Source organism: Antechinus flavipes, chromosome 2 (assembly GCF_016432865.1).
Source record: "Antechinus flavipes isolate AdamAnt ecotype Samford, QLD, Australia chromosome 2, AdamAnt_v2, whole genome shotgun sequence".
Classification (NCBI taxonomy): Eukaryota; Metazoa; Chordata; class Mammalia; order Dasyuromorphia; family Dasyuridae; genus Antechinus; species Antechinus flavipes.
The window spans coordinates 273,210,860-273,271,807 of NC_067399.1; the positions used below are offsets into that span (position 1 = coordinate 273,210,860).

Sequence of the window (60,948 nt, forward strand, 5' to 3'; positions counted from 1 at the left end):
TCTGAGGCCAAATTTGAATTCAAATATTCCAGACTCCAGGTCGAATGTTCCATCCATCGTGCCACTTATGTAAAGCACAATTACTCTATAATTGCTTCTTTCAAATTTCAAGGGATACCCAGAGTTGTATATCCTGGAATTAAGTGAGGAAGCCTATGTTTACATTATCCTTACCCTTCTTGACTTTCTTAATTCAGCCTTCCTGAGAGAGATGGAATACAGACCGAGTTCATGGTCCCTAGAGTGTGGAAGAGATTGGAGTTCTGGAGGGGATAAGAAAAACAGAGAGATGCTGACCCTTCCTTTTAACAAGATCCTTAATTCCATCCCAGGCTCCTAGACTTCATCAATCTTTGTTGTTTGTTTATTTTGTAGGGGCTGTTACTAGTGCTGTAATTATTGCTAGAGCAGTGGGGATAGGAGGGAAGGCACAGCAACACAGATTTTCTAACTGAGTTAGCTTATGAGTTATTCTTTATTCTTAATATAACTTTTAATTAACATGTTATATGTTAAAAGCATAAACCTAGCCTTCAGGTCTTGGCTGGCAAAAAGTACACCTAGCCTTGTGAAAAATGACGAGTGGAATGATTTCAAAAAAACCTGGAAAATCTTACAATAACTGATATAGAGTGAAGTGAGAACCAAGAGAACATTGTACGTAGTAACAACAACATTGTGCGAGGATCAACTCTGAATGACTTGATTATTCTCAGCAATTGCTCTATATGCTCTATTCCACCTTACCATACACTCAGTTATCCCTCTGCTAGGAGACATAGTTGGGAATTTGGATGAATAAGGTCTGGTTTCTCTGTGTATTTTACTTCTCTATTTTTTTTTTTTTTTACTTCTCAGTGTGCCCCACTATTAGGTCGGGAACAGGAGACAGCAGTTGCAATTCAAAAAGACATGATGAAAAATGCTATCCACCTCTAGAGACTGATGGAGTCTGAATGAAGGCTGAAGCATACTATTTTTCATCTTCTTTCCTTCTTTCATTTTTTATTTGAGTTTTCTTCCACAAAATTGCTAATATAGAAATATGTTTTACATGATTGCCCATATATAACCTATATCAGATTGCTTCTCAGGGAGGAAGGAAGGGTTGTAGAAAGGATAGAATTTGGGACTCAAAATTTAAAAATAAAGTTCACCTAACACATATATATCACATCTTAAAGTTGGGAGGGATCAGAATGTCTAACCCAATCTCATTATTTTAAAGATAAAGAAACTGAGGTCTGAAAAAGGTATTAAGTAGCAAAGCTGAAATTCAAATCCAGCTGCTGCGGGCTCAGTCTGATGCTTCTCGCTCTCTTCCCTAAAACAGGCTCTCAATGAGAAGGGGACCCTGAATTGAGTCCTGGTCTTTTAATATCATATCTGCCTTGCACATTGGTTCAAATCACAAAGTAGCACACATTGTGTGTGATTACCTCGTGGTGATGAGCCATTATCGTAAATCCCTTGTCTCTGTAGCAGCTGTGTTTTACACTCTATACTGTAAAGAACCATTACCTGGAACGATTAATCTACTTTGGTGAGAAGCCTACCAAATGTTGCACAGGGGCAGTGGGCTGGTTTTTGGGAAAAGTTTCATATTTTTGCTCAATTGATCATAAATCAATCATTCAATGACTAGGTGCTCTGGGATTTTCTCTGCTGTTTATCTCCTGTTAATGTGACCTAATACTGGAACAAAAGAAATAAAAGAAACTAGCCCTCACTCATCCAAATTCTCAGTTCTGTCTCCTAGCACAGGGATATCTGTGAGCATAAACTGGGTGGAAAGAGCACTAGGCCTTGGACACTTAAGGCCTCTGCCTCAGTTTTCTCATCTGTCAAATGAAGGCAGTGGCCTAAGTACTGCACTTAAGAGTCTGGAGGACCAGGTTTCAAAACCTGCCTTAAACCCCTTCTGCTTTTGTGATGTTGGAAAGATCCCATTTTCCTCAGAGAGGAATTAGTTGAATGTACTCTATGATCTCTAAAATCCTAAATATGTGTCCCTATGATCTCTATATAGAAAGATAAGATACCATCCAACTTGATTATTTGAAGGTGTCCCACACCTTTCATTTAGTCAATAAGCATTTATTAAGCACCTTCTATATGCCAGGAATATTAGAATGCCAGAAATGCTAATGCATTTCTTCTTCTCCTTCTCCTCCTCCTCCTCCTCTTCCTCCTCTTTCTCCTTCTCCTCCTCCTCCTCTTCTTCTTCCTCTTCTTCCTTCTCTTCTTTCTCCTCCTCCTCCTCCTCCTCCTCTTTCTTCTTCTTCTTCTCCTCCTTCTTCTTTTCTTCTTCTCCTTTTTCTTCCTTTTTCCTCACTTAATAGTACTTTATTGCTTTCCAATTGCATGTAAAAGTAGTTTTCAACATTAACTCTTACAAGATTTTGAGTTCCACATGTTTCTCCCTCCCTCCCTTCCCAAGACAGCAAGCAATCTGATATAGATTATAAATGTACAATCACATTAAATCTATTTCTACATTAATCATGTTATGAAAGAAGAATCAAAACAAAACGGGAAAACCATGAGAAAGAAAAAAAAATGGAAAATAGAATACTTCAATCTGCACTCCATCTTCATAGCTCTCTTTCTGTATGTGAGTAGTATTTTCTATATCAAGTCTATCAGAATTGTCTTGGATCCCTGTATTGATGAGAAGAGCTATGTCTATCATAGTTGATCATCACACAATGTTGCTGTTGTTACTGTATACAATGTTCTTCTGGTTCTGTTCACTTCATTCAGCATTAATTCATGTAGGTCTTTCTAAAGTTTTTCTGACATTCAAAAGGCATTGCTTCTTGATTGAACTCTAAGGATAATTTCTGCCTCTGGTCCCTCCTTTCCTCCTGTCTATCCTTCATATTACTACCAGAGTAATCTTCCTAGTGTACAGCTCTAATGATGTTATTCCATTGCTCACAAACCTTCAGTGGTTCTTTGTTACCTACTGAATAAAGAATGTAAGGAAACAAGCATTTGTTGAGCACCTATGTCCTAGATACTATACTAAGTAATTTACAAATATATCTCTTTTAATCAATGGAGCAATGGAATAACATCATTAGAGCTGTACACTAGGAAGATTACTCTGGTAGTAATATGAAGGATAGACAGGAGGAAAGGAGGGACCAGAGGCAGAAATTATCCTTAGAGTTCAATCAAGAAGCAATGCCTTTTGAATGTCAGAAAAACTTTAGAAAGACCTACATGAATTAATGCTGAATGAAGTGAATGAAGGTGCAACAACCCTAGGAGATAGGTACTATTATTATCCTCATTTTACAGTTAAGGAATCTGGGGTAGACAGAAATCAAATGACTTGCCCAGAAGTAAAACTAATAAGTATCTGAGGGAATTTGAACTTATCTTCCTGGCTCCAATTTGGAATAAAGTCCAAACTCCTTAGCTTGACAGCCATGATTTTTCCATAATCCAACTACTTTTCCAGGCTTAAATTACAGTACTTCCCTACACGTGCTTCATGCATCTAGCTGACCTATATTACATACCATGCCAAGAACATCCTGTTATTTTCCACATCCCAGCTTTTGCTGGTGATTTTCCCCTATGTATTTAATGCCCTTTTCTTCTCTTTTCATCCCTCTGATGGAAATGCTACCCAGCTCAAGGGCCAATTTAACTCAACAAGCTCTCATGAAGTGACTACTATTTGTTCAGAACATATGATGAAAAAATGACAGTTCCAGACTTGGAGGAGTTTAAAATCTAATAGAAGGGATATGATATGCATATAAATAAGTTTTAAACAAGAGAGAATGTGATAAAGGCAAAAGAAAGATCCAGGCAAGGTACTCTAAAGAAAATTTGATGAAGAGAGATATAATTTTCAGCTGGAGGGATGAGGGGAGACTATATGAGGAAAATATTTCATTAGTTGGGCTTTGAAGAGAGAAAAATTTCTAAAGACAGAGATGAATGTATGTTGCAGATATAGGGACTAGGGAGAGCCTTAATTAAATAGCAAACTACAAAGATTTGTATGAGACTTAGATTTTTGTCTACAAAGTCTAATACAAATCTTAGACCCTGTAGATAAGAAGGAAGGGCAGCTAAGTGGTGCAGTGGATAGAGGACTGGATTGGGGATCAGGAAAGTCTCCCTGAGTTCAAATCTGCCTTCACACATTTCCTAGCTGTGTGACCTTAAGCGAATCACTTAACTCAGTTTCCTCATCTATCAAATGATCTGGAGAAGGAAAAAGTAAATCACTCCAGTGTCTTTGCCAAGAAAACTACAAATAGGGTCACAAAGAGTCATATACAATTGAAAACTACTTAAGACAATAGGGAGCTCCTGAAAGTTCTTGAGGAGCACCACAATGTGATCAGGCCTTCCTACTAGAAAGCTTATTTTTTCTGTGAAGACTCCCCTGATCTCTGTAATCAAAAGAAATTCATCTTTTCTTGGAACTCATAGATCTCTGGCCCTTTTTAAGCATCTGTTGTGTTGTAATTTATATTATAGTAATTTGTGCAGTCTTCTGTTGTGTCTTATTCATCTTTGTATTTTCCTATAATTTAAAAGTCTTCACATGGTATACAATGAATGAATGAATGACTAAGAGGCAATATTGTGCTGTGAAAAGGGCACTGGACTTACAGTCATAGACCTTTCATAGAGTTGAAAGTAATTTTTAGAAGTGATTTAGTCTGTCTATCCACATTTTACCAATGCAGAAACCAAGGTTCAAGTAATTCCAAGTAATTCCATCAATGTCACAGAACTAGCAAATGGCAAAACCCAGATCTCTAGAATTTAAGCAGACATCTTGAGTTCAAGTCCTGATTCCATCACTTAATAATTGTGTGTGAATATGGACAAGTGGGTCTATGGGAGCCTTAGTCCCTTCATCCGCAAAATGGGGACACCTTCCTTTTCCCCATGAAGAGGAATTCCTGCCTACCCACCTCAGAAAGTTATAATGAAAGTGATTCATAAACCATAGAGAAATGTGAGCCAATATATATGTAGATTAACCACAATCAATTTTTAATTCCAGATTTTCTATTGGGATCATGCTAGGCTTTGGACAGGGGAGTAGATTTAGCAATAGTCCAAGGCTAATACAATTAGGAAAAGCAACTGTGCAGCGAATAAATCAATAATTCCCAAACCAAAGAAAACTTCTTCACCACTTATTTTGGGATTCTCTGAAGCACAACTCCCTTCATTTAGGCAGATGACCCCAAAATTGATTGGGTTCAATTCAATTCAACAAGCACCTATTTTATTAAGTACTTACTGGGTATGAGGAATGTGCTAGATACTGTCTATGTTCTAGAGGAATTTTTAACTTGGGTCTCATGAATTTGTTTTTATTTTTTTCATTATATTTAGATAATTAATCTTTCAATATCTAACAAGATAATATAGCATACATATGATTTAATATAACATAATTAGTGTTTCAACATAATTTATTTCCTTTGCAATATTATGTGTTTAATTTTATGCATTTGAAAATACTATTCTGGGAGTAGCTGGATGGTGCAATAGCCAGGGAGCACTGGCCCTCAGGTCAGGGACTGAATTCTAATCCAATTTTAGACACTGGACAAGTCACTTAACCCTGATTGCCTCTCAAATAATAACAACAAATTATTCTGTCAATCAATTTCACCAGACTGCCAAAGGGGAACATAAAACATACCCCAAAAAAGTTTACTATTTCTATCTTAGAACAAATCCAAATTATCTTGGTAACATATTTCAACAATTTATGGCTTAGCTCTTCTACCTTCCAAACCCTCACCTTCCATACCTGCTAGTTCTTGATAACTCAGAAGGATAATGAGGGGAGAAGGGAGGACTAAGTTATTTTTCATATGAATTTTGAAAAAGGATGTATACATGTGTGTATAAATGTCATAAGGAGCCATAGCTGTACAAGTTTTTCAAGCAGGTAAAAAAATTTCCCTGGACTAGTTGAGATACCCCCACTCCAATCCCAACAGGATTTTCCCAGATAAAATTGGTTGTGGTTCAAATACCACATCTGATAGTCACACTTAATACCCTTGGCTCCATTTTCTTCAACTTAAAAATGAGGAGGCCAGCTGACTTCTGAGTTTCCTTGTTTCTAAGTCTATGATCCTTCGAAATCAGGTTGATAGTTTTATAATTTCAAGAGTTATTTTTGCTCTTTCTTCCTCTCCTTTTGTTCATCCTTCATGCACTTGATTCTCAAACTAACTAAGAGTGACTAGAACCCCACCAATTCTTTTTTTTTTTTTTCCTGCAGGGTAATTGGGGTTAAATGATTTATCCAGAGTCCCACAGCTAGGAAATGTTGAATGTCTGAGCTCGAATTTGGACTTAGGTTTTCCTGACTCTAGGACTAGTGCTCTATCCACGGCATCAATCTTCCAGTTCTTGAAGTCACCTAAAAATCAAGTCACCAGAAGAATCTCTGACTCTGGATGCATCGGGTTTATTTATTCACTTATCTTAGAGTTAAGTTACATTCATCTAAACTCTCCCTTGCTTTGCTTTTGTTATCTTCTGTACACATAAATATCTGAGGCCCAGGCGAAGGAGAGTAAAGAAATTCATCAGCACATTGACCCTTCCCCGCAGCTTCCAGACTTCTGCTCAATATGTCTGGATCTCCTCACGTCTGGGAAAAGGCGAGATTCCTCCTCTGTGAGAGAGATCCAGATGGAAGGGGAGAGGGGAAGGGAGGAGGTAACCCAAAGTCACCACTCCAAGCCAATACAGACATGGAACTCAGGTGGTTTGAATTCTACTCCCCCTAGGCAAATGTGCCTCTGACTGGGTTCTCATCTCGTTGGCTCAAGGCGTTCTCAGCTGCCAGAGACACTAACAAGTGGGGCTGAGTTGTAATTAAGATTTCATTCATTTCTGCGGTATAGAGCACAGCTGCAGCATACAGAATGAGGGAGGAGGGGCCGCCGTCTCCCCTTCCCCCCTCTCCCAGCCCCGCCACCCCCAGCCCGCTCTCCCCCGGCCCCGACTCAGCACAATGACAGGGAGCTGGGCACCGAGTACAAACAGCTGGATGTTTTCTCCTCCAGCTGTTGGAAGGTGGCACTCCCCTCCGGCTCTCCGGGGCCGAGCGGGAGCAGAGGGGGTGCTTGGAGAGCTTGGGGGTGCGTGCTTCGGGACTCCCGGGGCCGAGAAGGAGCGTGTCAGAGGCCGGCTGCGGGGCCGCGGCAGGACTGGGGCCGCCGGCTATGAGTTACCTACGCTGGTTGCCGTCCCAGCAGGCCTCAGGAGCCAGGAATACTCCTTTCTTTGTCTGTCCCCGAGGCGCATTCGAGCTGCTCTCGGCTGGCACCGGGGGAGATAGTGGGGATGAACCACTTCGGGAAGGACGGCCGTACAGGTTTTCTCCAAAGGCAGTCCCATTCTCCCTTCGCAGCGGGGGAGGGGCACGGCTCGCCAGCCATGGCTGAATGGGAAAGGCTCCGGGAGGCGGGAGCCCAGGCAACCTGCAGTAATGTAGCCGGGCCGGGAGAAGCTGCATTGGGTCGCAAAGCATTTGCCCGACAGCTCACGCTTAGGGAGAATTTTAAGGTTTTCAGAATGACATAAACACACACAATATCTATATCTATATCGATATCGATATCTATATCTATATCTACATCTATATCTATATATATATCGAGAGAGAGAGAGAATTTTAAGGTTTTCAGAATACTATACGCACATATGCATATAAAATCTCATTTGATTTTCATAATAGCCTTCCGAGGTTGACGCTATTATCCCTGAATTACACAAATGAGGAAGCTGAGGCAGACACCGGTTAGACGTTTTGCCCAAGATCACAGTTACTATGTATTTGAGGGAGGATTTTAACTAGAGTATTTCTGCCCCCAAATCTACTGTTCTGGGGCTTTATATACCTTTTGTATATTGTGGGCCCCTTTGGCAGTCTAGTGAAATCTATGGACTCTTTCTCAGAATAATATTTTTAAATGTAAAAAAAAAAAAAAAAAAAAGCACTTAAGATTGCAAAGGTTACCAATAACACTGAAATTTAATTTTTTATTAAAGCTTCTTATTTTCAAAATATATGCATGGATAATTTTTCAGCATTAACTCTTGCAAAAGCTTTTGTTCCAAATTTTCCCTCTTTCCCCCTCCCTCTTCCTTAGATGGCAAGTAATCCAATCTATGTTAAACTACATTGAAATTTAAAAGTCACTTTTTCCCCATTCAAATTTACAGAAATCTATCTGCAGTCTCAGTTTAAGACCCCCCTGCCCTGCACCACCTACTATCAGTATGGTAGTAGTGGAAAGAGCATTCAATTTAGAGTCAGGTGACATGCATCTAACACTGGGTTCAAGTCTCACCTTAGCCATTTACTATGCAACTGGGCAAAATCATTTAACCTCCTCTGAGCTCTAGTTTCCTATTCTGCAAAAGAAGGGTAGTAATGCCTCACAGAGTAGCTGATGAGAAAGTCGTTTGTAAACCTTGTATAAACCTTAGCTAACTGGGACTGCTATTAGGCAGGTCAGCTATCCTCTCGCCAGCAGGGTTTGTCCAACCAGGCAGTTCTTCCATTTACGTCACATGGCAAGTTGACCACTGCTGAGGGCAGCCAGAAGAGGGCAAAGTAGAGTATGACCATCCCCAGTGTCCCGCTGTGGTTCAAGGATCTGGTCATCCATATCTGCCTCATAGGGTAGCTGTTGAGAGAATGCTTTGTAAGCCTTAAATTAATCTACAAATGCCAGTTGCTGTTATGCTACACCCTAGCCAGAAGTTAAATACCGCCATACCGTGGCCAGCCAATCATGGGTCTATGGTAGACACGGCCATGGATCAGATGGATTCCATCAAATCTGTTGTCCCTAATCTGGGGAAAGGGTGGCTCTGCCATTGCCTAAAGCAACATCTTGCTATGGTCCAGGGACTGACCAAAGAACTACTACCATTCCAGGATGTAGGGGATGGTGAAGAGCCCATAGAAGAAATATAAAAGCAAGCCAGCCAGGACATTGCCAGGTTGCTAAATAGGAAGCTGGTGGGTCTGGGCAGCTGGCAAGCCAAGTCCTGGGAGGGAAGGGCCTGAGGCTGGGCTGACACGTGTAGGTGATTAAGCAAACAGCTGGGCATAAAAGGGCAATCCCTGCCTAAGGCTGAGGGGACTGGGTTCTAAAGAGGGGCCAACTAAGAATAAACTGAAATCCAGACATCCAGGTTAAGGACTAAGACCAGCAGAAGAGTGCTCCTGGTACAGAGATTCAAGCTGATGGCTCGGCGCTGGATCAGGTGGGTGAAAAAGTATTTCTGCCTCCCAGGAAGGGGAAGAGAAGAAGAGTTGATGGTTTATGGCTCACCTTTCTCCAAAGCCCCGTTTCTTTTATGACAACTGCTGATATCCTTTTCTCTGCCTCTCAAGCCTGCCAGGGTGCCGTGCTGATTCAGCCGATAGCTTAGGCTATCTGAACATACTATAAGAGAAAGTTTCCTGCATAAACCTTTGTTCCAGCACCAGCAACCTGCATGAAGTACAGGTTTGGACCTTGTCCATGAAGCCTGAAGCCAATAAGTATCAGAGAAGATCCCCTTCTAGAGAAGGGAGATAGAGCAGGAAAAGGAAGGTTAGGGGAGGAGTTTTTTGAGGGTGATGGTGTTAGCTGCCAATGGGTCCCTTTGGAACAGATCTCACATGGAAATGGAGTCTGATGATTATGTCCCTCTCCTTCCATGGGAATTGACAGAAACAGGTGTCAGAGATTCCTGGCAGCTGTTGTTGAAGAGTCCCCTCCACTGCTCTCCCCATGACTGTCTCAGGGAACAATTAATATGTAGGCTTTCCTCTGGAGTTTTTGGAGATAGGGAAGTAGCCTCCAGGGAATAGGAAATCTTTGAAAGTACAAGTGGTTTTGACGGTATGTGGGTAAGAGGATACGATGATGATGGAGCAGTGGGTGGCCTGATCAGTGGATTTAATAGCAACCAGTATCATGTTTTCAAGTGAAAAAGAATGAGAAATGAGAGGTGGCAGCTTTGCCAGGATTTGACCTCAGGGGCTGGGATCCTGCAGCCCCTGGAAAGGAGACGTGGAGTGTAGGGAAAGGCTCAGAAGCTGCAGAGGAGGAGACTGGTGTAAATGACTTTGAGAGACACAGTTATCACTGTCCATCAAGAGCTAGATGAATATCATGACTCCGGCCGGTATGACCCATTCCACTGCATAGACTGGCAGAAACAGATATCTACTAGGCTGATAAGGTATCCCTTAAAGGAAGGGAGTGTATTGTATGCCTAACACCTAAAAGTAATTTACTGCACAATCCAGCTCTTAAAACTTCCCCAAACACACACACACATCACCAGAGAACATGAGCTGCACAGGGAAAACCCCCCAGAGATGTCCCCCATGGCTTTCACACCCTGCCTCCTTCTAAGGCTTAACCACTACCATGACAAAATGGGACGGCTTAAACCAAAGCCCAAAGGTTCAGATTGTCTTTTTGTTTATTTTGGTTTATACCATCTAAAGGTAGAGGAAGTACAACTAGTGTTGTGGGATCAGGTGGGACCACCTACACAGGAATTTATGGTTTTAGAAGATGGCCAGATTCTCAACTCCAGTAAGTCAGAACCTCAGTCCCTATGCAGCCCCCTCTCCCCCCTCCCGAGAATCTGAGGACGTATGCAACAGAGACCAGTGAGAAAGGTTGCAGCTTGGACAGGTGCCTTCTACCAGGATAAGAGGCATACAGATCCTTACAGTTGGTGGCAAGAAGTCAGTATACTTATTTTCAGAAGGACGATGAGACCAGCTTCTAATTAGTGGATGGAAGCCCTGCCACGGGAGGAGACCTTTCAGGTAAACAGAGTAAAGTTTGTGCCATGGAATCTTCACAGAGACAAGAATGATAGGGACATGTTACCTTGCCCAGAAAGGAAAAAGAAGAGGGGAAAGGGAAAAAGGGGGGAGATGAAGAGAAGAGGAAGGAAAAGAGAGGAAGAGTTTCTAACTTGACAGTCAATGCTGACTAAGATAGTGAGGAGGTGGAAGAAGAGGAAGAGGAAGAAGTCTAAACCAGATGGTAAAGTTATGCTGCAATTTTTTAAAAAATTAAATATATGCAATTCTTTTAAATATATTTCCATATTTGCTATGTTATGCAAGAAAAATCAGATCAAAAAGGGAAAAAATGAGAAAGGAAAAAAAACAAGCAAACAAACAACAAAAGATGAAAAATATGCTTTGATTCACATTTGATCCATAGTTCACTCTATGGATACGGATGGCATTTTCCATCCCAAGTCTATTAGAATTGCTTTGAATTACTGTATTGCTAAAAAGAGCCAAGTCCATCACAGATGATCACCACATAATCTTGTTACTTTATACAATGTTCTGTTGGTTCTACTCACTTCACTCATAATCAGTTCATGTCATTCTTTCCAGGCTTTTCTGAGATCAGCCTGCTCATCATTTCTTGTAGTACAATAATATCCCCTTACATTCATATACCATAACTTATTCAGCCATTCCCCAATTGATGAGCACCCACTCAATTACCGGTTCCTTGCCACTGCAAAAAGGGCTGCTACAAACTTTTTTTGTGTTTCAAACTCCATTTGTTTGAAGAAGACTAGTTGGTGAATTTGTTTCATACAAATCAAAACTTAATAGGTAAATATAAAGACAGAAGCATACATAATATATATTACATCATGTACAATATAGTCTATATTATAATATATTATGTATGGCAGTATACATAACATATAACTATATTATATTGTCTATTATGTTATATAATATTAACATAATACTGTAAAAGCTTAATAGTTAAAATAAAGGGAAAAAATGTTGAGATCATTCAGAGTATCAAAGAAGATGGTGTCCTTTTCAAGGATATTATCAATAGTTACTGCATTCCTAAACCAAACATCAATTATCTTGTTTTCCTGATGTAACAAAAGCATCTACCCCAGCCTTGCACACATACACAACCTTCCCCATATATCTAATCCCCTCATTTTACAGATGACAAAACTGAGGATCAGGGAGGTTTGGGACTTCTCCATGTTCACACTGGTGAATAACTAGCTAAATTGACATTCCTCTTTATCTAGGACAGTGCTCTATTTTCTGTATCATCCTACCTCCTTTAGAGATGTGTGTGTGTGTGTGTGTGTGTGTGTGTGTGTGTGTGTGTGTGTTCTAGAGCTCTCACTTAGTCCCCAGTAGGACTGGCTGGTGACTTTCTAGTTGGGTCTACAATTGTTTCTCCTTACTTGTCACTTGGGTCATTGTTGGTCCATCACCAATGTGTCCACATCAATAAAAGCCTTACCTCACTCTATTCCTATCTGGCATTTTCGACTGTTTTTTTCCTTGCCTTCTTCCTGAGGGACTCATGTGTATCAATGACCATTGCAATTATCCTGCCTTCCCCTTTGTACCTTTAGGATTCTTCAGAAAGGGCTTCTCTATTTTCTTCAATTTTCAGGGTCTGCCAGCCCTAGGTAGAGCTTGAACATAAAATTCATTTGCTGGGGAGCTTCTTTCCCTTGGCTCTGTTCCACACAAATGTTCCCAAGGGCTGAACTGGAGGACAATAAATGCCTTTTCTGTACCCTGGGACACCTTTCCACCTTTCTCTGGCCCAAGTGATTTCTTGCACCTCTCCCTTCTCCCTGGAGGCCCTGATCGTGGCAAGCTCCCTCCGTCTCCCTGTATCCTGAGTTTTCTAGCTCACCCCTTCTCTGGATCTCTCATCTTCCTTATGATTCCCTTCTATGGCCCCACTCCCAGGGCTCGTGGCCACACACTAGGGTGCCCAGACAGAGGCACTTTCTGAAACTCAGGGGACCTCTGTGCTCAGCGGGTGTCCAGCTGCAGGGGTAGGGACTCCCTGTCATTTTTCCAGTCCTGGGGCCATCTCCTCTTCCTGACTTTTAGGCAGTCATTCAGCTATCCAGTCACATCAGTGAAGGCTGAAAGTCATTGGACAGAGGAGGCTCTGATATGTGGACCTTTATTTTACAGAAAAATACTTTCGATAGCTCTGGTTTTTTTCCTTCCCAAGAAGCCTTTTAGGTGGCAGAATCTGATCCAGTTCAATGCAATAAGCATTGATTAAGCACCTTAAAAATGCCAAACCATTGTCGGAGGCTAACTAGGAAGATAAAAATGAAACAGTCCCTACTTTCAAGGAGATTACAGTCTATAAAGCTGGCTACATGGGCTATTCAAGTCTCTTCTCTTGTAGAAGTTTGGTGGGAGAGGTAACCTGAAGGTGGTAGCAGCATCTCCCCCCCCACCCCAAAAGGGTTCAAAAACTGTCCCCTAAATTTCTCTTTGCTCCCCAGCAGGGGGCCCCCTCCTCCACAAGAACTGACGGGGCAGGAGACAGATATAGCAGTAGGACTTTTTTTTATCCTGGGACAAATACAAAACACTGCATCTGGGTTAACTGGTATCAAGTATGTCCTCATCATGTGAGACACTGTCCTGAGGGGAGAAGGAGGCAAAATGTAGACCCTGGGAGGGCTTCTGGAAAGGCCTCCGGAGGGTGGGCAAGGGAAGAACTAACCGGTCAGTCACCTGATAGTTTCCTAATTTAACCATCCCTATTTGCTTAACCTATGCATATTTTGTTTTAAGGTTTGTTTTTTTCCTCATTGTGGGAGATGGAAGAGAGAGAAAATAAATGCTTTTTAATTGAAAAAAATTTAATTAAATTAAATCTATTCTATCTTTTTGAATTAGGTGTTAAACACTGTTGTTGCTACACTGCCAAGTGCTGTTAGCAAACTCTAAATTTGGTGCCTTCTAAATTTAGCACCGAGAGGCAAACTTGTGGTTTCCCCACCCTAGTCATGGTCCACTTCTGCCAAAGTGCCTCCACCCCTTTCCCAATCTGTCCACGATAAAGGCCACCTTTGTTGCCAGGGCTGCTGAGAAGGTCTGTAGCTCGCACCGGCCCGAGGCAGCAAGCGTTTGCATCTGCTGTTGCCGCCTCTGGCCATGGAGGGGGAAATGCCCCCCACCCCGACCACCTTGGGTGGCAGCAGCCAGGCCGCAGTGCCCGGCCCGGGCGGAGCCATCATGGCCAGTAGTATAGGATTCTCATGCTGCTGCAAAACAAGTACCCGCCCTGGCTGTTCCTGACGCTATTCTCTGCCTGTGCTTTACCTCCCTCAGACCCTCCAGGACTTGGGGTGGCAAGGAAGGGGGAAAAGAGAGGGGAGGCTTCAGAATGTGTGCTGTTACTTTAAGGGGGCTAGAGCTCTCTGGCACAGTAGTAAAAATAAAAATGATAATTAGTAATAAGTGATAATATGCTTAACATTTACTAGAGCTTTAATGTTTGCAAAACACTTTTTAGACATCTCAATTGATGCTTACAACAGCTCTGTGTACTAATATTATCCTTCTTTTATAGGTGGGGAAACTGAGGTTGACCGAGATTAAATGACTTGTCTAGGGTCATACAGCTAAGTGTGATGGTCAAATTTGAACTCAGGTCTTCCTAATTTCAAACTCAGCACTCTAGCTACTTTTCCCTCTAGTTGCCTATTATAGCAGCATACAACAATAGTATCAAATTCAAACAGAAACAGGAGCCATTAAATCATACATAAGGATCCCTGGGGGACCACGTGTTAATTTAGAAAATCACATATCAATATTATCTATGTTTTATTGTATTTTATCAATTTAATAAGATATTTCTCAGTTACTCTAGAGTTTGGTACTCTGGACACAATGTGGGACACATTTTGCCTAGTTTGGGCATCTTTGGATTCAAGATAACAGAAAGTGTTGCCAGAAATGTAGCTGCCACTGAGAGGTAAATGGAATATCCGGTACTCTAGAAGATCTGAGTTGGAAGCCTGCCCCAACACTCAAGTAAATAACTCTTCAATACCTGAATTCAAATCTCATCTCAGATATTTACTAATGTGATCCTGGGCAAGTCATTTAAGCTGTTTGCCTCAATTTCCTCATTTGTAAAATTTTCATAGCACCTACCTCCCTTGTTGTGAGAATCAAATGAGATATAAAAAATGCTTGAAAAGTGCTCGACATATAGTAAGTGCTTGTTAGCTACATCCCTTCTGATGTAGTCATCGATGCTCAGGTATATTCATGCCCAGTGTTTAAAGTAGCTCACATACACTCAATGAAAGAACTCTGGGAGATGACTATGAACCACTACATAGAATTCCCAATCCCTACATTTCTGTCCGCCTGCATTTTTGATTTCCTTCACAGGCCAATTGTACATTATTTCAAAGTCTGACTCTTTTTGTACAGCAAAATAACTGTTTGGACATGTATACATATATTGTATTTAACTTCTACTTTAACATGTTTAACATGTATTGGTCAACCTGACATCTGGGGGAGAGGGTGAGGGGAAGGAGGGGAGAAATTGGAATAAAAAGGTTTTGCAATTGTCAATGCTGTAAAATTACCCATACATATAACTTGTAAATAAAAAGCTATAATAAAAAAAATTAAGTAGCTCACAGAATAGTCTTATAAATAAAGATTTTCTCAAAGGGACCCAGAACTCAAGGGAGGGTAATCACAGACATGCAAAAAGAGTCTCTGGGGTAATTAAATTCCCCAGAGTGACATTGTTCTGCCATACAAGGGTCTTTTCTATCTCACTTCCTTTTTTTGCTATTTTTTGTTATTTTGTGGAGCTGTTTCAGCCACATCCAATTTTTCATGATCCCATTTAGGGTTTTCTTGACAAGGATATTGGATTGGTTTAGCATTTTCTCCTCTAGATCATTTTACAGATAAGGAAACTGAGGCAAACAGGATTAAGTAACTTGCCCAGCTAGTAAGTATCTGAGACCATATTTGAATTTAGGAAGATGAATCTTCCCGCTTTCAGCCCTGACACTCTATTGTATCACTTAGCTGCCCCATCTCCCATCTATCCATTCTACCATCACAATATCACACACTAGCCTAAATATAGGCCCAGAAGCCTGGACCAGTCTAACTGACTTATAATCAGCGGAGCTTCTTTTTAGATTCTTCTCCCTGAAGAAATGTGCTGGAGGGCAGAGTAATATTAACCAGGCCAGTATGGAAGAGGGTCCAAGGCTGAGAGGGAGAAGCCTCTATTCACAGTGACCTTCAGAGATTCTTTATTACCTCCAACTAAACTGGGCTCTTTAGTTTCTCACATCCCCTAACTCTGTCATGTCAGGGTAAAGTCCTTCAGCTAGCTGAGATGGCTAATCTCAAGTAGCCTTGGAAAATGTTGCTCCTCCTAGCAGTTTGATCTGGTACTGGTACCAGATCAAACTATATTTGCAGTGGGCCTCAAAACTACTTGGAATGGATTAAAAAAAATTAAATTCAATTAAAAATCATTTCTGATCTCCAGTTTTGCATCTCCAACTGCCTATTGGATTTTGACTTGTAAAATTCTTATGGAAGACCTTTAGTTCTTAAATTTTCCCTCCATATTCTATCTTCAAAATCAATTTTTTCTTGTATAGGATTCATGTTTTCTTTAATGTTGCTGTTAAACTTTTTTATTGTAATAGTAGTTTATTTTTCAAAATACATGCAAAAATGTTTTTTTTTTAAACAAAAATGTTGCCCCTTCTCTCAATAAAATCAAAACCTGGGGTAGGGGAATTGAGTCAAATGGCCCAGCTCACCCACCTGAACTATTTGGAGCTGCTTAGGAGTAAGGGAGTAGGATGAAAAATATAAAATGATCAAGAATATTCTTTTTGATCCAGTTTGTCCTTACTCATAACATCTGAAAAGCCTCCCTCTTCCTTCCTTTCAAGCAACCCTCCTCTTCTTAGAGATGAACAAAAGCATTGCTAGCTGCTGGAAAACCTGGGACAAGAGAGGCAAGCAGGCTTTGTCAGACAGGCCAAACAAATTATCATGTTGCCAAGCCTATTCAACAGAATTGACAGGGATGGCAAAAGTCAGTATTATTTGCTCTTCTAAGTTCTGAAAAATTGTTGCTGTTGAGTTGTTGGTTTTTTTTTTTTAAAGTGCGTATCGATCCCACATGATATTGAGTAAAATACCCCTTGATTCTCTAAGGCAAGGATTCTGGAATGTCTGAACTTGTATTTTAAAAAGTTATTTATGTGTATTTATATTTCAGTATAATTGGTTTCTTTTATAATCTTATGTATTTCATTTATTATAAAATAAATAAAATTATTGTGATAGTTATATTTATGTATAAAATTACATATTCTAAAATAAAATAGGCTTCACCAGGCTATCAGAAAAGACCATGATATGCACACAAAAAAAGGTTGAGACCTCTGTTCTAAGGAGAGCATAGAACTAGTACAAAATAGCAGATGGGCCTCAAGACAAGAGGAAAATGAAGTCTAGAAGTAGAAGTTGAAGGAAACAGATCTAAGGCTTTTCTACTTTCTCATAGCTACAAAAGTGAGAGTGACAGTCATTATATATGGTCTTTTTCCCCTCTTTAAATAATATTTAATTTTTAAGATTCATTTTTATATAAAATTTTAATTTCCTAATACTGAGTGAAGCAAACAGAACCAGGAAAATATTGTACACAGCAACAAGAAGATTGTGTGATGACTGTTATAGACTTAGTTTTTCTCAGCAATTCATTATTCCAAGGCAATCTCAATAAACTTTAGAAACCATCTATGGATGCCATCCACATCCAGAGAGAGAACTATGAAAAGTGAACTATGAAGACTGAACATATACTATTTTCACCTGTTTTTTCTTCTTTTTTCCTTTTGTTCTGATTTTTTTCCCAATGTGACTCATATGAAAATATGTAAAACATGAATGTACCATATATAACCTAAAAAAAATTTAAAATAAAAATTTTTTTCAAAATTTCCAAATTTTCTCTCTCCCCTTCCTAAGATGGTAAATAATTTGATATAGGTTATATATGTGTGTGTATGTGTATATATATATATATATATATATAATCATGTAAAACATATTTCTGTATTATTCATGTTGTGAAAGAAGAAACAGAAAAAAAGGAAAATAACACCAAAAAAATGAAAATAGTATGCAGCAGTCTCTGGATGTAAGTAATAACTCTATCATGAGTTAAAAGAGTTTTCCAAATAGCAAGATCATAAGCAAGGATTCATTGAACACCCTATTGTCTAGGGACAATCCCAACCTGATTCTCCTACCCCATTATACATATAAGGTTCAGGCCATAATACTTCACCTGCCATCTTATGGAGACATTGCTATCTCCCCAGGAATCCTCCATCTTCCCATAATCTGAGGTGGACATCCTAACCTCTGCCAGTTGTCATATTACAATATGGCAGCAGCTTTATCTTAGGCCTGGTCTGTGTCCTGAATTCTAGTTGCTCCCCTGAGAACACCTGTGTCCCAGTGATTGTCCCATAGAAGTCATAAATTTAGAACTAGAACAGCCTTTAGAAGTCATCTAGGCCAGCGGTTCTCAAACTTTTATTCTCAGTATCTTTATACTATTAAAAATTATTGAGGATCTGTGCAAAGACTAATTTTGAATTTGTAGATTCTCTGAAAGGGTCTCAGAGACCCCCAGGATTCTCTGTACCACATTTTGAGAATCATTGATCTAGGCCAATGCATTAATTTTGGAGGTGCAATCCAGAGAGATTAAGTGATTGACCAATACATCATACAGATGGCAGAGCTGGGATTTAACCCAGTCTTTTTGATGAGAAATTTTTAAAAAGACAGTTTTATTGGGATCTTTTTTTTTTACTTTGACTAAATTTCTCCTTTCACCCCTTCACTCTCCCCTTCTACAGAGCCATCCCCTATTACAAAGAATTTTTTAAAAGGAAAAAGAAAAAAGAGAAGAGTAGAAAGCTGAAAGAAAAGAGAAAAACCCTATGGTAGATGGGATGAGGGGCAGATGATATAGAGGAGGCAGAACTACTCAACTTCTATTTGGCTTTTATGTTGCATTCCAAAACAATTTTGGGGAATTGTCTTTGGGCTGGGCTGGATTAGAACATAAATGGTTAACAGAGTTGAAATACAGCATAAATAAAAATACAAGATGTCCCTGGACTCTGTCCTTGGCTTTGTTCCATTTAGCGTTTTAATCAAGGACTTGGATGAAGTCAAGGATGACATGGCATCCAAATCTCAACAACTTGGATGAAGTCAAGGATGACACACTATTCAAATCTTGATGACTTGGATGAAGTCAAGGATAGTATGCCATCTAAATCAGCAGATGACACAAAGCTAGGACATTTAGCTAGCTAACACACTGAATGACAGTCAGGATCTGAAACAACAGGCTAAGAACACTTAAACAAAACAAAACAAACAAACAAACAAAAAAAAACCCCAAGAGGTTATAAGTTTAATTAAAAAAAAAAAAAACTTCTGTAACCTAAGTCCCAAAACCATTGCAGTGGAATTGTCCCCTCCCTGATAAAGATAATATTCCACACCTGTATGAGGGGCAGAGTTGAGGAGAGGCGGAGGGAGGAAAACTCCAATCTCTTTCTACCTCTACAGTCAATTTGGGCTTCTGGCTTCCAGAGCCAAGAGAAAAGATAGATGATGTCAATTCCCCTTCAGATTGCTGAAGTAAAAGCTAACTTGAAAGGAACTGGCAGTCTTTATCAAGTCCCTGTCCCCAGCTTCCCACATCAGAGATTTCAAGAAATTTCCCTTTGAGTGAGATTCTCTCTCTCTCTCTCTCTCTCTCTTTTTCTCTTTCTCTCTCTCTCTTGTCTCTCTCTCTCTCTCTCTTTTTCTCTTTCTCTCTCTCTCTCTCTCTCTCTCTCTCTCTCTCTCTCTCTCTCTCTCTCTCTCTCTCTCTCTCTCTCTCTCTCTCTCTCTCTCTCTCTCTCTCTCTCTCTGCCTCTGTCTCTCTGTCTCTCTCTCCCTCTCTCTTTTTCTCCCTTCCTCCCTCTCTCTCCCCCTTTTCCTCTTTCCCTCACTTTGTCTTCCTGTGTCTGTCTGTCTGTCTGCCTGTCTGCCTCTTGCTAAGTTCCCTCTCTCCCAATGCAAGAACTTCATTCTGTGTTGTCTGGTATATTTTCTCTTATGTATAACTTCTCTGATTTCTGTTTCGCTATGGACTTGGGTAAATGGGCTTCTTTGCTTTCTATGTGAGAACTGGTAGTTGGTGGAAACGGAATCAAGCCTTGGGTATAAAATTGAATCCTTCTTTCTCCATTAATCGCTTCTAATCAGCAACCAAAAGTTTAGCTTGAATTGAAAACCACGTCCCCTGGACTAAAATAATACTTAAGGGAGCAGATATCTTTTCAGCCCAATACCTCTTCTCTGTGAGGAGAGCAGCCTCTGGCTGCAACTTCCTGCTCCCCCTCCTGGCAGCAACGAAAATCTCTCTAGAAGCAGCAGCTAGAAATTCTACTCTGCCTTTCTTGGAGACGTACAGCAACACTCCCTGCTCCATGTGGGGGACAGTTTTGCTGCACTTGAATTTGGGCTCTGGAATCAGCTTTACAAGTACAGGATTGTAAAGGCACAACGAGATTACAGTTTGTGAAATAACAGAATTGCAAATAAAAGATTTCAGGATTTTTGTTAACTGCAAGCTTAATATAATTAAGATAAGCAAAAAAACTGCTATTAGCCAAAAGATAAAACAAATCACCCAAAGATTTAGGTTCATAGTGGCAAGCATGAGAAAGCTGATAGTCCACTGATCAGTAAACACATCACTTGGTTTACTTTGCCCTGGTCGAACCCAATCTAGATTATTATGTTCAGTTCTAAGCACTAGATTTTAAGGACTTGACAAAACGAAATGTATTCAAAGGAAAAAAAAGCAAGGTGAGGGTCATTGGACTTGATCTCACAAGACCAATACAGATTTACTGGCGCCAGCATCTTCTGCATATCATTTCAGTACTCGGCACCTCAGTTTTCAAATCCATAAAATAGGGTTTACTAAATTATGTCTTCAAAATTGAACAGTGTGAATTTGTTTGTGTTGAAGTAGAAAAAAATAACTAGGTGGATAGAGCACCAGCTCTGAAGTCAAAAGGACCTGAGTTCAAATTCGACCTCAGACACTTAACACTTCCCAGCTATGTGACCTTGGGCAAGTCACTTAACCCCAAATGCCTCAGCAAAAAGAAAAGAAAAAGAAAAGGCTTAACCTAGGAGAAAGCAGAAGGCAGCCCCTGGATCTGATAACCTGATATCCAGTCTCATTCATCCAAAAAAGGCTTTTTTGTTATGTCTCAATTCATACTGAGTTTTGACCCTTGACACTCTTCTTAACAGGGCCATGCAACTCCATTTTGTACTATCTTCTCTCCCTTCCATTTTCCACAAAGACCTTTGTGAAATCTAATTGATGAGTCCTTAAATGGTACTCCCTTTTCTTCTTCCCTAGCATAATTTGAATTTGTGTCTTTATAATTTCATTTTCAAGAACTTCCTATTCCTCTTGGCATAATTTCTCACATAGAATTTGAGACCTGCAGATTCTTTCTTTGAACTCTTTGAAGTTGCATTCCCAAATTTTGAATATGTATCTTAGGCTATGTCTTGTTGTCCTTTAACTACATATGACAGATGCTAAAATGGAATGGTTCTCTCTTCCCAGTACAACTATCTTTTTTTCTACTTATAGTAGCATTGAATTCAGAGTAGTAATTTCTCTTATCTGCTTCCCTAACTTTTTCAGAATTAAATCATTATGAAGAAAAGTTAAGAATTCATTAGCTGCTGTGCTTTTTTGGAAGGGATGTTGGCGAGGAGACAGAGAGAGGAGAGACACAGAAACAGAGACAGAGACAAAGACAGAGAGAGAGAGAGAGACAGAGACAGAGAGAGGCAGAGAGAGAGAGAGGCAGAGAAAATCAGAGAGAGACAGAGAGAGAGAGAAGAGAGACAGAGATAGACAGACAGAGAGAGAGAGAGAAGGATAGAGAGAGAGAGAGAAAGAGAGAGAGAGAAAGAGAGAGAGAAGAAGAGAGAAAGAGAGAGAGAAAGAGAGAGAGAGAGAAAGAGAAAGAGAAGGAGAGAGAGAGACAAAGATAGATGAGACAGAAAGAAACATACCGAGAAACAGACACACAGAAATGAAAACAGACACACAGACACACAGACAGACACACAGAAACAGAGATAGACAAAGACAGAGACAGAGAGAGGAGAGACAAAAACAGAGACAGAAAGAGACATACCAAGAGACAGACACACAGAAACAGAGACAGAAACAGAGAGAGACATACCAAGATACACACACACACACACACACACACATAGCTGAATTATAAATACTACCAGGAATTTTTTGGAGTCCCAAAAGAGTTAACTCAAAACTACACAAAGACTTTTGGGACACTCTGTGCTGTCATGGAAGCTTTGTGATGTTTTCCAGATTCCTCATTTATTTCTTCTTCCTGATTGGGTGATCAGTAACATACCGCAGCTATAACATCACTTCTATTTCTCTCTTCATTGTTCCTTCCCCAGCATCCATCACCATGTTTCTTCCGTCCAGTTCCCAGATTTCCTCAGTGAAGCATACCTTTTGACTGTACTATATTATCACATTGCCCTCTTTTGAATAAAGTATACCTTTCTATAATCATAATTGAATCATCAGTCCCATCACATCAAGTGTCAGTGGTAGCTGTGAAATTGAATTTTTCTCCTCGGATTCAGAGATTCTTCTTGTTTATTACTTACATTTCATATATTTATATACAGACATCTGAGACCATGAGTTTTATTACTGGCCCTCCTTCGATGTCTATGGCAAAGTACTGGTCCTCTCAACTAATCATCTTCCTATTTTTTTTATCATTTTTCACACTATCTAATATACACTGTCTAAATGTATATAGTTGGGGTTTTTTATTGCCCTGCCGCCACCTTCAGTTTTCTTTGCCCACTAACCCCCCTTTTCAATCGAAAACTCTCTTATTTAGATTTGTAAGGCTCCAGGAAGATATATATGTAATTGGATATGAAGAGCCTGAAATGTTGCTTTCAGGACAATTGTGATGACACAGGATCAGAGTGTGACTCCTTTGCTCACAGCATCCGATGACAGACAATGCTGTGAGGAGGGAAGCCTCAGGGACTTCTCCCTCCTGTGGCCACCTGGTTCCATGAAATGACCTTTGCTTCTTCGCCTGTATGTTTGTTCTTTTTCTCAAGAAGTGACCTTCATGGATTGACCTTTGGAAGACCACCCAGAAATAGCTCAGATGTGGACTTATTTAGTAGTCATACCAATGAATATGTACAGGATCTGAGCAAGTTACCACTATCTGCTTTTGTTTCCTGAACTGTGGAGAAAAATGGTGATAATAATAGCACCTGGCACAGAGTAGGTATTTAATACATTCTTCTTCCCTAAGTATGAGCCTATTCTCTCCAGAAACTAAAGTAGTATGGGGGAATGTATTGCCAAGGTATTGAGGGGGGAAATTATCCATATTATATATTTGAAGTAAATATCCCTTTAAAAAAATTGGTGGTTCAATAAACATTGGGGCACTTGTCACTGGCACCTAATAGTAGAAGAAACACATATAAATAAGGCTTGATCCAATGGCATAAGAGAAGAAAAAGTCCTAAACTCCTTGGGATCCCCAGAATTCTACAGCCCCAACTCTGAGAATCTCTGAAATAGTGTATCAGAGCATACTCACTATCTACTTTTTAAAAATGATTCTCTTTAAGTGAATATCACCACTGACCACAAACCCATCGTTATTGTACCTTAAGTTGTCTTTTTTAATAGTTTTTTATTTTTCCAAATACATGCAAAGATAGTTTTCAACATTCATTTTTGTAAAACTTAGTGTTCTACATTTTTCTCTCTCCCTCTCTTACCTCCCCCCTCCCTATTGCAATTTCAAATAGGTTAAATATGAGCAATCCCTTTAAACAAATTTCCATATTTGTCATGTTATGAAAGAAAAATCAGACCAAAAGGGAAAAAATGAAAAAGAAAAAAATCCAAAGAGGTGAAACTACTATGTTTCAATCCACATTGTCTCCATAGTTTTCTCTCTCAAGATGCAAATGGCATTTTTCCATCCCAAATCTATTGTACTTTAAGTTTTCAGTAGATCTATTATATCACTTATGTGGGCATTCCCACCAATATGCAAAGCACAAAGCATTCATGAGTGCTCATCTTGTGTGACTCCTGTCCACATTTATGTCTGTTCCAGGAAATTCACCCAACATGGCCACCCATCTTTGAAATCAAGGTCCAGGAATGCAAATCCCAATCTCAGATACCATCTTCTTAGCCAGCTGGTCTCTTCCCAAACCTGCCTCTTTCTTAAAATACCAGCTGTGTTCCTAAGTTCTTTAATTTCATGCCCAGAATTTAATAATCCCTACCAATGATTTATAGGTTCCTTCTAGTGGTAAACATTTGTCCTCACATCAATCACTAGAAGTGGGTAATGATGATTATATCTGACAGTCTTGGGAGGCTCTGCATCATGTTTTGGATACATACCCTGGCAAGACAGCAAACCTCTCCATTACTTGTCAAGTCAACAAATAGCCACTTTGGTGCCTTTCATCTGGGAAATGACAACCACCAGTATTGGTTTTGTTACTCTGACCATACAATATGACCCTTCTTCTCCTGATGGTGTCTGGAGATTCAAATCATTATACTTTAGACCCTCCTGTGAGAGCTCAGATTCTCCATCAATGGAAAGCACTTATTTCTTAGTACTAAATGTTCTGTGGTCCTTCATCTTCCTCTGCCAGTCTCCTGATATAAATGATAATTTCCCCAGACTTTATATTCATGTTTCCCCTTTGGTGAACGTCTTGAACTCTTTTAAGGAACATTTCATGACTTACTTTATTCTCATTGCATAGCTTTAAGACTTATCCATCAATTATGGGACTAAATTGTTCATAGCCTCTGACCCTATGCCTGGAACATTCTGTCCCTTGCCTCTGCCTCATAGTTTCCTTGCAAGATTTAACTTAAATCCCACCTCCTGTAAGAGGCCTTTCCAAGTTCACAGAGATCTAATCTTCGACTTTCCTTCTACTCTGTATATAAACATCTCTACTTAGCTATTTAATTAGCATTTAAACTCCTTGAAAACTGTCTTTTTGCCTTTCTTTGTATTTCTAGTGCTTAAGAGTGCTTGGGACATAGTGCTAAATAAAAGTCTGTGAACTCAACTTAATCCGAGATTTCAGTATTTGGATTATACTTCAAGGAGGTTACTAATAGCAAGATCTTCTTTTGGGGTTTTTTGACACATACTCATTCCTTTAATGTACAGAGTTCCATGAGAATCATCTCCTCAACCAATGAAGGCCAATAGCTTCTCTTTGACTCATAGCACTAAACAGTTGCCGAGAGCACTAAAAGTTAAGTAATTTTCCCAGTCACACAGCTAGCAGAACTTGAATTCCCATCTTCCTAATTCAAGGCCAGCTCTCTAACCCCTACTCTATGGTAACTCTATGGTAACTTATAAAAGAGATTCTAATATATACAAGAATGTTCATAGCCGAATTATGTGTAGTGACTGGAAATAAGACACATGTCCATTGATTAGAGAATGGCTGAACAAATTCTGGAATATAAAAGTTATTGTGATTCCATAAGGAATCATTAATATAAAAAATTCAGAGAAAAATGAAAAGACTTTTATGAAATGATGAAGAATAAAGAAAGCACAGCCAAAAGAAATGAGGTGGCTGAAACTCAGGATCTGGGGGCAAAGGTCTCATTATACCATGCAGCAATCTACCATTGTCACATCGCCTAACCCCAGTGCTTTGGGATATTCTCCCTTATATTCCCTGTTCTGTGTTAAGATTGCCCTTGGTCTCAATTTGTATAAAAAGTCAAGATCAATATTGAGGAGGGTCTGGGAGGCAAAGAAGAGGAAAGTTAGCTCTCCATCAGTTGCCCCCAACCATGATGAAGAAGCTATTTCCATGAAACTTTTCTCCACTATTGTCCATCTCTCCATAGTGGTGGTAGTGGCTTTGGGTGGAAGAACACTAGATAAAAGCAACAGTAAGTTATAGTCATCTTCCTAGTAGTATTTTAGCCTCGTGACATCTCATGTACACTGTCCCTTCCCATATCCCAATAGAGGTATGGAAGAGTTGGGGGTGAGAGAGAGCTATGTACAATAAAAACAATATAAGTGAAATCAACAAAGAGAAGCAAAAAAAATTCATCAACTAATGTCCCTGTTGTCATTTCTGTTAATAATTATTATTCTACTTGGGGGAAGGCACTTTGTAAAGGTCTTTTTAAAAGTGTTTGTTGTGAAGCGTCTTGTCAAACCAAAATGTTATTAATAAGTTATTAATAAGTTTTTTTTGCATTGTCTACCCATAAGGAATAGAATAACTATAAATTCAAATAACTTCTCATGAGGATGAAGGAAAAGGATGAGTATGAGAAAATTACTGATCACTTTACTAGTAGATAGAATTAGTAAAGGACATCGTTGTCTTTCCCACTGATCCTTTCTTCTCTCACCCCCAACTCTTCCATACCTCTATTGGGATATGGGAAGGGACAGTGTACATGAGATGTCACAAGGCTAATACACATATGTGTGTATTATAGCCCTACATGGAGCAGTGAATAAAGTGCCACCTCATTTATATAAAAGGAAGTAACACCTTACTTAAGAGAGGCAATCTGGCAGGGTAGAATGATATAAATCTGGCCTTAGAGTCAGAAATGACAACAACAACAACAATAATAATATATAATAATAATAATAATAATAATAATAATGCACTTATGTAGCATTTTAAGGTCTGCAAAGCACTTTATAAATATTATCTTATTTCACCCTCATACTCTGGGTTCTAGAATTTTGTTTTTCAGCCTTTCCGCTATATCTGACTCTTTTTAACCCCATCTGGAGTTTTCTTGGCAAAGATAAAGGAGTACTATGTCATTTCCTTTTCCAGCTCATTTTACAGATAAAGAACTAAGGCAAATTGGCTTAAGTGACTTGCCCAAGATCATACAACTAGTAAATGTCTAAAACCAAATTTGAAATCAAGAGGATGAATTTTCCTGATTTATGACTTGGCACTTTATTCACTGCTCCATGTAGGGCTATAATATACACATATGTGTTATATTATACACTAATATGTAACATTACATATTATAATATAATGCTGGTATTATGCCATGCAGGAATCTTAGTGACCTAAGCAACTAACCTTCTAAAAATCTAAATTGCAGATCACTAATTTGCTTTGGTAAGTTAGTTTCTTCACTAGAACTTTTCTGTATGGATAAATTAATAAAAACAGATTTTAAAAAAACACCAAACCCTAATACCTTATCTACATAAAGGGAAGGGACTGAACAAGGTGATCTCTTGAACTTTCTTCCAACTCAGAATTATGATTCTATAATTCTTACCATATATCAACAAAAATATGGTGATTAGAAGATTCTGGATTCTCTCTGACCCTGGATTCTGTTGGAAGACATACCTTCTGATTTGGGTATCTTTCCTTGCAGCTTTTTCACTTACAATAATTCTATCTTTTAGGAAAATTCTAAAAATTTGCTGATTTCATTTGAAGGAATTTATTATGAAGAAAAACAACATTTCTGTATTGTGGGTAAGTTGCTTTTATCCTGCCTGCTGGACAACAAAAGTGTAGGCAATGGTTTTTTAACCAGAGGGGATGGCACTCCAGGCAGTGTGTTTATATGTGTGCACAAGCATGCATGCGTATGCACCATATGTGTGTTTTGCTATGTCTGTCTCTTGTTCTCTTTCATCCTCTCTCAATCTGTCTCCCTTCATCTGTCCATCTGACTGTTCCTGACTCTCCCAGGCTTTGTCCTTTTTTTCAGCATAGGCCCAAGAAGCAATAAAGACTGGGACATTGGAGAGAAGTTGTCTCACACCTCTGAATCAGAATACTCTCCACGATCTCCCCAGTGACACACACACACACACACACACACACACACACACACACACACACCATGTTTCCTCCCCTGATTGTCCCTCAAAATCTCCCAGGCCCAGCCCGGGGCTGCTGACTGTTACCATAGCAATGGCAGGGCTGGAAGTGTTCTCAGCTCCCTCAGGCCAATGAGCTATGTTGCTCTCCTGGCCTGCACAGACTAGGGGATGAGGCTCCTTCCAGGTATACCCTGATCACAGGGGCTCTGAGAATATAGACAGAAAGTCAGAGACAAAAAGGAGAAACAGAAAAACAAAGAGCTGGGCCCTGGGACACAAAGAGACAGGACAGACACATAGAGACAAAGAAAGGCAGGCACAGATCAATACAGAGATCTGGGGAAAAAAAAAAAAAAAAAACTTAGACAATAACAGAGACGTAAAGGGAGAGAGATAAAGGCAGAGACCGAGGCTATGATAAAAACAAAGAAAGGCATAAAAATAAAGCGGAATATAAACATAGGGAGATGGACACAAAAAACAAAGATAAAGACCCAAATGCAGGGGAAAAAAAAAAATACCCAAAACTGGAAAGAATAGAGAAAAGAGATTCAGAGACAATTTCCCCTGTTCTATAGGTGACCGGTATCTTCACTTGTGCTCCTTTGCTTCTCATTCTTTATCTTAGTTCCTCTAAAATTACCTTTTCCCAGAGCTGTAACTAGTAATTTTTGTGCCCAATACTAATTCAGTTGAGTTTGGGCAAGCACAGAACATTTTGCTTAGGGTGAATATAGTCACACCAAGAAAGGGGAAGCCCACTCCCCAAATCCACACAGCCTGACCCCTGCTTCCCTGGGAGGAGATCAGCCAAATGGAAATGGTGATAGATGAAGGCAGGTCCCCATTGTGACAGGGAGGCAGTGACCAGGCAGTCTGAGGTCCCGAGTTCTAATCTTGCCCTCTGTGGATTGCATAAGCCACCTCCCTTTCCTGAGTCTCTGTTCCCACACCGGTAAAATGAAGGGGTTAGATTCTAGATTTGGATTTAGGTTCTATGATCTATGAACCTATGGCCTTTGAGACGGTGTGGTGACAAAGTGTAGAATAAGCCAGTGCTGGGATCAAACATGACACAAAGTCATTTCACTAACTACAACTCTACTTTGGAGTTTATAGAGAAATAAATGTCAAACTATTGTCTTTGCAAAAAAAAAAAAAAATCAAAAAACAAATGGAGTCATCAAAAGTCAGACACAGCTGCAACCACTTTCTAGAGTCCTTCCCTTCTCACTCTGCTTTTTAGCTCAAAGTCTTCTCATTTCACTGGATTATTTCTGCATCAATCCCTATCCCACTCTCTTACATTCTAACTGGGAAAACACCACATAAAAAGAAACTGAAAATTGAGGTGGGGGTGAAGAAGAGAAGGTGAGAAGAATGAGTTTTATTGTAAAGAAAGAATGAGAAGACAGGGTGAGAGAAAACCCAAAACCCCATGTCCAAAATGTAACTGAGGCTTTCACTGGGCCTCTGAATGTAGATTGACCCAGAGAAATGAGAGGCAGGGCCCAGCTCCAAGGTATCAATCAAAAGACAGATGGGGCATGATAGCAACTGAGGTTACACCCAGAGAGTCTTTAGAAATTCAGGACTCTGATGTGATCAACCAACAGAAAAGGAATCAGGATTACAGTTGGGGGGAATACAGGCCTTTTATTGTAAAGAAAGTCCCAAGAGTCAGGCATTGGAGCTCAGACAACCATGGAACTATGAAGGACCTGGGCCTTTATCTTAAGATGGAGATTCTAGAAGGAAATGGCCAATCAGAAGGGGCTGAGAGGATGGAAGGATTTTTCCAGCAGGAGATAGAATGTGGAGGTGAAAGGATCTTCCACAATGAGAAATTGCTGGGACATATGGAGAAAGAAGTTGAGTTTCTCAGGAGTGGACCAGAGGATAATGAAGGAGCATGGAGGTAAGGATCAGACACATAGATCATGTCATAAGTCATATGTCATAAGGCTTAAGGTAAGACAAAGGGATGGAGAAGGGAAGAACTGTGAACACATATTGATTCAATTCTGCATGAGAGGGAAAGAATACCCAGAAGTCAATTGATAAACAAGCTTTTTTTGGGTATCTATTATGTGCCAGGCAATTTGTACGTGATACAAAGACAAAAGTAAAATTCTCTATGCCTTCAAGGAGTTTACATTCCAACAGGGTAGAGCACATGAATATATAGAATATACAAAATACAAAACAAATCAAAGGTAATTTGGGGGGTGGGAAAGGTGTTAGCATTAGCAGCTAAGGGGACCAGGAAAGGCCTTCTCCTGAAAATGATACTTGAACCAATCTTGACGGAAACCAAATTACAAAATAAGAAGTGAGGAAGAAATATATTCCAAGCATGGGGAGCTGTGAGGCTGGTGGGGGGGTGAGGGGGGAGGGAATGGGGACAGCTATAGTAAAGGAATGAAACAGGAGATGGAGACATATGGAGAACAGCATTACTGGACCTTAAGAGTTCATGAAGGGGAGTAATACTTATTAAGGCTGGAAAGGAAGGGCTAAACAGAGGAGTAATAGAAACTTGAGGTTAAATGGGAGGGAAGGGAAGGGGCTGAGAAGGAAAAGGAGGGAAAGAGAGAGGACAGTTGAAATAGATTTGTGTACTAGAAAAATTACATGGCTATATGGAGAAGAAAATAGAAAGGAAAGAGACCTAAAGTTGCAAGACCAGCTTTTGAAACTAGAAGTGATAAAGAAGGCAATGCTGTCAAACAAACAAACAAAAAAAAAGGTAACCATTAATCTATACATAAGAATCCCTGTGGGCTGCATGCTGACTCAGAAAAACCTTTTATCTGTTTGTGTTTTTATTTTAGTAAATATTTTCCAATCAAATTTTAATGTGGTTTCAGACATACTTAGACGTTTGGGGATTGCATTTTGACACCTCTATGCTAGGGTGTTGGCTTTGTGAATAGGAAAAAGATATATGTAAGACATAAAGCTAAAAAGGATAAGATTTGTCATTGATTAAATATGTGTGGAAAGAGAGTGAAAAGTTGAGAAAAGACACTAATGTTGTGAACCTGGATGACAGAATTAGAGAATTTCAAATAAGAGCACCATTGGGGGGTGAATAATTGATAATAATAGTAATGGTAGTTTGCATGTATAGAGTACCTCAATGTGTTGTGCTCTAAGAGCTTTATAATTATCTTGTTTGATCTTCACAAACAACCTTGGAAAGTAGGTACTATTATTATCCCTATTTTACAGATGAAGAAACTGAGACAAGTTAAATATTTACTTGAAGTCATATAGCTAATAAGTGTCCACGGCTGGATTTGAACTTGGGCATTCCCAACTTCAGCTTCAGCATTCTATCTAGTTGCAAGTTCTGTTTTGAATGTGTTGAGCTTGAGATGCCTATGGGATAGCTAGTTCTAAACGTTCTGTAGACAACTGGTGATAAAAAACTGGAGCTCTGTAGAGAGATAAAGGGGTAGACATTTAAATTTAGGTAGTAGCATGCTGGAGCCAGCCCCAACTGGTTCAAGTGAACTGATCATTAAAATTTCAATCTATTTCCACCTTAGACATTGGCAAATGCTATGAATCAGGGTTTGACTTATTGTTTTATTGATTGCCTAGACTTTAAAAAGTGATGAAGAAAATGTTGGCAATGTAAATATAAAAATGTGCCATGGGTAGGTACATTTTCTCCCTCATATAGCTAGTTGTTAAACATTTACCAGAACATTCCTGGGTCAGTGTCATTAGTACAGAGATGAGAATAAAGTTCATGGAAACTGATGAGATCAGAAAGTGAGTATTTAGAACAGAGGTCCTTTTTTATTTCCTTATTTTTCTTTTTTTAATAGTATTTTATTTTCCCAAATACATGTAAAGATAGTTTTCAAAATTCACTTTTGTAAGATTTTGGGTTCCAAATTTTCTCCCTCCCTCACCATTTCCCTCCCCAAGCACTCTGATAAAGGTCAAATATGTGCAATTTTTTAAAATATTTTTTCACATTTGTCATGTTGTACAGGAAAAATCAGACTAAAAGGGAAAAAACATGAGAAAGAAAAAACAAACAAAAAGTAAAAATACTGTGCTTCAATCCATATTCATTCTCCATAGTTCTCTCTTTGGATGCAGATGGCATCCCAAGTCTATCGAAATTGCCTTGAATCATCACTTTGTTGAGAAGAGCCATGTCCATCACAGTTGATTATCACATAATCTTGTTACAGTGTACAATGTTCTCTTGTTTCTGTTTACTTCATTCATCATCAGTTTATATAAGTCTTTCTAGGCCCTTCTGTAATCAGCCTGCTCATCATTTCTTACAGAACAATATTCAGCCATACCCCAAATGATGGGTAATTATCCACTCAATTTCCAGCTCCTTGACACCACAAAAAGAGCTGCTACACACATTTCAGCACATATGAGTCTTTTTTCCCCCTTTTTTACTCTTGGAGATACAGACTCAGGTGGATCAAAGGGTATATACACAGTTTTATAACCTTTTGGACAGAGTTACAAATTGCTCTCTAGAATAATTGGATCATTTCACAGCTTCACCAACAATGCATCAGTGTCCCAGTTTTCCCACATCCCCTCCAACATTTATCATTATCTTTTCCTATCATTTTAGCCAATCTGAGAGATGTGAGGTGGTAATTCAGAACTGTCTTAATTTGCATTTCTCTAATAGTGATTTAGAGCATTTTTAGAACAGAGCTTCTTTTTTTTTTTTTTAATAACTTTTTATTGATAGAACCCATGCCAGGGTAATTTTTTACAGCATTATTCCTTGCACACACTTCTGTTCCAATTTTTCCCCTCCCTCCCTCCCCCAGATGGCAAGCAGTCCTTTACATGTTGAATAGGTTACAGTATATCCTAGATACAATATATGTGTGCAGAACAGAGCAGTTTTCTTGTTGCACAGGGAGAATTGGATTCAGAAGGTAAAAATAACTTGGAAAGAAAAACAAAAATGCAAGCAGTTTATATTCATTTCCCAGTGTTCTTTCTTTGGGTGTAGCTGCTTCTGTCCATCCTTGATCAATTGAAACTGAATTAGCTCTCTTTATCGAAGAGATCCACTTCTATCAAAATACATCCTCAAACAATATCGTTGTTGAGGTATATAATGATCTCCTGGTTCTGCTCATTTCACTTAGCATCAGTTCATGTAAGTCTCGCCAGTCCTCTCTGTATTCATCCTGCTGGTCATTCCTTACAGAACAATAATATTCCATAACATTCATATACCACAATTTACTCAACCATTCTCCAATTGATGGGCATCCATTCATTTTCCAGCTTCTAGCCACTACAAACAGGGCTGCCACAAACATTTTGGCACATACAGGTCCCTTTCCCTTCTTTAGTATCTCTTTGGGGTATAAGCCCAGTAGAAACTCTGCTGGATCAAAGGGTATGCACAGTTTGATAACTTTTTGAGCATATAGAACAGAGCTTCTTAACCTGCAGTCTTCAAACTTAAAAAAAACTTTTTTTGATAACTGCATTTTAACATAAGTGGTTTCCTTTGTGATCATAATGTTATTATATTTATCTAAAAACATTATTCTGAGGACTCCACAGGCTTTATCTGTCTACTAAAGTATTTCTTAAAAAGCTGAAGAATTCCTGGTTTAGAGAAGAAAAAGGAGAGCTCAAGATAGAGGTAGACATAGTTAGGGCATCTGATATGATGAAGATCCAGCAGAAAGGAATGAGAAGTAGCAGTCAGTAGAGGAGGAAGAAAATCAGGAGAAAACTGTGTCACTAAAATCAGTGTCTATAATGACAGAGATATCAATAATGTCAAATTGTTGCAGAGAAGTTGAGTACTGAGTTGAGGCCATTAGATGTAGTAATTAAGGTTTCACTGGTAACTTGGAACAAAAAAGTTTCTATTGAATGGAGAGGTAAGAAATCAGAAATGCAGGGGGTCTAAAAGAGAGTGAGAAGTGGAGGCACCATGGAGTTTGGATGAAAAGGGATTTGAAATGCAACACAGTAACTACAGGAAATACTAGCATCTACTAAGAGGTTTTGTGTTCTTGTTTATTATTTATTTATTTTAAGGTTAGCCTTGGGCATCTTTGTAGGCAGCCTGGAAGGAACAGGTCAATGAGCCATCTTTATAGTGGCTTATTAAGGTAAATAACATTTCTGTTTTTAGATATAAACCAGATTGTAAAGCTTCTAGACACCTCTCCTCCTGTTCAGTTTTGAGAGTTTCCCTTTAAACAATTATTTGTAAGCTATATTCAGTTCCTGGGCACATCTGAATTTTTTTCCTTTCCTACTCTTCGTAGGTATATTCAGTTCCCCATCAAGCATTTTAAGACAGATCTAATTTAATACAGGAGATATAAAGAATGATAGATTCTGTTCTTAAATAGTATTTTATTTTCCCAAATACATAGTTTTCAACATTCAACTTTACAAAATCTTGTGTTCCAAATTTTTCTCTCTCCCTTCCCCTTCCTTAGAACAGCAAGCAATCTGATATAGGTTAAACATGTGCAAAAGGATATTAGATTTAAAGGCAAAAGAAACCTTAATAGACGTTCACATGAAAAACCTTAATAGAATACATATGAGAAAGCTGAAGTCTAGAACTATTGAATCACTTTCTATGACTATTAAGTAATTTACTGTGGTCACATAGTCACATAGCAAGAGTTTGAACTCAGGTCCTTTAATTCCAAATGTGCTATTTTTCCATTTTGAACAGAAAGAATACTCAGCTGAGACCATTTAGCAAGGGAAAAATGCTATTTCCTTCCTCCATTCTCCAGAGGATCAGTCCCCATCCTCCAAGATAACAAAACAAACAATACCAATAGGGAAAAGTCCAGTAATACCAACTATGTCAGAGATCTTGGTAAAGACAGGGTGATTTCCACATCTGGCCACTTTCTTGCTTCTCCCAGGGCTTCCACACACTCAGTTGCTCTGGTATTATTCACATGTTGTCTTCTCAGTCCTCCTTGACCCTTCCAGATTATTTTGATTCTTATAGTTTCTGGCTTGCTCAATAACACCCTCCTAGCCAATTCCAGAATCCTAATAGCCCCACAACCTCTTGCTAAGTCTTGCTCATCTCTTATCTTCTCCTTTCCTGAGAATACCATATCATTCTACATTTGTGCTTCAGGTTCATGACATTACAGAAAAGAGCTCTCAACTTCTTTCATATTTAATATTTTTTATTTTTCCCCAATTACACTTAAAACAATTTTTTTACATTTGTCTTTTTTAAAATGTTTGAGTTCTAGATTTTCTCCCTTCCTCTCCACTCCCAGCTTCCATTAAGAAAGCTCCTGTGAAACTATGCAAAACATTTCTATAAAAGTCATGCTGTGAAAAAAATCATAGATCTCCCCCCTTTAAAAAATAAAATTAAAAAGAGAGAATGCTTCAATCTGTATTCAGATACAGTAAGTTCTTTCTCTGAGTATGGATAAGACTTTTTCATAAGTCCTTCGGAGTAATTATGGATCATTGTATTGCTGATAATAGCAAAATCATTCACAGCTAATCATCCTATAACATTGCGATTAATTTGTACATTTCATTTTGCTTAAGTTCATGGAGGAGTTTCCAGGTTTTTCTGAAAGCATCCTGTTCATCTTTTTCCATAGAACAATAATATTCCCTCATAATCACATACCACAATTTATTCAGCCATTATCCAATTGATGGGCATCCACTCAATTTCAAATTTTTTGCTCTGAGAGCTGCTATATTTTTGTTTATATAGGTCCTTTTCCTTTTTTTAAAATCTCTTTTAGGATCCATGCCTAGTAGTAGTATTGTTAGGTCAAAGGATATGCATGATCTTGTAGCCCTTTGGGCATAGTTCATATCTTTTGATCATTTATCAATTGGGATATGTCTCTTATTAATTTGATTTGGTTCCTTTTATGTTTGAGAAATGAGGCCTTATCAGAGAAACTTTCAGCTTCTTTCATAAATAACTCAATTTTCTTTGCAAAGAACTTGAATCCTTCCCTATCTGAACACACCCTTGAAGCCTTGAAGAATATCTCTGGGGTTCTTTTATGTTCTAATCATTCTTGGCACCTTTACTTATTAACCGTGTGTGGACAGCACACATAGGAAATTCAGAATATTTTCATGTGTCCTTGACTGATACAGAAGTGAGTTAGGAACTCTGGTGTCACTTACCATGGTCTGAGCCCCGATATTGTCCTCCCAAAATTAAGGTAAAAATACTGGTGCAAGCCACAAGACAAGTACCTTAACATCTCATTGGCTTGGGCTGCTATTCTTGTTTTTATCAGCAGTTACAGAACTTGGAGATTTCACCAAAAAAAAAAAAAAAAGACACTAGTTAGGTATAAAATAGTTCTTTTATTAATGGAGCATTTTAATTCACACAAGGGGAAGCTCAAGTTCTAATACAAATATCTTGGAGCACATGTAGTGTAGGAAGAAGGGTTCTGGGTAAAGGATACAAGTAGTTTTCATTTATTAGATGCAACTAGATCTAGATTCTGGATGGGGCCCCAGAGTATGAAGGATGGGTTAGCAACAGTTGATATAACTGGGTATCAATTGCCAACACACTTGGTGAAATGGTTCTTAAGCTATGAAAGAAGTGGTAAAGAGGTCAGTGATGGCCTTCAGAGAAGTTATTCTCACACCTTAGTACACTCAGTTTCATGGAGCTATCACACCTTGTCCATGCAGCTGTCACTATATCATTTCTGAATTAAATCCACTTTTACATTAGGGCAACTCACTGAGGCAGCCAAATGTTTGGAGTTGCATAGAGAATATTCTCCATCAGCGACATATGATTTCCTATCCTATCACAAGCAGGGAGATGGCATAGGTATTGGTCAGTGAATTAAATAAGATGTATAAAAATGGCAAATGAATATCTAGAAAATGGCAAGGTAAGATGTTGGGCAGAAGAGGGAGCCCAGCGTCCAACACCCATAAGTAATCTTTAAAGATCAGAGAGGCCCATAAGCTTCAGGTTTTTATGTTGTTTTTTGTTTTTTGATTTGACTGTTACAGTTCTTCAAACCAGTTGATCTGCACAGGAAGCTATACCTCTGAGAAAGAAATGGGTCAGAATAAGATAAAGATCCTCTTGCTTATAAGGCAGGGAACCTCCCTGCCTAAAGGATTGAGCCTGGCCCAACTATCAGAGCATCTAGGCAAGGCAAGAAGAGCCAGATTGAAAAAGACTTGCTCAGTACAGTGTGAAAATAAAAGATCTAAAATGCAAAAATTTAAGGTCCAATCTCTGCTTCTGAAATTGAACCTGGAATGAGAAACCTATAGATTTTTCCCTACCACAAACAATCTGTCCCAAGAACCACTTATAGCTATTTAACAGATAAAAAGTACAGATTCCTTTAATTATAGAATTGCAGTTTAAAGGGAATGCAGAGTTCATTTTAGCATAACACCTGGGCAAAAGAAAAATCTTTTCTATAATATTCTGTAAAAATGAATATTAAGCTTCTACTTAAAACTACTTAAGAACTCACTACCTCACTTAAATTTGTTAGGAAGCTTGTCTTTATATTAAGCTGAAATTTGCTTCTCTATAATTTTCAATTATTGGTTGGAACTATATGCTTTCTGGAGTCAATAGGACAAATTGAATGGATTTTTTGTATCTCTCAAACAGCTGAAATCTATTATCCCTTAGTCTTCTTTTCAAGATAAAAGACCCTTCTGCTAATCTCAAGACAGTAAGATTTCAGTCCCCTCAGGATTCTGATCACTTATAGTTAGACTGTATCTTGCCTTTAATGTGGTACCTAAAATTGGACACTATGCTGTAGCTTCAGTTTAGGGCAAAATTCAATGAAACTAGTACTCCCCACATTTTGAACTCTGTATTTCTATTAATGCAATTTTAAAATGAATTATTCTTTTGGCTGCCACATCACAGTGACTCATTATCAACTCTTAAGTACACAAAGATTCCAACGTTTTTCTACCGTGATTTGTCATCTAGCCATGTCTACTATTTTATATTTAAATGTGTAACATTTTGAATCTTTACTGCTTGGTCTTCTAGAGTTGTCCCACTAGTCCAGTCTCCTGAGATATTCCTAGATCCTAATTTTGCAAACTAGCATTCCTGTCTTTAGGCCATCCAAAATTTTGTAAGCATGCTATATGTATGTCTCCATCTAAGTCACTGAGAATGAGTCACAATAGAAACAAGGATAGTCTTCACTAGAGACCTACCTAATTGGTTAGCACCAATTCATTAATCAACACTCTACTTCTAATCAACTAGTTCTGAATGCATCTAATTGTATTATCATTTATTCTGAAAATCTTCATCATGTCCTGGGAATGATTAGGAAATGAGATTTTTGTCAAAAGCCTTGATGAAATTTAAACATACTTTATGTCCATGAGCAAAACTGAAGAATTCAGCGATAAAAATAACTTCTGTATCTTGCCACTTTCCTATTCTATCTGTGGTATTATTCTCATCTACTAGCCTAATAATTATAAGGGAAAAAAAGGGGTGAGGGAGATTAGGTTATTCTGGAATTAACTCATTTTTTAACTTATCCATTTATTGGTAATCACCTTCATTTTTAAATGTCCACAAAACACCCCTTTATAATCATCCACTCAATAATTTTAGCAGGAATTGACATTACATAATGCCATAATTTCAGAGTTCATTCTTAAGATCTATGTGATAGGCTCAAAATTACCTTCCAGAAGAAGTCATTCAATGGTTTCTCCTTCTTTCCTGGTTCTGTGAAGGAGCTCCTCACAATAGGCAGATGGGAGCTTAACAAATTCATTGATCTCGAAGGCAGAATTGGCCAGGAGAGCATATGAAAAGCTTGTTTTTCACTTCATATCTGTCCATTAGGGCCTCAGTTTCACAACTCTATGATTCAATCAGTTCAGTCATTTCAGTCACGTCCAACTCTTTGTGATCCCTTTTGAGGTTTTCTTGGCAGAGATACTGGAATGGTTGTCATTTACTTCTCCAGGTCACTTTACAGATAAGGAAACCAAGGCAAACAAGATGAAGTGACTTGCCCAGGATCACAGTGTCTGAGGCCAGATTTGAACTCATGAATATGAGTGAGTTTTCCTGACTCCAGGCCTGGCATTCTATCTACTGTGCCACCCAGCTGTCCTCAGCCCTAAGAAGCTCCCAACTGGTCATAAAGGTAGTTTGAGTGGAACTAAAGTAAAAATCACCAAACTGTTGCCAACTTCATGGGAAAAGTGGCCCATTCCCCCCCTCCCCCAGTACTTACCAATCCCTCCTAGGGGAGAATTCTTAGACCAGTGACCCAGAAAAGAGACAGGAACCAAAATGTGGCTTGAGGTCTCAGAAGGAAGGTAGATCTGAGTGAGATCAGAGTCTTTGTCGAGGAAGTAGCATTTGAACTGGCTTTTCAAGAAAATTTAGGGAAAATATTCCCAGTGAAAGTTCTCAAGTTTCACATGAATCAATATATGGGGGTGAAAAAGTGTGGAGCATCTTTTCAGGAAAAAGGACTATCCAGTTTGGCCAAGGTTTTTAATGCAGGGAAGAAAGTCATGCAAGAAAAAGCCAAGAAAAGGGAGGTGTGAATCATACTGAGTAAGCAATAATGAGTCGCTGAAGATTTCTGAGCAGACAAGTGACATGAGTAGAGTTTCAAAGAAGAATGATCACTCAGGCTGAGCTATGAAAACTCAACTGAAGAGCAGAAAAAATGGAGGAGGAAAGGTCTGTGAGGTGATCATAATCCTCCAAGAGGATGGGTGATGAGAACTAGTACCAGAGTAGTGCCAAGAAAGGGAAGGCAGAAGGTAAATGAGAAATATTTTGCAGAGGTGGCTGTAAAATCAGGGGCTAGCTTTTTCCTTTTTGTATACACAGCTTAGCACAATGTCAAGCACATTCTAAGTGCTTAATGTTTAATTTTTTTAATAATAGCGTTTTATTTTCAAAATACATACAAAAAGTTTTCAACACTTAAAAAATTTTTAAAAGGAAAAAAAAACAAAAAAACAAACAAAAAAAATTCACTCTTGAAAAACCTTATGTTCCATATTTTTCTCCCTCCTTTTCCCTCTTCCCTCTCTCCTATGTTAAACATGTGCAATTTTTCTGTAGCTATTTCCACATTTATCATACTGCACAAGAAAAATGTTATCAAAAAGAAAAAAATGAGAAAAAAAACAAGCAAGTAAAAAACAACAACAAAAAAGGTGAAAATACTATGTTGTGATCCACATTCAGTCTCTACAATCCTGTCTCTGGATGCAGATGGCTCTCCATCACAAGTCTATTGGAATTGACCTGAATCACCTCTTAATATTTCATTATTGAGGTTGAATCAATAAAACTGATTATGAGAAATGTGAGCTAGGGAAGAGAAAAAAATAAGATTTTAAACATGGAAAACCAGGATGCCACTCATAAAAGATAATTAAAAAAACAGCAAGCCAAAGTTGGGTTTTGGATGTATTGAGTTTGCAGTGGTGTAGGTCATCCAGATGAAATATTCTACATAGCCAACTGAAGAGGTAGGTTTGGAGCACAAAAGTCAAGAAACATAAACAAATATGAGACATCAGCATAGATGTGATAGTTAAAGCTGTAAGAGGGAATTTGCTAAGTAGGGAGAGAACAGAGGGCCAAAGACAGAACCCTGAAGATCACTGACCCTCCGGGATCATTTTCTCTGGAGAGAAAAAAGAGCTGGAAGAAACAGAGAAGGGGTCAGAGAGGTAGGAGTTGCCTCTAAAACCAAGGGAGGAATGATCAGTGTTGATGAGAATTGGGGGTGAGGTTGAGGGGGATTGGATTGGCGATTATTAGAAAACTGGTACCCTTTGAGACACCAGCTTCACTTTAAAAAGGTAAAATACATGGGGATTAAAGAGTGGGTAATAAATAGATATCGGGCATAGACAATTTTTTCTAAGAGGTGTAGCGGTGAAAAGAAAAAGACCTCCATTCAAAAGAGAGACAAAAGAAACTGTAGTAGGGATCAAACAAAGGAAGCAAAGAACATTCATTCAGATTATGGATCTCTCCATGGATATGTTACCTTTTTGGGGGGATACAATTTCATTATACTTTATGGAAGCTTGGGGGGTAAGAAGTAGTATAGCAAACAGATTTTTCAACAACTGCTTATGGAACTCTCATTTCCCCATCTGTACCACAGCAATTGGTAACTCCTTTTATAGAGAGAAAGTAATGGAAAGTCAGATCTGAATTCAAATTCTAATCCTGACCTTGAGTTTGTTTCCACACAACAAAAATGGGGATAATCATATTTGTACTATTTCCTTCAGAGTTGTGGCATGCCACAGAGAAATACTACATAAATGTTAGTGTTATATAGTAACCGCCTCAAGCTCTAAACAGGTCTCCTGAGTGAGCTGGACTAATGCACCTATTTTTACTAGACTCTGCCTTTTACTGCCTTGCTAGAAAATCAAGTCTTTTATTCTGTTTTGGAGCCCATGGGGCAGCATATGCATAGCAATATCCTTTAGAGTCCAGAAGCACCTCAGAGAAGTAAAAACAAACAAACAAACAAACAGATCTTTGAGGTCTCTGGAAAAGGTAGTTATCTCCAGCAACTAGGGCATATAGTCTTGCCTTGAGGGATAGGGCATAGGCATCTCTTCCAGACATTTATACCCTAATAGTCAGCCATCCAGTCCAAAACACCATTTCTCTTCAAACAATTTTATCACCAATAGCATTGCCAGGCAAGTAAGTATGTTGGCAACCACTGATTGATTTACTGTTTGTTCATCTGCTGCCTCCACATTTCTGGAGTTTGTACTGGGGACAATCCCATTTAATTCCAGTACAAGTCTTTTCAGACCGTGGAATAATTGCTGTTTTTATTTTATTTTGTTTTAACCATTAAACACACTAATCAGCTGGCCCCTTATCTCTCTGGCATAAATCTTACCTGCTCTAGCTTATGTCAAGGAATTCACTACTGCTCTACTCCCAGAGGTAATTTTCATTCCAATACTTTATATTTAACATAAACTATTTCTCCAATCATCAATTTTCTATTTTTTTAACTTGAGATACAGGCAGGGAAGACAGTAAGGGATAATAAAGACCGTTTTCCTTCTTCATGAATTTCAGTGATCTCTGGAAGCATTACCCAGAAAACCCTCCATTTCCAAGGTCACTTGATGAGCAACTAAGTAGGATAAGAAACTATGCTAAGACTCCAGAGTATTAAAATTTGTTTGCTTTTTTTTTTCACAGAATGAAGAAAATTTGGGGCTAATGTGATTATTCTCATGATAAAGTTCAACTCTTTCACTAAATACCAATTTCAATGTCTCATCTTACTCATGTGTAGTACAATGAAGCAGGGTTCTCAAAGGCTGAAGTGGAAAACTTCCACATATTGCCAAGCTGGAAAGGCTTTACATATAAGCCTGGTCCTTGAATTCTGTGCCTCTGGTTTGAGGTCTCACTAAGTGTGCAAAGGCTCATTTACTAAAGGATTGGCCATCAGGTGATGATTTTTTTTTTTTTAGCTTACAGCAAAGGCAGAAATCAAGTAAGGTAAGGTAAGGTTGTAAACTGCAACTAAGGAGGAAAAATTCCAAATAATGAAACCATGAATCCAGAGGGAAGTTTATGCTTAAAGAAGTCAGAATATTTGCTTCGAATCTACAGAAGTAATAAGGAAAGCAATATACAAATCTCCATGTCTAATATCCAAGATACATAAAGAATTAATATAAACATTTAAGAACCAGAACTATTCCCTAACAGATAAAAGAGCAAACTATCAATAACCATATGAAGCAATGCTCCAAATCACTAATAAAACTGCAAATTGAAGTACCTCAGAAGAAAAACACTTTATAAACATTAAAAAGCTACAGAAATATGAGTTGTTAAAGAACATTAGATTTGGAGTCAGAGGATCTGGGTTCAAATTTCAACTGAACACTTATTTAACTGCATGACCTTAGTCAAGTAAATATACATCTCTAGGCCTTAGTTTCATCTATAAAAAAGGACAGAGGGGATTGAAAAAGATACTCTGAGGACTCATCAGTTATAAATGTATGATTCTTTGATCCTATGATAGATGAAAATGATCAATGAGCTGTAGGAAGACTGGCACATAAACGCATTGTTACATGAAGTGGAGAATCATCCAATTATTCTAGGAAACAATTTGGAATTATACCTAATATCACTACAAGGCACATAACCCAAGAATGTGAAAGACAGAGGAAGATGTTTCACAAATATACAAAAATATTTATAGCAGCATATTTGTATTAAAAAACTGAAAATAAAAGAAGAACCCATCCACTGGGGAATGACTTAAACAAATGATGGCATATGAATGTGGTAAAATATTATTGTATCTTAAGAAGTGAATACTTAAGAATTCAGACAAACTTGGGAAGACTTGTATGAAATGGTAATGAAGTAAGCAGAACCAAGCCTGCAATAATGTGAAGGAAAAAATATTAAAAGACTTCAAAATTTTGATTAATGCAGAAGTGACCAATCATAATTCTCAGCAGAGAAGCAAAGGTGTGGAATGAAGCATACATTTTCAGATATAGCCTCTGTACTAATTCAATTTTGTTTGACTAAACTTTTTTTTTTTTTAATGATGGAGGGGTCTACTCAGTTAAGTATGGGAAGTCAGTGGGAAGAAACAGTGAGTATTTTTTAAAAGCATTAATAAAACATTTTTTAAAATCACCTGGCTCTTTCTTCAATGTCTGCTCCAACTACTAAATCTGTATATAAAGCAAAACATCCCAGATACTTCTATCTTCCCATTCTCAAGAATTTTTCTTTTGGAAAATTATAAATGTTGGAGAAGATGTGGGGAATTTGGGACACTAATGTATTATTGGTGGAGTTGTGAAATGATCCAAACATTCTGGAGAGAAATTTGGAACCATGTCCAAAGGGCAATCAATCTGTGCATACCCTTTGATCCAGCAATACCACTGCTGGCTCAAACAAATCATAAAAATGAAAAAAGAACCTATATGAATAAAATTATTTATAGCAGCTCTTTTTGTGTTGGCAGCAAAGAATTAGAAATTGAGGGAATGCCTATTAATGGCTAAACAAGTTGTGATATGTGAATATATTGGAATACTATTATACTATAAGAAATGATGCATAGGCAGAATTCAGAAAAACTTGTAAAGACTTACGTGAACGGGTTCTGAGTAAAGTGAGCAGAATCAGAAAACATTGTACACAGTAAGAGCAACATTGTTGCAATGATCAACTATGATAGACTTTGCTCTTCTCAGCAATGCAATGATCCAAGACAATTCTAAAGCCAAATGATGGAAACTGCTATCCATATCCAGAGAAATAGAATCTGAATGCAGATCAAAACATACTATTTTCACTTAATTTGGGATGTTTGTGCTTTTTTCCCTTTGGTTCTATTTCTTCTTTCACAAACTGATTAATCTGGATGTATTCTTAACATGATTGTACAAATATACCCTATATCAGATTGCCTGCCATCTTGGGGAGAGGAGAAGGGAGAAAGGGAGGGAGAAAAAATTGGAACTCTAAATCTTTAAAAAAATAAAAATGCTGAAAACTATCTTTATATGTGATTGGAAAAAATAAAATATTATTTACATTTTTAAAAAAAATTTCCTTTTGTTTTTTTTTAAATATGCCAAAGAGTAGGAAAAAGACAGTGATGGATTTTTGCTTGAGTTGTAAAGATACTATTCAACTAGTTTCCTATTTCCTAGAAAGCAACACTTTCTCTGGGTGTTCTAGCTATTAGTGACAACCTTCTTCTTCTCTGACTTTTTTTTTTTTTTTTTTGGCTGAGGCAATTGGGATTAAGTGACTTGCCCAGAATCATATAACCACGAAGTATTAAGTGTTTGAGGCCAGGTTTGAACTCAGGTCCTCCTGATTTCAGGGCTAGTGTGTATCCACTATACCAACAAGCTGTCCCCCTTCTCTGATTTTTTAAAATAATTGTCACCAAGAAAAAAAAAAGGTACTGTTTCTCAAAATGATAAAATATAAAACCTTAAAAACAAAAATCCATCTATTTATTGTAAGGCCAACAGATAACCACAAAGCATAGGTAAGATGTTGAAAATCATCAAAGAGATGATTTTCCTTTATATTCCTTACAGCAATCCCAGGAGCCAATTCCAGTTTCCTTGGAATTTACAGACACTATGGCACATCTCTCTGGATCTGTCATGGATACTAAGTTACCAAACTGAATGAAGCCTGCTGGTTAAAAAACAGTTCCTAAACTTTCCCTGACCAAAATATGTATCACTAATTAAAAAGGAACAAATATTTCCAAAGGCTGTTCAAGAAATTTAAAATTCTGAGTATAGCCAAGGTTCTTTTCTTTCAGACCAAGCATTCAATTGAGGAACAATCAATGGTTTTTACAACACTCTTTTCCATCTGAATTTGGTACCAATTATCAAGGTACCAATTACCTTAGTTCAATGCCTGAATTAGACTGTGGAGCTCTGGCAGCAAAAGCAACACTGCCCATAAAGACGACCTGAGGTTTATAATGCTAGAAGAATACTCATTAAATAGAAGGTCACAGGCAATGCAGGCACCAATTCTGTTGCTTCGTGCATTTTTTTTCCTTTTTTCTCTCCCTGAAAGTAGCCATGAGAAATATGATACATATAAATAGGTATTAAGATGGGAAAAGCTTTTTATGGTCAGTATATACCAAATCAAAACAATTTAAACACAAAAAAAAGCTTATGGCTCAGGAGAGCCAGAGGTACAAAAACAAAACTTTTCAGTTGTAATACCAACCAAATACTAAAAATCATCTTAAAATGTGATTTAGAACTTAGAATTTTTAATAAGACAGCTGAAAAAATGAAATAGAAAGATACTCATACTTACATACATATATTCTCAATATTCTCCCCATTCTAAACCTATTACAAAAATAAATAAGGCAATAGGAAAAAAAATCCTTTTCCTTCAGGATTCTGCCACTTCATCTTTTAGTGAAAAAGCATTTAATGAAAAAAAGAATTGGGGGCAGCTAGGTAGTGCAGTGGATAGAACCCCAGCCCTGAAGTCAGGAGAACTTGAGTTCAAATCTGGCCTCAAACACTTAACACTTCCTAGCTGTGTGAGCCTGGGCAAGTCACTTAACCCCAATTGCCTCAGAAAAAAAAAAAAAAAAAAAGGATTGGATTTAGGATAAGAAGATCCGGATGATAGTCATAGCTTTAATACTTACTAGATAGGATCCTGGGCAAAAGACACCCCCTCAACTCTAAAATAGGAATAACAACTTATGCTTTATCTAGTTCACAGGGCTGTGGTGAGGATCAGGTAAGATAACTTAAGTGGGTGGGCTTTAATAACCATGAAGCATAATACATATGTCAGGTAGGGGTATTATTTAATATCACTGCAGAGCATACTGAGAGGGGCTGATATGTGAGGAGGTAGACTTTTTCCTCCCCTGTGCCCTTACAAAATTTATAGAGGTGTTTGGAACATAAACAGGAAACATTGTGTCTGATAGGTTTAAACAGAAATCTTTTGCCATGTAGGGATACAACCAGCAATATGAGAGCTCTGAGTTTGTTTACCCATGAAGGAAGGAAAAAAAGTTCACATAATTTGTCCATTCAAGCCTAGGGCATCAATTTCTCCAAACATTTTCCATGCTTGGTCCTTCATCAGATTACTAACAGTGATCTAACCTGAAGCTTCAGGGCATGGAAGAGCTGCAAAACAACAGAGAGAAAAGCAATATTTGGGTCCAGTATGCACAGGACCAGTCACTTCATCCAAGGCAATCACATATGCTAGATCCTAAGCAGGTCTTTGGAGGCCTGCAGCTGTTTGCTTTGCAGAGTAGAAATTTGGACTGCTTCTCTTTTTTTTTTTTTTTTTTTTTTTTAACCTTCAACTCTCCTTTCATTACTTGCTGCTGAGAACTCCACTGGTCTCTGGGGACCTGTGACAGCTGCGTGGTGTGTGTGGTTTATTGTTCCACGGCTGCTGGCTCCTCCCCGGGCTTCTCAGACTGTGACTCTGGCGGAATCAGGTACTGTATCTCTTCAGCACTGATAGCCACTTTGTCTGGCTGCAGCCACCTCTTGAAATGTTCCAAAGTACTACAAAAGAGAAGGGCTAGAAGGTGAACTTAATCGACATCATTGATGAATTCACTTAAGGATTATCATGCTTATTACTCTCCATCATATCCCCTACCAATTTGTTGCCTTGAACATTTGATCAAAATAGAATTGTAGAACTGGGAGCAATATGTTTAACCTATATTGGATTGGTTGCTGTCTAGTGGAGGGAAGAAGGAGAAAGAGGGAGAAAAATTTGGAACACAGGGTTTTGCAGAGGTGAATATGAAGACATATCTTTGTATGTGTTTTGAAAAATAAAAAGCTATTATATTTTTTAAAAAGAACCATGATCAGTGGTGTTTGTCTTTTCATTTCTGGAGGGCACATTCTCTCCCCCTATACCCCATCACCTTCCATCCACACCAATAAAAGTGAATGGGTCTCTTCTTATTTCCTTCCACAAGCAATTCTCAAGATAAAAGCATCCAACTGATAAACTACCTTTTACGTATGACCAGCTGCCACATAAGGGATTCTTCCCTTCCCACTCTTGCCCACAATGATCTCCTGCTCTGAAAGTGTTATTGTTCATAACATTCATTTAATACATTCTGTATTGTATCATTAGTTCTTTTTCTATATGTATAAATAATCTTCTTTTAAGTTGCAAGCTTTGAAAGCAAAAATTTCACCTAATATTTTTTATATCACCAAGATACCTAAGATTGGAACTCAGTAAATATTATTAAAGGGGTATTTTTAAAAAGTAAAACACACCTAAATTAAGCACCTTAAAAATTGTATATATGGGTATAGATATATATATATAAACATATTTAATATATATTTATATATTTAAAAATATACATAGGGAACTGGTTCATTTCTGCCATACACCCAAGTAGTTCAGCTTACATAATTAAGATATAGCCTGCAACATTTGCTCCAGCAAAGATACTAACATACATTCCAAAAACACACTGTCAGCCTAAAGATAAAGAAAAGACCTTCCTGTTAAAAAGACAACTTCAGAGGATATTTTTAATATTGAAATATGTAGCTATAGTTTAAAAAAACCACAAAAAATTTTTTTGATTTGATTTTAACTGATATCAGGACATAAGACTGTCCTTTGATTTAGGGGAAATGAGAAAGCTGTTTTCAGTAATCAAATTGTTTCTATAATAAGAAAATTTGAAACAAATTGTGATAAATTAAAGTAGAGAAATATTATTGCCCAGCGGCTCATTACCTCTCATCAGACTCAAGACCCTCCATATAGAACTCAGATTCTAATTTCTCCTGAAGGAATCGATCCCAGCATTCTTTCTTGGCCTGAGCAAGGGTACGAAGCATGTCCTTGGAAGTCACTTCCTGGCTTAAACCCTTAATTCTTTTTAGTTTCTTCTCTAAGGGAAAAAGGAAAGATATCTAATGATGAGTGAGACTTTAACTAAATTGGAAAAACCAATGTTTATTACTCAAGTTCTTTCGATACTGACCAATTCTTCCAAAATGGATTTAGATATGAATCAATTATGATAAGGGAAACTAACTTTTTTCCTTACCTTCACTATTTCTTTTTTGTTTTCCATTCTCAATCAAAAAATCCTAGAACAGTAAAATCTATTAGACTTTATAATCAAAGCAATGTTCACCTTCTTGGTATTCACAAAAGCCCAGCATGTTATTGTCTTAGGAATATTTGTTTCTCCTGACAACGTGAATACTGTCAATTTTCAACTCAACAATAGTTTCTTCAAGAAACATATATGGTTATTGGATTTAACATATATTTCTACTATGTTTAACATATATTGGACTATTTGCCATCTGGGGGAAGGAGGAAAAAAGGGGAGAAAAATTGGAATAAAAGGTTTTGCAAGGATTAATGTTGAAGAGTTATCCATGCATATGTTTTGAAAAATAAAAAGCTTTAATAAAGAAATATATGTGGTGCTTCTTTTTAATACAGTGACATGAAACCAACTTCTTCAAACCTCATGAGAAAGAACTAGAAAAGATGACTTAGAGAAGATAATGGAACATCCAATCATTCATTAGACACTAACTTATTTTGGGTGAAAACTCACTAATCTAAAATTTCCAAGATCTCTCTATTACTAAATTCTTGATTAGAGATGTCAAAAAAGAGAGGGAGCCTTTTTAAGTTGTTCAAGTTGCAGCCTAGATATTCAAAACCTAATAAGGTATTCTGCATTCCCTTTGAATTTGGTTAATATGCTGTGTACTGATAGGTTTAATTAATTTTATTTTTATTTTAAGTGTTAAAACTGATTAAACAGATCTATTTCATTTAAAAGAATGTGGAGATGTCATCACCGTTAACTACATTTTCCAATTTCAGGTTTGTTTGGTTTTTTTTTTTTTTTTTTACAGCATATGGATTAATATGTAAAATTCTAGGCCAAATGACTTCACCAAATGACAACCAAAACAAACAAATTTTAAAATTCACAATGGTTTTAACTTTTGAAAGTGTATATTGATTTAAATAATTAATCCCTATTATCAAGTTGTAAATCACCAACAAGAAAACCAACTACTTTTAAGAGTTAAATATTTGAAGCATTTCATTTTCCCAACAGTAGAAAAAAAGCCAAATAATAAAATAATTGTTTTTAAACTAAGTGTTCTTTTAATTAATAAGATTTGAAAATGAAAATAATAAATGAAATTTGTGCTTATTCTGGTTTTGGAAAAGTCATGTTTTAGTCATGGAAAGCTTCCATTTCTTGAGAGCCCTTTGCTCCAAGGTGATCAAGAGAGATTCAGGTTTCTTCAATAAAGAAATCTAACTCAGTTTCAACTGATCAATGATGGACAGAAGCAGCTACAACCAAAGAAAGAAAACTGGGAAATGAATGTAAAGTGTATTTTTGTTTTTCTTCCCGGGTTATTTTTAACTTCTGAATCCAATTCTTCCTGTGCAACAAGAGAACTGTTCGGTTCTGCACACATATATTTTATCTAGGATATACTATGACATATTTAACATGTATAGGACTGCTTGCCATCTGGGGGAGGGGATAGAGGGAGGGAGGGAAAAAGTAGGAACAGAAGTGAGTGCAAGGGATAATGTTGTAAAAAATTACCCAGGCGTGGGTTCTGTCAATAAAAAGTTATAATTAAAAAAAAAAATAAATTAAATTAAATTAATTCAGTCTCAAAGAGAGAGAGAGAGAGAGAGAGAGAGAGAGAGAGAGAGAGAGAGAGAGATCCAGGTAGTTTAGTGTAGGAGCCACATTATATACTATTATTAATTCTCCTCTCTTTCACAATCTACCATTAATGGTTCTACCTCTCAGAGAAGGAATTACAGCAATTATAGTCGCCCACCTAAATAATATAAAAAAGAAAATATGGAATCTAATATTCAGAATCAGTCACCATTTACGGAAATATTCATCATTACTACATGTATACTGATTACCCACTAAGCCTATGGCTCTGACATAATCAAAAGGATTTTTGTCCTTTTACTTCTTTTCTATCAGTCATTAAATACATGCTCTGGATATCTCTAATTACAATGCTACAATGCTTCACCCATAGCAATGACCCATTTATTTTGTCCTGGTAGAATCCCAACAAATTTAATTTGATAAATTTATCTTCCTGATCATTCCCCATTATTATCAAATTCTTTTCTATCATTGCCCTGATATCTCCCCTTTTATCTTTCCATGTTGTTCCTTAAAAATTATGTTCACTCTTTCATCTGTAGTATATTTCCTTTTTCCAAAATTACCCTAAAACAATTACTTCCTCCCAATCATCAAGGCTCCTAAAATTATCTGACTAAACATTATAAAATTTTTATAAGTTATTTTCTCCTAAAATTTTTATCCATTTTGGGGTTTCTTTTAAGTGTAATATAATTCTTCAGAATGAAATAGAAATTAAATAAACAATAATAGGACATCACTATAACCAATGAATAAGATGACATGAACTCCAAATTCTTTGCACTTTAAGATCTAGGGTTGAGATTAAGAAATGTCACCATCTTATTCAGGCCAGTTCCAATAGACTTGTGATGGAGAAAGCTATCTGCAACTAGAAAGAGTACTATGGGGACTGAATGTGGATCACAACATAATTTTTTCACCATTTTTGTTGTTGTTTGCTTTTTTTCCCCCTCCTTTTTTTTTTTTTTTCCTTTTTGAGCTGATTTTTCTTGTGCAGCATGATAAATGTGGAAACATGGGGCAGCTAGATGGCCCAGTGGATAGAGTACCAGCCCTGAATTCAGGAGGACCTGAGTTCAAATCTGATCTCAGACACTTACTTAATACTGCTTTAACTGTGTGACCCTGGGCAAGTCAGTCAACCCCAGTTGCATCAGCAAAAAAGGAAGGAAAAAAAAGGTAAATGTGGAAACATGCTTAGAAGAATTGCACATATTTAACTCATATTGGATTACTTGCTATCTAGGGGAAGAGGTAGTAAGAAAGGGAGGGAAAAAATTTGAAAAACAAGGTTTTACAAAGGTGAATGCTGAAAATTATCTTTGCATGTATTTAAAAATAAAAGGCTATTATCAAAAAAAAAGAAAAGAAATTTCATTATCTAAAAATAAAGCTCATAGAAGTCAAAATAAAATATGTGGATTAATCAGCTATAAAAGCAACCAGTTTGGGAGTTTCTAAACAGGGTATTAAAAAGATGAGGATTCTTCTTAAATATCAAAGGCAATTTGTTGTATAAAGGAAAGAATCTTGGACTTTGGAGTCAGAAATCCCATCTCAGATATTTACTACCTATGTGATGTTGAACAAATCAACTTAATTCTTTGGCCTTCATTTCCTTCATATTTAAAATTAAGACATTGGAACAGATGGTCTCTCAAACCCTTTGTACTTTAAATATATATTATTTTATGACATATACTTTGTCTTGTCACTGTAGAACCCCAGAATCTCAACAGTGGGAAAAAATTCAGAGGTTATAAAGTTCAATTTAGGAAGAATCCCTATCTTATATAATATCCCTTATAAGTGGTCATCTAATCTTCGATTTACAAATACCTAGTAATGGAGAAGTCACTATTTCCCAAGGTAGTTCATTCCACTTCAAAACAGCTCTAATTGCTATGTATAGTTTACTGGTTCAAAACCTGCTTTTCAATAATTTCATCATTGGTCTTAATTATGAACAACAACAACAAAAAAACCAAGTCTGCTTTTTCAACATTTAAAAGCTGTCATCTGTTCTCTAACAATTTTATCTTATTCAGAATAATGATTCATTTATGTGGCAAAGGTATGTAAAATGTTTTACATATATTTCATTAGATTCTTTCAACAGCCTTGTAAAGTAAGATGTACAAGTATTATTATCCTTATTTAAGCAAAATAATTAACAAGAAGCTGATCTGGAGTAAGTATCTTTCCATATCAAAAAGCAACCTAGCATGACTTTTCAAATTACAGGATCTCACATGTGGCCTATTATCCCATTTTTCAGTCAAATTTAAATATTGACACAGTAAATGTGGAGCATCTTTGAACAAAAACGCAGCATGAGCAGTGAAAGGCAGGAAGAGTTAGTTAGATAGCCCAGTTATACCAGGAGAAGATTGGATATATCAAAACAACATAATCCAGGGGCAATTAGATGATATAGTAGATCAAACACCAGCTCTGGAGTCAGGAGAACCTGAGCTCAAATCCAGCCTCAGACATTTACTAGTTGTGTGATCCTAGACAAATCACTTAACCCCAAATGCCTTTAAAAAAAATCCAAAATACCACTAAAAAAATTAAAAGGAACAAATTTAACTGAACAGAAAACCAGATTTGATGCAGTTGGTAAAGCATTACTACCATGATACCATGCTGACAAAACTCTGTACTCACCTAGAGATGCTAGATACACTTCTGAATCCTGCAACGGAGCCCAAGGCTTTAGGTTTGGCCTAACAGTCAAGTCTGCAGCTTCTCTCTGATTCTCACCTCCAGAAGATAAATCCATGAAGGAATCAGAGAAGGCATCTTTGGGGTCATCCCCCTGGTCAGGATTTGGCAAACAGGAACAGATTTCTGCCCAGAGATCACCACTGGACCTTGGAATAGCAGAATCAATACTCTCAAATGATTTCATTTGGAATCTTAGCTGAAAAACATACATTACATTTTGTAAGAACTTGAAGGTTCCACACTTAAAATATATATTCTCAAAAGCTCTCCATTTGTCTAATGAGAGAGAGAGAGATACTAATAAGATTTTAAAGAAGCTGTTTTCAAAGAAATTTAACTTCATCAGATTTCTGTGTGGTAATAATGTAAAGGAAAATAATACTGATTATCCAAATTCTGATCAAAGCAATGACTAATTGTTACTTCAGCAAACTACTCAGAAGAGTGTCTCCCTCCTATAAGTAAAAAAAATAGTGGACAGTACATATAGAATGCAGCAAATGTTGTTAGGAAGAGTCATGTGCTGATTTGTTTTATTTAACCATGCTTTTTTTTTTGTTTGAAGAAAAGATTCTGGAGGGTAAAGGGTAGGAGAGTCAATGGAAAGTAATAATGATATATAAAAAGAATAGCAAATAAAATGTTTACTTTTACAAAAAAAAAGATTTATACATGGATAACATTACTATAAGGTAGAAAATGAAATGTTATATCTTCTGGCTTAAAGTTCAAAATATTTTCATTATTTATTTTTTAAATTAACTTAAATAATTATTACTCTAAAATAAAAGTAAAATCTATTTACAATTAAGCTTAGAATTTTAAAAAGATTCTCTGTATGCATTTTGTCATTTACTCCACATCTCATTGTGTTGCTCCTGCCAGCTTTGTATGTGTATGTGTATTTTTTTTTCTTTTTTTGTGCTTAAATGGGCAGGTGATTTCATCAATTCTGAAATTTCCTCTAATGATTCAGGGCACATCCTCTCCTTGCTTGCTAAGCTGTATAACTCTTGCCTATGTTTTCCTAAAAGTTCATCATAGGAGACCCACCCAACATGCTGGAGGCCTATTTTAATTTCTCTTAAGAGCAAGAGGATGAAATACTCTTATCTACCTGACATTGTTCTTGCCATATGACCAACTTATCTTCTCTATCACATATAATTCCTTGATGATATCTTTTACTCTTGTTCTTTGAAATTTCTTGTTGATTTTATGCTATAGCTTGTTCACACCCTTCATGAACCTCTTCATTGCTCTCTGTGTGATATTCAGAAACAATTATATCCTGTGTATCTCTTTAGCATATATAACACCAGTGGAAAGTAATAAAAAGATGTGACTTTGTTTTTATAGGAAGCTTGAGGTCAGCTTTCTCAAATGCAATCCAGCTCATTGATGATCTTGTGTTCAATTGCAACTATTGAAAGTGATAGTTCAATTAACTATCCCAGATATACTTAATCTTGGACAAGTTCTATAGAATGTCCGTCCAAATGCATGTTGAAATCTGGGCAGGAGATATTCTTTGTCTACTTGGATTTTTCCTGTGCTAATGGACAAGCCAAACTCCTTTTGGGTCTCTTCCAAGAGGCTCTCAATGTTCTAAGGCTTAATGCAATCAACATGTCTATACACAAACAGGAACTTCTGGAATACCTCACTGTGAATGAATGAAAATGAAATGTATTAAGCTTTACTACGTGCCAAACGTTGAGATACACAACAATGGCAGAGGAAAGGAGAGGGGGGAGGGAGAAAAAGAAGACAGTCCCTGCTCTTAAAAGAGTTCACACTCTAAATGGGAGAAACCTATATAAGAGAGTTATATATAAGAGAGAGTTAAACTTTGACTGAAAGGATCTGAGGTCCTAAGGGTTGAGAAACTGGATACCTACTAATTATCCTGCCCCAACATCTCTGCTATGCTCCAACTGCCTTTCAGACATCTAGAAACAGATATTCAGCAGATGTCTTCAACTAAGTCCAAAAAGGATCTCATTATTTTTCTCCCTAACCTCCTCTCCTCAAACCCTCCCTATTATTGTAGAGGGCAACAACATCCTCCCAGTCTCTCAGACTCACAACCTAAAAGTTATTCTGAATTCCTCCTCTGTAACAGCTCTTGAATACACCCCCTTCTCTCTAACGCTGCTACCATTCTGGTACAACCCTTCATTACTTCGTGCTTGAATTACTGCAATAACCTGCTGAAGGGTCTGCCAGCCTCAAGTCTCTTCCCTACTCTAATTCATCCTCCATTTTAACCATTCAAGTGATTTTTTTTCTAAAGTGAAGGTCTGACCGTATCATATACTCTAATCCCCCACTCTCCTCTCTATCTTCCTACTCAATAAACTACAGTGGCTTCTTTCTTCCTCTAGGAACAAATAAAAGCCCACAAAACTCTTCATAACTTCTCCTACCTTTCCAGTCTTCTTATACCTTTCTCCCCTACATGTTCTCTTCTGCACTGTGACACTGGCTTCCTGGATGTTCCATAATCAAAACTAGTATTTTCTCTAACTGTCCCCCATGCCTGAAATGCATTCCATTGACTCAAAAGCTTTCATTTAAGTTCCAACTAAAATCCCACCTTCTACAAGAAGTTTTCCCCAGCCCCTCTTAATTCCAGTATCTTCTCGGTTATTTCCTACCAATCCTGTATTGAGCTTGCTTTGTATACATTAGTTTGCATGTTTTCTCCCCCATTAGTTTGTAAGCTAGTTGAAGGCAAGAACTGTCTTTTGCCTCTTTTTGTATCTTCACATCTTACACAGTACTAGACACATAGTAGGCACTTAATAATTGTTTATTGATTGACTGAACATCAAGGTCCAGGAGTACTTAGGATATATCCTGATAACTGTCTAGCAGGAAGAGTTCAGAAGGCAGAAGTTCACTACCATTAGGAAGTGAGTAGAAATAGGGAAATTCTACAACAAAGAGAATGATAGATGTTCTGCAGCTTTCCAAGAAAAAAGAGAAGGGTTCTACTTGGCAGCAACTCTTGGCCTGTAGTGAGCTTAAGCAGGAGAGAGCATGCAAAGTTTACCCATAAAAAGAAGACACCATACAGTAGTTTGGCAACTACTTTTAGTAGAATTTAGCAAAGTAAAATGGACATTTTTTTAAGGAGTATATGGCCCAAGACAGAAAAATCTCACATCCCCCCAAAATATTTATAGCACAACTTTTCTTAGCACACAAAAACTGGAAACAAAATAGCTATCCATTATTTGGGAAACAGCTTAAGTAAACTGTGTATATAGAGTTAAATATCACTTCACTATAAGAAAAATGACTAGGAAGAATACTGAGAAGCATAAAAAGACTTATATGAATTGATAAGAGAGTGAAGTGGACAGAATAGAATGAAAAACTATTTATTAAGTGCTTACCAAGTGCTAAGTGTTGTGGACACAATAAGCATTACAGTGTACATACAATGTAAATGACTACATTAATATAAATGGAAAGATCAAAAAAAAAAAATTGAACAATGTGATTATAATGACCAAGTCTGACCCTATAAAAGAGCTATAAGATTACACTTCCCTCCTCCCAGAGGTGAGGAACTATGAATGAAGACACTGAATATACTTTTGTTTCGCAGAATTGCTTATTTTTCCTATTTTATTTGTTATTTCCTATCCTATTTATTTTTCAGCGTAATCTTTGGATGGGAGAAGTGGAAGACTATTTTGGGGGAATAATATAATATATACAAATATAAAATATAAAAATTTAAGGATAGAGAAGATCTGAACAAATTTATGATGAGGTTCTAAATGGTGGGTGTGGTTGGTAGACAGAAACTGAAGAATTGATAAACATTATTCTCTGGGTCAGGCAGGAAAAAAGCTTTGCTAACCAAGATCAGTTTAGTTCCATGGTTCCCATCTTCTGGAGGTAATCCAGTCAAGAAATCCAAGTTATGTCAAGTCATTGAGGCTAAATTTTCCCTATAAAACATGGCTTCATTACTACTCTCCTTTGAGTCAGTCCACCACACTGCCTCATGTTGCCTTTTCCTTAACTCCTCCCACATGCCACACTGTATCTCTTTTAATACCACTCTGCTCCAGAACCCACTTCTCCTCCTTATAACTAACTCTTTTAGGGTGTTAAGTCCCTTTCAGGATTTAGCCTGCCCAACCTTGTGCAGTGTTTCCTTTCTCCTGGTAAATAACAAGTTCCACTAGGGAACTTGTCCTTTCTATAAAATTCCTTTCTATGCTTTCCCAACCCTATTTCATATTATACCCTTCCTGGCTCCTATTTTGTCTGTAATCTCTTCTCTTAAATAAATCTACCTTTTGTCAAAGAAAATGGCCATTGTGAATTCTTCACATGACTGAACCTCAACTTTTGGTTCTTTTCCTAAAGCACATCATCTGGTGCCTAAATAACAACATTTGGTGCTACATCAGCCACCTCATTTAGGCAGCAAGAAAGAAGCCAGTTAGTAAGACCTGTTGAAAATGAGAAAGGAATTATCCAAAAAACAATATCTGAGAATATATGAAAGGAGACACACATAGAGTACAAATAGCAACATTGGTCTTGGCAAGGAAAAGGGCCATTTATTCCTCAGATAATAGGATTAAGGAGGAAAAGGACAGATAAAATAGAAGAGTATATCCAAGAAGAAAGGATGTAAAAACAAATGGAATCTATGAATTTTTAAAGATGTAAAATGGAATTGAGAAAATGAGAAAACTAAATGTGTTGATATTCTTAGTAAAACAATAGGCAATGACATCTGCTCAGTTGAGTCACAGGTGGTATGGGGGCAGCACTGAGGGCTTGAGGAGAGAAAACAAGATCTGAACAGTTGCTAAGGAGAGAGAAAGATAGAAAATCAAACAAATTAAAATAAGATAACACAAATTTGTAAGGGATTCAATTCTGTTGTGTGACTTCCTCCAGTAACACAAGAACAGGAAGAGAGAAATGCCTTCATTTTACAAAGGAGGAAACAAAGGTTAAATGACTTGTTTAAAATGAGAAAGGTTATATCATAGCAGATATCAAAACTCAGAGCTTAGAGTCAGTTCAGATTCGGATGCAATTCCATGGCCTTAAGAGCAGAGTTTTAGACTTGGAAAGGAGCTCAGTTAACTCTGTTCCACATATGTTAACTGACTTTCCAAATTCAAAGAAGGTAGTGAATAGCAAATAGAGGATGAGAATTCAAGTCTTCTGACTAAATTGCCTACATTCTGACAAAATAAGCCCAAGTATAAGTTAACACATCTTCAATTTGCTGATAAGGATTTTCTATTTAAGAGAAAAGCTCTTAAAACTTAGAAAAGTTTCCATCTCTTGCCTCCATACCTTTGCATAGGTTGTTCCCCAAACCTGGAATATTCTCTCTTCACTTCCACTTCTTGAAATCCATAACACCTTTAAAGGCTCTGCTCAAATACCATCTTCTATAGAACTCTTCCCTGATTACTCCAGTTTCTAGTGTCCCAGTCCCCAACTACCATTTCTTTATAGATTTTGTTTTCTTCTCTGTAAGTGCAGTTTCTTCCCAGAATTGTCCAGGAACCTTGAGTCTCAAAGGACACACATTTGTGTCTTATATACCCTGTGTTTGGCACACAATAGTCAGTAAATGCCTGAGGAAATGAAAGCTTTCCATTGTACCTTACCTCTATAACCCTAAGCATAAATCCAAAAAGGCAGCTGAGAGACCAAGTTATCCCCATTACTCAATGAACTCCAGTAATTCTTTAACACCTCCAAGATCAAACATAACACTGTTTGATCTTCAAAGCCTTTCATTAATTACATGCCCCCACAAACTCACACACATACCTTTCTAGTTTTCTTACTCCTTCCTTCTACTCTGCCATCACATGATATTTGCCTTCTCAATGTTCTTGAATAAGTCATCTCCTAACTGTATATTTCCATTCTCATATTTAGGATTCTCTCTCTCCTCATCTCTACCTTGAGGCTTCCCTGATTTCGTTCACATTTCAGCTAAAACCCCATCTTTTACAAGAAGCCTTTTTCAATCCCCCTTTTAATACTGTTGCCTTTCCTCAGTTGATTATCTCCAAATTATCCAACAGCTGTCTTAACTGAACATAGTTATTTGAATGTAAACCTCCCCCATGTAACTATGAGCTCCTTCAGAGCATGGACTGTCTTTTGCCTTTCTTTGTATCTTCAGAGTTTAGCACTGTGCCTGGTACCCAGTTATTGTTTGTCCTTCACTGAAAGAGGACCATGACATGAGGGAGGTGATGCCGTGACTTGCAAATAAATTGGATTTAACTGAAAGAGGGCTGTGCAAGATCACCTTCCTCCCTTTCCCCTCCATAGCCATCTAGGTCTAGCGTTCAGATGCAGATCAGGATGATGGGATATGGCTCTGAATGCAGTGGAGTTTACCTTTTTAAACTAAGATCTTCGATAGGTTTCAGTCTGACTGAGGCCTCCCTCATACAGTGATTAAAGACATAGTCCAAACAACAACAACAATTAAATAAACTATAAATCTGGGAAGGGAATACCCTCAAGGTTTCTAGACAAAGCAGAAATGATTGCTATTTACTTTTGATGCGAGTCAAATAGGACCCAAACAGGAACCAAATGGGGCTTGGCCTGAGACCTATTGGTGGCCAATCAACGAGAATCAAAGTGGCTTGGTGGTCTTTAAGAAGAAACCTAGACCTTAATCCCAAAATATCTTGGGAGGGTTCAGAGACTCAAGGAAAAAAAAAAAAAAAAAAAAAAGGGGCAGCTTTTAAGAGCATCTGTAGATAAGGACACGATATCCTCGGTGGAGGGAAAGCTTAATAATGTTTATTAGACTGATTGAGATTGTGTCATTTTTTTCCTCCCCTATCTTGGCGCACAACCCAGGCAAGTGACAATTCCTTGATGCACGACTAGTATTTGGGGAACCTTTAAGCGCAGGAGTCCATGGGAGGAGTTAAATGGCCTCAGGAGAGCCTAAACTGGTCTCTAGGAGCCGGAAATGAAAGCTTCTAGTTTCATCTAGACGATGACTACTGAATCGTCATAGCAACTTGGGGCTAGTGTAAGCGGCCGATCCCGTCAGGCCCCAGCAACCCACTGGCCAAGGTCCGAGCAGGGTAGCTAGGCCTGGGGCGCCTGGGCAGTAGAACCAAAAACAAGCAAGGAAGTCAAGAGTCCAGACCCCTACGACAGCCATGGCTCCGCCCCCAGGCCCGGATGGAGCCGCGCCCCACAGGAAAAGAGTGGTCAGAGATAGGGTCCCAGGTCCCGGGTCCCTCCCTCACCTACCCCAACAGCCCGCTCCGGTAGCCGAAAGAGTACTCGTTTCCACCTTTGCCTTCGTAGCCAAAATGACCTGACAGGAGGAGTCTCCAAATGATGAGCATCGAGCTTCCTCCAATCGTCTTTAGAACTGGTAATGTCCTAGTTGCGGATTGGCTACAAGGAGAAACTAAGCAGGGTGGGGCTGAGAGCGAAGTCGGGGATGGAGATTTGGGGGGGATGGGAGCAGCCGTTGCTCGGAGACGGAGAGCGCGTGGCAGGCAGTAGGTAGTTCTCCAGAGTGGAGCGCGAAGCTTCCGTACACGAGTGGGAGCGCGCGGGAGTTACTACCATAACGCGGTGGGGCGTTTTTCTGGGGTCCCGGGCCTGGTAGTTGTGGGCGTGAGTTCGGTCACAAGCACCCTAAGCCTTGCTCATTACAGTGGAAGCTAAATATTATATGTGTGTGACATACATATATACACCTGATACAGAGATATTTATAGATACAGATATACTTTACATACGAGTATATAATATGCATTATAGCGTATATACGCTTCTACATAAGTGTGTATTCTCCCTGTTTCTATATACAAAATGCATATATAGATATATATATGCACATAAATAAAACCACCTTAGGACACTTCTGGGAAATTCGTAG

At 37.9% G+C, this 60,948-nt stretch overlaps 1 protein-coding gene across 1 annotated transcript; it reads right to left on the reverse strand.

Annotated features, from left to right (window-relative positions):
- Positions 1-36,313: 36,313 nt before the first annotated feature.
- On the reverse strand, positions 36,314-60,415 carry CCDC32 (coiled-coil domain containing 32). The gene is made up of 4 exons (XM_051977087.1): positions 60,309-60,415; positions 52,959-53,214; positions 48,329-48,485; positions 36,314-47,112 (listed from the first exon to the last, which is right to left on the reverse strand). Exons 2-4 carry the CDS (start codon positions 53,200-53,202, stop codon positions 46,980-46,982), a joined length of 534 nt encoding a protein of 177 aa, XP_051833047.1. The 5' UTR covers positions 53,203-53,214; positions 60,309-60,415; the 3' UTR covers positions 36,314-46,979.
- Positions 60,416-60,948: the final 533 nt, after the last annotated feature.

Bases quoted from the DNA above. Each gene is read 5' to 3' on its own strand.
- CCDC32 (XM_051977087.1), bottom strand. From the start codon at position 53,202: ATGAAATCATTTGAGAGTATTGATTCTGCTATTCCAAGGTCCAGTGGT. The intron at 48,486-52,958 runs GTGAGTACAGAG...TTTTTCCCTTAG, and splicing joins AGTGTATCTAGCATCTCTAG to AGAAGAAACTAAAAAGAATT. The intron at 47,113-48,328 runs GTAATGAGCCGC...TCTCTTTTGTAG, and splicing joins GGTCTTGAGTCTGATGAGAG to TACTTTGGAACATTTCAAGA.